This window comes from Anomaloglossus baeobatrachus, chromosome 3, assembly GCF_048569485.1.
Source record: "Anomaloglossus baeobatrachus isolate aAnoBae1 chromosome 3, aAnoBae1.hap1, whole genome shotgun sequence".
NCBI classification, from domain to species: domain Eukaryota; kingdom Metazoa; phylum Chordata; class Amphibia; order Anura; family Aromobatidae; genus Anomaloglossus; species Anomaloglossus baeobatrachus.
In genome coordinates this window covers 453,560,750-453,632,838 of record NC_134355.1, presented here as the reverse complement: position 1 = coordinate 453,632,838, position 72,089 = coordinate 453,560,750, and the positions used below count along the sequence as shown (strand labels likewise).

General features: G+C 44.0%; 1 protein-coding gene across 1 annotated transcript; it reads left to right on the top strand.

The window, feature by feature from the left end:
- Positions 1 to 39,957: 39,957 nt before the first annotated feature.
- Positions 39,958 to 69,587, top strand: MB21D2 (Mab-21 domain containing 2). Its single transcript, XM_075340489.1, has 2 exons — positions 39,958 to 40,001; positions 66,309 to 69,587. The coding sequence occupies exon 2, from the start codon at positions 66,311 to 66,313 to the stop codon at positions 67,571 to 67,573; it is 1,263 nt and encodes a 420-aa protein (XP_075196604.1). The 5' UTR covers positions 39,958 to 40,001; positions 66,309 to 66,310; the 3' UTR covers positions 67,574 to 69,587.
- Positions 69,588 to 72,089: the final 2,502 nt, after the last annotated feature.

The window sequence follows — 72,089 nt, the reverse complement described above, 5'->3', positions numbered from 1 at the left end:
TGCTATGGCCACGGCAATCAAATGAACTTTAGGCAGTAAAATTACGTCCCTGGTCGTTAAGTCACGTTAAAATAGGACGTCATTTTACTGCCCGCGGTCGTGAAGGGGTTAAAAATAATCGTCATCCGTAGCACATTGTCCATTGTCAATAGCTGATATTCTGCCAATAACGTAATATTTTATGTATAAACGATTACATTGAGGAAAATAAGTATGTCATACACTGCCGATATTGTAAGTTTTCTCCCCGGAGAGGTGTGTAATTATTATCATAGGTACACTTCAACTGTGACTGACAGAATCCCCCAACAAATCACATTGTATGATTTTTAAATAATTAATTTACATTTTATTGTATGAAATAAGTATTTGATACAATTGAAAAACAGAACTTAATATTTGGTGTACAGAAATCTTTGTTTGCAATTACCCACGTCAGACATTTCCTGTAGTTCTTGACCAATTTTGCACACACTGCAGCAGGGATTTGGTCCACTCCTCCATACAGATATTCTTTAGATGTTTCAGGTTTTGGGCTGTAGAGTTTCAGCTTCCTCCTAATAATTTCTATTGGGTTCAGGTCTGGAGACTGGCTAGGCCACTCCAGGACCTTTGAAATGCTTCATATGGAGCCATTCCTTAGTTGCCCTGGCTGTGTGTTTCTGGTCATTGTCATGCTTCTTTCTCCAAACACGGGGAGTGGAGTTGATACCAAAAAACTGAAGCTGCATGTCATAGGATGTGGTCAGTTGGAGTCTTAAAACTGCCTCTAATTTTTATGGACTTGTCTACTATAGCACTGCTCTTTTATATAAAACTGATAAAACCTCAGTTTCACAGGATGCCAGTGGAACAAGTGGGTGAAGCTGAGAAGGAAAGTTAAGGTGTCTGAGGTGCCAGGAGGGATTTGATAGGGGATGTCATCTTGTACTTTATAGGATGTTGTAGACTGACCTCCTGTCTACACACGGCATTAACTGGGCTGGTGGTCAGACTGGAGATTACATGATGCAGGTGACCACGAATGAAGGCTCAAAATGTAAGTCTGCATCTGAGCTGTGATGAAACTAATGACACAGCTTGAATATTTCATTGTTCTTAATATATCTGCTCGTGAGAGCAGTCGCACTTCTGCTTTGTTGTGCGTATTTTGAATCTGTGCTTAATGGGAAGAAGTAGCCAGACATCCAGATCTTGTAGGTAACTGCTAACTACCACGCTAGTCACCAAGCCGAAACTCATTATAAATGTTATTGTCCCTTGGAGACATAGCCCAAAAGATCCTAAACTACTTGAGTTCTTCAATAATCAGCTATGATAAATTGTTTTATTGCCTCTCGTGTACAGAAAGAACAATTGGGAGTTGCTATGTCAGGTCTTGAGCTGGATTTATTGCATTGTTATTGCATGTGAACTTCCATATCTTTGACCTCCAACGATAGCTATTAATTGATTACAAAGTCCATAGGAGAGCGGTTCCACCCCTACATGACGGCAGAATAGTCTGGAAATTATCATCCGCCTGATCATGAGTTATTCTGTGTAACATGCATGTGGACATTGCTTTTAACTTGTTAATGACTAGGTATGAAAAAGAAATTAAAAACTACTAGTGAGGATTATGGTAAGCGTATCATTAGAATAGGACTTAAATATTGGATCTAGCACCCTCACTAATAAGCTGGGATTAGGTCCAGCAGCACCATTTTGATCAGTGTATAGTGGCTGCAGATCAGTACCCACCGTATATAGGAGCTCACCTAAAGAGACGTTATCACTATTAAATGCTTGAACATCCCACTTAATGACCAACCAGTCATGCTGCTTATTTATCTTGGCACATTTCGGCTTTTACTTTTTTAGGCTATGTGCCCACGTAGCGTATTTTCATGCAGTTACGCTGCGTTCTACACTGCAGCGTAGCTGCATGCGTCCTGCGTCCCCAGCACAATCTATCAAGATTGTGCCTAATCCATGCCCGCGTAGCATATTAGAACGCAGCGCTTTGGCTGCTGCTGAAGCGCTGCGTTCTAAAAAACAACATGTCACTTCTTTCATGCGCTTTGCATGCAGCCCCCGCTCTGTCTGGGAGAGGCTGCATCCAGAGCGCATGAAATCGGCTTTTCATTACGGGCTGTTTCTGCAGCAATTTGAAGCGCACGTGTGCTGTTCAAATCGCTGCAGAAATTTCTGCAGGGACAAAACGCAACGTGGATACATAGCCTAACTCAAATGGCTATGTGTATATATAGACATATAATAGACATACAGGGTAAACCAAAAGTAGGCAGACAGAAATTGATTCATTAGAATTTCGAGATACTTATCGCCTGTGAATGTTCCAGAATAACAAAAAGGTCGTAAAATACCACAACGTGAAATACCACCCCAAACAATGGCACCAGGCTGGCTTAGGCAGCTTTCACACTACGTTTTTTTAACATGCCTCATGAACGTTTTTTTGCTGCAAAAGCGGATCCTGTTTTTGCAAAGAGAAACGTATGTGTTATTTTACAGGATCCTGTCACTTGAAGTTCATGGACGGGCATTGGAGTCATGTGATCGGGAGTGAAGAGAACTGAATGTGACAGACTGCAAATTCAGACGCAGCTGGGGGCAAAAGAGAGAGAAAGTGAGAGAGAGAGAAAGATAGATAAAGAGAGAGAGGGAATGAAAAAGAGAGAGAATGAAAGAGAGGAGAAGAGAGGAGAGGAAGTGAGAAAAGAGAGGCAAAGAGGAGAGAGAGGAGAAGAGAGGAGGGAGAGATGAGAGAGAGGAGAGATGAGCGAGAGAGGAGAGGAGAGAGAGATGAGAGAGAGAGGAGAGGAGAGAGAAGAGAGACTGATCACATCAGGCTGGTTTCTGCCCAAGCAGGATCCTGTCTATCAGCATGCCAGCGTTCACATGCGTTTGCGTGCAGTATAGTCAGGATCCAGCAATTTGCAGTATTTGGACGCAGCTCAAAAACGCTACAAGTAGCGTTTTTGAAAAAAGTTAAACTGCAAGTCGCTGGATCCTGACTAAACCGCACGCAAACGCATGTGTACGTATGTTGACGCAAGTCCATTGCAAATACATTGAAATGAAAATGCATTTGCACTGGATCCGTTTTTGCATTAAAAAAACCGTTCAGGACGCATGTTAAAAAAAACGTAGTGTGAAAGCAGCCTAAGCTGTTGCTCTTATGTTAAATGCATGTTCTCACTATACAAGTAAACACAATTATGTCTGATAATATGACCGGATAATTTGAGAGAAGCTTCATCCGTCCACACAATATTATCTGAACTTATTGGATTTTTGTCTCATTTCGCTCAGCATGAACTCTCTAAATTGTATTCGCCTGTCTAGGTCATCCTTAAATAAGCCATGAATTAATCCAACCCCTAACACAAACCTTATTCCACCTACTTCTGGTTCACCCTGTATATATCACTGTTCAAATGTTATACTTAACCAATGGAATTCTTAGGCTATGTGCCCACGCTGCGGATTTTGCCGCGGATTTTGCCGCGGATTTCCCGAAAATCTGCAGCAGCGGCACTTCCAAGCCATTTCAATGGCATTTTGGAAATGCTGTGTCCATGCTGCGGATTTTTCCGCTGCGGATTTGCCGCGGATTTTGATCCGGAAAAATCTGCAGCATGTCAATTGTTTGTTGCAGATTTGGTGCGGATTTTGGGTATAGAATGGGGAAAAAAAAAAAAAAAAAATCTCCATCAAAATCCGCGGCAAATCCGCGGGTGCGGATTTGCCACGAAAGTCGCGGATTTTCAGGCAGAAAAGTCCGCAGGTACATTCTACCGTGGACACATAGCCTTAGAGTTATTATGGACATGTAGCTATCTAGAATGTATAGGCTTTTGGATTTTAAGTTATCTATGTGTAGTAAAAAAACATTTTAACATTTTTTTAAAAAATTTTTTTTTTTTTTCGTTTCTGAGTGGGACAGCAGGCTTTCAAAAAGATTTACTGGTAACTTTTTATTTTTCCTGTAACTAATCAATTGGAAGCAGTCAGAAGTAAGATGGCCCATGATGTGACTGACGTAAGTCACAAGGCTTCTCCTCACCTGCTAGGACTTGGAAGTTCTGATGCTTCTTCTATTCACTACTTAATGCTCAAGTTTTATGTAGATGGCAAAATAGTTTGTCTCAGCGTACCCAACTGTCTGATAGGCAAGGCCCCAAACTACTAATGATAGATTGCTTACAAAAGATGTCACTGGAGACTTGGGATCAACACTGTCCGCCATCAGAAAAACATCAGTGTTTTGCTTGTACTAGCCACATGCACGGGGTAAGGCCATGATCATAGATCATTATATGCAGAGTTCTCCAACATTTCACGTGCCACCAAGTGGTCAATCCATACAGCACATAATGGAAATAATCTTCACTTTGCTACTAAAAGAGCATTCCTCCATGGTCTGTCTTCTCTTGGGCATGTCATGGTTTACTTTTTTGGAGTGATTAATGAGTCCAAAAATAACAACCTTTGTGCCTCTCTAAATAAAATCAGACATTTTGAGGATCAATAAAGTCCTACAGACTTCTTAAAGTGTTGGGCATTGGCTCAAAAGTCCATGGTCACTACATTATATACAGTTAACCAATTGGCAATTCCTATCTACGAGTGGAAGACTATGAAATAGATCCAGCTTGTTCAGAATGGTCTGAGAATTTCCCGTTCTTTCATATAATATTCTCTTAATGGACTGAGCAAGGAGGATCTGCTAATCGATATAGACCGTAGATGATTTCAGCTGCTCTCAGGAATAGTTTTGGCAGCGAGGCAATGATGTCTTGTACTGTCATCCAACATAAAATGGGGATACATTATATTACCCTCAAGCTCTCAAATTAGATGCTGAAAATGACTTCTCACGGCAGTCTGTTCTTCACACTTGAGTTTACAGTGTAATATATCGTCTTGCCGCCACGTCTCCAGGCGCTCCCTTCTTCCATCGCACTGGAATATTATGTCTGTGCTCGCAGGTTATCCTGCAGGGTCTACACAGGAGCCCTTAATTAACGGATGTTAGGCTAATAACCTACAAATGAAGTCCAAGTACACGACGTCCAGCAGCAGGTGTAGGTGAATGCAACTACCGTGCACAGCTTTATATTTAGTCTCCTTATTGTTCCATTCTGACAAGCGGCAGAATTGGATTGGAATAGAGCACTTCTTTATTTCCGTGTCCTCATCTAAATTTAGATTTATGTAGAGCCGAATGTCTGTCTAAGGAAGGGAATGAAATAAACAGGAATCTTGCACTTTTACGTCTTCAAGACAGAAACATTTTCTTCCCCTTTTATTCAAGTGGGGATTTCACACAGCTGCACAATTAATTTAGAGAGAAAAATAATGTTCTCTCCTGTCAATGACGCCTGCTATGCTCCAGTGACTTTAGGACCAAGGTGCATTGTTAATTAATGTAATCTTTATTATTGCATTTTTGCAGAGCTCTCTGTATTAATTGACCCACTGTTTATAGTGCATACATTAACATAATATATAGGCATATGTGCCAGGGTCTGGAAAATCTGTTTATATTGCATGTATTTAATTTGTCTAAGGAAAGTAGGAAAATAATACTATAAAGAGAGCAAGCCGTATCAGATGGCAGGATTTATAAGAAAAGGGGGGCGGATGGACGCCTTTACAGTGATGTGGGATATATTTTCATTCAGTATACCATGTATATATTCGGTTATACTGTCGTCATACTGATGGGTGTTTGTATGTTCCCAAGATCCGTGGTTTATTCTACAGTTTAAAATGTCTCCTGTAGATTAAATGGATATCTAGATTGTAAGCCGTACAGGTGATTAAAGATGGCAGTCAAAATTATTCAACCCCCTCTTACAAATTAGATCTCTAAGGCTGCTTTCACACATCCGGTTTTTGCTGAGCGGCACAATACGGCGCTTTGCAGAAAAAACGCAACCGTTTTTTTTTTGCCGCCGGTTGCATTTTTTCCGCATAGACTTGCATTAGCGCCGTATTGAACGTTGCCTGGCACATTTTTTTGTGCGGCGAAAAAACCTTATTGCGCCGGATGCGGCGCGATTTACAATGCAAGCCTATGGCCGCCGGATGCGTTTTTTTGCACTGCGCATTCTCAGTATCAAGCCGCATCCGTCAAAAAACGGACGGGCCGCATGGAAAAACGTATGCAACGGATCCGTTTTTTTCGCCGCATCAGTTGCATAGGTTTTTGAGCCGCATTGAGCCGCATTGCAAAAACCGGATGTGTGAAAGCAGCCTAAGCAAAGCTTACACATGTCTGATATTTGCAAAAAATAATTCCCAACAAGATAAGAATTAATGACTAATACAACAAGTGGATTCTCCAAATAAGACACAAACAAAATGCTACTTTTACTTTTCTGTGCTTCTCATGAAAAAGGGTTGAAGGTCTTTAAATTATGTTAGTAAACCTAATTTGCAATGGAGGCTGAACTTCTTTATTTGCAACTGTATATTTGTGACTGTAAACCTTTACGTAGTCTATTGGCACAGCCTAGACAACAAAATATTAGAGTGTAATGTTCTGTGTATACTGGGAGCAAAGAAAAAGAGATTATATATATATATATATATATATATATATATATATATATATATATATATATATATATATATATATATATATATATATATATATATATATATATATATATATATAATGTATATGTTATAATGTGTGTGTGTTTATGTATATATGTGACGCCCTGGACTAGCCAGGTAGTCACATACATAGCAACACACACACACCCCCACCCTAGGCAGTCAAACCAAAAACCCTTGTTGCCTCCCTCCAGAGTCTGATGTCCACACCAGGTGGGGCGGAGCCAGGCAGTTGGCCCCACCCACCAAGGAGTTCACAAGCCTGGAAGCGGAAAAAGTGATAGTTCAGTCTTGGAGGCGAAAGTGAGAGGAGTAAACACTTGAGGTGTCTGGGTTGGAGCCCAGACACTGACAGCAAGGTTGGCAGACGGTGGTGGCCGTCTGCAGGAGTTGGTGGAACTCCGCAGAGCCGTAAGGACCGGGGTCGGGCGTCGGCCCGCCGGTACCGGACCGGGGAACGGAGTGAAGCTAACCACACAGGCAGGGCCATCGGACCCCGACCAGGCTTGGAGCCGCCGTCAGTAGTCAAATCCGAATGTGACAGGAACCCCAGGGGTTTCTCAACTACTAAGTCCCGATTGAAGGCAACCGTCCACCCAGAGAGGATATACAGCCACCGCCACAGGCTAGAAATCCAAGGGCCAGCGCCTGCGGGCAAAACGGGCACCTATACGCCGGGGAGCGGACTACCGGTGGGCAACCACAGGAGTCAAGAACATTCTCAAAGGTGCAGGGAAAGACAGCCACCATCAGCCTTCCGGGGAGAGCACAACAACAACACTGCAGCTGGCTGCAGGACCCGTCCATACGGCCGTTTTGGTTTACCTACGACTGTCAGTGATTGTGCTGAGTGAGTACACCAGTGCTGTCTGGCACCACGCCGCGCAGTCCCTGCACCCCAGCCATCCGGCCTCCCCGTTACACCATCGGGCCCCGGGATCACCAACCCCTGCCCACCGACGGGACATCATCTCAGCTACACCCTACCATCTCTCCCGAGATCCCCGTTACCAGCAGCGGTGGTGCCCTTATCACCACGACCCGTGGGTGGCATTACGAACAATCTCCCTAAACATACCATCCCCATTTCACTCACGGGTGAGGAGCGCTGCTCGAGTCCCCGGATCCGGTCCACCGCTCGAGCCACCGAGCAGCAGAAGACCCTGACCCGAGTGTGGCGAGCGCGTCCCCTCCGCCCGCGACATATACAGTACTATGAAAAGGCTTGAGACAGGTGTTGCAAATCAAAAGTGCTGCAAACTAAGAATCGTGTTAGGGCGGCTTTGCACGTTGCAACATCGCACGTGCGATGTCGGTGGGGTCAAATCGAAAGTGACGCACATCCGGCGTCACTTTCGACATCGTTGTGTGCAAATGCTAGATGATACGATTAACGAGCGCAAAAGCGTCGTTATCGTATCATCGGTGCAGGCTCCGACTTTTTCATAATTACGCTGCCGCGACAGGTCCGATGTTGTTCCTCGTTCCTGCGGCAGCACACATTGCTGTGTGTAAAGCCGCAGGAGCGAGGAACATCTCCTTACCTGCCGCCGGCGGCTATACGGAAGGAAGGAGGTGGGCGGGATGTTTACATCCTGCTCATCTCCGCCCCTCCGCCGCTATTGGCCGCCTGCCGTGTGACGTCGCTATGACGCCGCACGACCCGCCCCCTTAGGAAGGAGGCGGGTCGCCGGCCAGAGCGACGGTCGCAGGGCAGGTGAGTGCATGTGAAGCTGGCGTAGCGATAATTTTCGCTACGCCAGCTATCACAAGATATCGTACCTGCGACGTGGGCAGGGACTATCGCGTGTGACATCGCAGCATCGGCTTGCGATGTCGCAACGTGCAAAGCCCACCTTAGTTTATTTTATCAGTTGACAAAATGCAAAGTGAACAAAAGAAAGAGAAATCTAAAATCAATATTTTATTGTGACCACGCTTTTTCACACACGATCATTTCTTCGGGTACACTTGGACAGTTTTTGAAGAAACTGAAGGGAGTTTGTTCCAAATATTTTGGTGACCTAACCGCAGGTCTTTGGCGAGCGTTGGTTTGTACAGATCATACTATTTTTGTGATGCCAGACATTCTTGATGTTGAGATCAAAGCTCTTTGATGGCCATACCATCACTTCCCTGACTCCTTGTTCTTCTTCTTTATGCTGAGGATAGTTCTTAGGCCTAAGACACACGGCGTGAAAATGGGGCCGAGTGGAATGCGATAAAACATCACATTCCACTCTGACCAATATTACCCTATGTGTCAGCACCCATGAGCGATTATTTTCTCAGCCCTAATTGGACCGAGAAAACAATCGCAGCATCCATTCAAGTCTATGGGGCGAGAGAAAGATCGCACTGCACTCACAGTACACCGGTGTACCGCAAGTGCAGGGCGAGAATGGCAATAGCCGGCTACGGAGGAGAGGGAGATAAATCCCTCCCTCTCCTCCTCTGTGCCGGCCCGCCCCTCCTCAGTGCCGGCCCGTTCCCGGCAGCTGAGGTCCGATCGCATGATCGGACCTCAGTCGCAGTGACACTTGCATGACACTCTGCTCCCGCTGTGCTGCCAGCGTGAGCCGAGGGTCATGTGAGGATCGCATTAGTCCCTGTGTGGCCCCGGCCTTAATGACATTGGTTGTATGTTTGGGGTCTGGGTACAGAATTTTAACTCGTGTGATGCCTTCAGATCGCGTGACAGATGAATGTCTTCCTGTATTTCTCAGCATTGACATCATTAATCTTGACCAAATCTGTTTGCTAAAATGTAGCCCCAAACATACAAGTTACCATCTCCCTACTATATGGTTTCCTGCAAATACTCACTATTGTACTGCTCTCCAGCATTTTGGTGACTAAATGGGCTTCTGATACAACGAAGTAGTTCACCTTTTGATCCATCAGTCCAGAGTATCTGCTGCCAGTTTTCTGCACACCACTTCCTATGATTTATGGCACTATTGCATTGCTTGACCTTGTCTCCATCTTGAAGTTCTTCCATGAAGAGTACACTAGTGGCCAAAATTGAGACAACATCCTCAATATTTATGAATTTTTAGCATTTTGGCAATACAAATCTAAATTTCATGAATATTTTTATTTCACAGTAAAGGGTTTAAGTAAAAACAACAACATCTGATATAGAAACATAATATTAGCAGGAAATTTGTTCATTTGTGAACAAATTGGACGCTATTGCAATATGTCACTCAGATGAGTGGGAGAAAAGCCATTTAATTGTCCTATTTTCATATAATAAACACTTAGGTAACCGTTTATTCCTCAGCGACTTCTATTAAGGGCACATTGCAACTGATGGTCTTGTAGTGACAGATTGTCGGGCGGGAGGAATGCGGAATGTAACGTTTTTTGTTTCCGTGAAAAAACGCACTCAGCAGGATTCCGTCAGAATCCGTCAAGAGGTATAATGAATGTCTATGGTGCTGGATTCCGTCACATTCTACTGAGCATGTAAAAGCTTTTTTTTCTCTTTCTCTCTCCTTTCTCTCTTTTTTTCTCTTTCGCTCTCCTTTCTCTTTCTTTCTCTCTTTCTTTCTCTTTTTCTCTCCTTTCTCTCTTTTTTTTCTCTTTCTCTTTCCTTTCTCTTTCCTTTCTCTTTTTCTTTCTTTCTCTTTCTCTCTTTCTTTCTCTTTCTCTCTTGCTTTCTCTTTCTCACTTGCTTTCTCTTTCTTTCTCTTTCTCTCTTTCTTTCTTTATCTCTCTCTCTTGCTCTTGTTTTCTCTTTCTTTCTCATCAGTCACATCCGTCACACAACGCATTGTGAATGATGCCAAACAATGCAAATGTGAAAGCAGCCTAAGTTGGATAGCAATTACCTGCAACCCACCACCTGCATCTCTGGAGATGCAGCCCCATACCATAACACTCAGAGGATGCTTCATGATGGGTACTGTACACTCTGGCACGCAATCCTTTCCAGGCCGTCGTCGAACGTAGCAGACACTGTCACTGCCAAAGATGGATATGCGTGTCTCATCGCTCCATAAAACATTTCTCCATTGTTCAATGGTCCATTTAGAATGTTCTTTGGCCCACTGCAGACGTTTCTGATGCTGTGAGGCATTCAAAAATGGCTTTTTACGTGGTATTCTGGCTCTTAACCCCGCGTTTACCAATCGTTGTCGAACCGTCCGATCGGACACTGTCACTCCAGTGTTGACAAGCTCCTTGTTGACGTCAACAGCGGTTGATTTCCTGTTATTTAGGGCGATTATAACAATTCTATCAGTCTGAGGAGTTGCAGCCTTCTTCCTTCCTCTATTCCTCTACCTGGTTTATTCTTTATCGAACCAGTCTCTTGAAACCACTTACACACTTTGCGAATGCTGGCCGGTGAGATCCCTTTTCCAATTCGTGCTGCAATTTCCCGGTAACTGTACCCTTCTCCTCTTAAAGTAACAGCTTTGACTCTCTTCTTCGGTGACCACTCCTGTCTAATGCTGGCCATTTCAAAAATCTCAAATTTAAACGAAAAAAATTATGAAAATCACTTAATATGTCATTATATCACACTGTTAAATCATTAATTAAATTGAAGCTTAGTTTTTTTAGCTGGCTACCGTACAAAGATGCAGTCATTAATGCTGCACGTGAAATAAAAGTTAATCAAATGCGTGTCAATTTTATATCCTAAAATTCAGAGACCGTATAACAGAATAAAAACATGTAATTGCTTACCTTTTGATGACAAACTGGCTTTATAATATAAAAACTGCCTTTTATTCGCACAATATCTGTCTTAAATTACACCCAGCTCACTATAAACAAACCTAGAATACATATCGCAGAAGAGGGCGTGTGTTCAAGTAAGTATGTCAGTGATATTGGTGATGCTGAAAAACTGCACGTGTTGCCTCAATTTTGGCCACTAGTGTAAACCTATTTAGACTTCAGCGGTAAGGCCGGGGCCACACAGGGGACTAATGTGATCCTCGCATGACACTTGGCTCACGCTGGCAGCACAGCACGAGCTGAGTGTCATGCGAGTGTCACTGTGACTGAAGTCCGATCGTGCGATCGGACCACAGCTGCGGGGGGCGGGCTGGCACTGAGGAGGGGCGGGCCGGCGCTGCGGAGGAGAGGGAGGGATTTATCTCCCTCTGTCCTCCATTGCCGGCTATTGCCATTCTCGCACTGCACTCGCGGTACACCGGTGTAATGTGAGTTCAGTGCGATTTTTCTCTCGCCTCATAGACCTGAATGGGTGCGAGAGAAACGAGGATCGCATTACACCCGCAGTATGCTGTGATTGTTTTCTCGGTCTGGTTAGGGCTGAGAAAATAATCGCTCATGTTTGCTGACACACGGACTAATATTGGTCCGAGTGGAATGCGATGTTTTATCACACTCCACTCATACCGATTTTCATGCCGTGTGTCTTAGGCCTAAACGGGTGAAACTGGGTCTCACTGGTTGCTACCAGTTCTAGGCTGATGGCACTGCTGGACATCTTCCGATTTTAATTGGAAATAAGCATGATGTGTGTTTCATCTGCTGCACAAGGTTTCCTTGGCCTTCCACTGTGATTTCAGTTCTCCTTGTTGCCCATTTCTTGATGCATTTTTTTCAAAAGGGCTTCTACAAAAAATCTTGAAACCTCAGTCTGCTTAAAAATCTCTGCCTGGGAGAGCTCTTGCAATAAATTTACCTTGTGTTCTGATGCTGTGCTCAGTCTTGCCTCCGTGTGTGCCCACAACCTCCCCTTTTGTAGATGAGTTTCATTGATTAGACTGTACACATTTTTATTCCTCCCACACAGCCAGCTCTGTTTTAGTTATAGGGATTCACACCACAGAATGACTGCCTGAACCATGTACAGTCACTTGGTGCATCATGGCGGGGCATTTAATTGAAATATACCTTCCCACCTTCTTGTTTTCCTTCCTTCTCTATCTCTATGAAGCCACAGCAGTTAATCAAAGAAGAAAGGTGGAGGGTGACAGAGGGAGGGGGATAGAGATTGACAGAAAACAAGCAGGTTGGGAGGTGAGTTAAAGGGAACCTGTCACCAGATTAGGTGACTATAAGCTGCGGCCACTACCAGTGGGCTCTTATATACAGAATTCTAGCGTGCTGTATGTAAGAGCCCAGGCCGCTGTGTAGAACATTAAAAATCACTTTATAATACTCACTTAACGGTCGGTGCAGTGCAGACTGGTCGGATGGGTGTCTCCATTCTCCAGGTCCTCTTCTTTCGGCCATCTTTGTCCTCCTTCTTCTGAAGCCTGGGTGCATGACGTGTCGTACGTCACACTCACGCGCCAGAATTAAGGTCCTGTGCAGGCGCACTTTGATCTGCCCTGAGCAGGGCAGATCAAAGTATTGTAGTGCGCACGCGCGGGACCTCAATGCCAGCTCGTGTGTGCATGACGTAGGATGTGTCATGCACCCAGGCTTCAGAAGAAGGAGGACAGAGATGGCCAATAAAGGAGGCGCCGGACCCAGAAAATGTAGACACCCATCCGACCAGTCTGCACCGCATCGACCATTTAGGTGAGTATTATAAAGTGATTTTTACGTTCTACACAGCGGCCTGGGCTCTTGTACAGCATTCTAAAATTCTGTGTATATAAGAGCTCACTGGTGGTGGCCGCAGCTTATAGTCACCAAATCTGGTGACAGGTTCCCTTTAAATGTTTAGCTCTGCCATGATGCACTGTGCTTGGTTTGAACAGTCATTCTGTGCTGACATAGTCGCTTTAATGACTGTGTTTCAACCTACATATGAATGTGATGATCACTATACAATTATTGCTTCTATGGGTGCAGCGTCTTTAGCAGAGTACCAATCCAGCATCGGTAGAATGGGACGTATGTGTCCAAATGATCTGCCATACTGTGTAGAGGTGAGTCTTTCTTGTCCCCGGTTTTGTTTGTTGAGGATACATTATTCCTCCCACACCAGATAACATGTATGCATGTTCTGGCTCATTACCAGGACTGTAAAAAAGGCTGCGTTATCACTTCTGCTCTGGCTAGCAGACACTGCTTACCTTGCGGCTGTGAAATGTTCTGTCATTTGCGTCTGTCTGACATAGTGCTAATTACTTTTATTGACCCATGCTACACTCTATCAGTCACCTCAATATCGCTGCTTTGATGCAGGACACTGTAATTATACTGTAATTTTTAGATGAAATGGTCCTATTCAAACACAAAAAGGATACACCGTGATCTGGGTCCCAATCTTATTTAAAAGTAAAATACAATGGATGTCTCTTTTCTGTAATTGGCCACCTCCGTTATACACCAGACAAACTGTCCATGGACAAAGTGACTGCAGAATTTGTGTAGGAATTAATTTTGTGGTTTACAAACATAGTGCATAGTGCATTACCGAAGACCTCTAGGACCGTTCCATCTAAGGCTGCTATCACACATCCGGTTTTTGCCTTACGGCACAATCTGGCGAAATGCGGATAAAACTGATCTGGCGCCGGATCTGTTTTATTCCCCATTGACTTGTATTAGCGCCGGATTGTGCTGGATGGCCTTGCGTTGCATGCGGCGAAATTTCTTCGTCCGGCTGCAAGAAAGGACGCAGCATGCAATGTTTTTTGTCGCCTGCAAAAAAATGGACCACGCTGGATGTGGCGCCGTCCAGCATGTTGTATGAAAGCCTATGAGCGTTGGATCCATCATCATCCGGGATATGATGGAATCCAACTACTGATCCGTTTTTTTGAACTGAGCATGCTCAGTATCACAACGGATTTGTAAAAAACGGAAGGAATGCATGGAAAAAAACTGATGCGACGGATCCGTCGCATCAGTTCTTTTGTCGGATCGTGCGTGATGGCAAAAAACGGATGTTTGAAAGCAGCCTAACACTTTCTCATAAGGATTGTGGTTTATGTCACTTTTGGAAAAGTTAGGTCACTCTTTTTATGACTTTCAGTAGTGGGGTCTGCCATGCTCTTTGCCCCTAAAGCCCTATTTTATTTAGTGTTTGCAAATGCTATAGATTGAAATATCACTGCAGATGTCTCTAGCTCATCCTGAAGTCCTTTGGATGTTGAGCACTTAAGCTGGCTTTACACGCTGCGATCTCGCTAGCGAGATCACAAGCAATCGTACCCACCCCCGTCGGTTGTGCGACACGGGCAAATTGCTGCCCGTCGCGCACAACCTCGCTTACCCCCGTAAACACATACTTGCCTGTCCTGTGACATCGCTCTGGCCGGCGATCCGCCTCTTTTCTAAGGGGGCGGTTCGTGCGGCGTCACTGCGACGTTACACAGCAGCCGTCCAATAGAAGCGGTGGGGCGGAGATGAGCGTGACTTAAACATCCCGCCCACCTCCTTCCTTCCGCATTGGCGGTGGAGGCAGGTAAGGAGATGTTCCTTGCTCCTGCAGTGTCACACACAGCGATGTGTGCTGCCGCAGGAACGAGGAACAACATCGCTAATTAGAAGAGAATGTTTTTTTGTTTTAGGACGACCTCTCCGCGGCAAACTATTTTGGCCACTTTTGCGATCGTTTTAGGTCGCACATAAGTATCACACGCTGCGATATCGTTAATGACGCCGGATGTGCGTCACAAACAACGTGACCCCGACGATAAACCATTAACGATATCGTAGCGTGTAAAGCCCGCTTTAGTCCTGTAAATTAATCGGGCAAAGACACGACTGGTAGGGAGGTCCTAACCATTATACTGCAAAGAAGTGGCTTCTTCTCTGCCATATTTTGATTTAATTTTCTAAAAGCTCATGTCAAATGTTCCTCTTTTCATCGCGCCCTAGAAGGTTGTTTAATGTTTCATTAGTAGCATACTTCTTGATAACATTTTGAACTGCTGAAGCCAGAATCTTTGGCGGGTCTTTGGCGTTTGTCTGTCTAAATCCAGGTTGAACAATTACGGTAGTTTTCTTGAGGGGCCATATGAAAAGCCTTGACTGGTGTGGTGGGCCGAACCAATAGGCTGAAATTAATTATGCTCAATAGTAACATATTAATTACAATTAATGTTAGCATAAAATAATCACTTAATATGGAGCAGGGACAAGTATGCAGATGTCCCTCTATATAAAGGATGAACCCTAACATGGCCTCTATATACCGTATCACCTTACAAACAGCCCCCTGTATACAGTATGAGCCCACACACAGCCCCCTGTATATGGTATAAGCCCCAGATAACCTCTAAATACGGTACGAGCCCAGACATAGCCTCCCATTTACAGCATGAGCCCCCACATAGCTCTCTATATACAGGATACAGGATGAGCCCTCACATATCTCCCTATGTACCTTACGAGCCCCTCACATATTCTTTCTATATACAGGATGAACTCTCACTCAGTCCCTTGTATACAATATGTGCCCCATATGTTGGCGGCTCAAGAGGGTCAATGTGCAAAGGGTCGGCGATACTGCGGGCTCGGGGGGTGTCACGGCGGTGGGCGCCATTGATCTTCTGGCTGGCTCAAAGGAGGGGGTGTCGCGTCTCCAGAGGGTCAGTGTGCGGCAGCGGAGGGTCAGAGATACTGCTGGCTCGTGGGGTGTCACGGGAGCGGACGCCATTGATCTGATGGTGGGCTCAGTGAAGGGGGTGTCGCGGCTTGAGAGGGTCAGTGTGCGGCAGCAGAGGGTCAGTGATACTGCTGGCTTGTGGGGTGTCACGGCGGCAAGGACCATTGATCTGCCGGAGGCTGCTTTGAATCACCCGCAGTTGACTAGATGGACTTCGAGAAAATGGTCGTGGAGGTGGCGCGTACGCAGATTGAAGCGATGGACTTCATGACCATTTTCTTGAAGTCCATCTGCGCACGCGCCGCCTCCGCGGCCATTTTCTTGAAGTCCTTCTCGTCAACTGTGGGCGATTCCAAGCATCCCGCAGTTCGCCGGCAGATCAATGGTGCTCGCTGCCGCAACACCAGACGAGCCCGCAGTATCGCCGACCCTGCGCCACCACTGCTGCCCTGGTAAGCAATATGTGGTTTGTAAGACGTACCCCCATTTTCCCCCCTGTTTTGGGGGTAAAAAAGTGCATCTTACAAACTGGAAAATACTGTACCAACAAAATACATTACGTTTGTTCGTGTAACATGAAAAAAAATGTGGAAAAGTTCACTGGGTGTGTGAATACTCTTTCAAGGCACTATGTAATATACACATTTAGGCCTTGTGCGCACACTGCGTTTTTACCTGCGGTTTTGCTGCAGAAGTTTCTTGAGAAATGTTTGTAACCTTTCTGCAGACATTTCCCAGCAATACCTATAGGAAAAAAAATATCTGTGCGCACGCTGCGTTTTTTCTCAAGAACATTCTTTCTGCAGAATTTCTTGAGAAAATTTCTTGAGAAAATGTGCATGTCACTTCTTTTCCGCAGGTACCTGCGGTTTTTGCCATAGATAATAGTAAAAACTACGGGGACCAACGTGTGGAAAATCCTTGGCAAAACCACAGCAAATCGTGGCATAAACGCGGGTGCTGTTTTACGGCGGGTGCGGGGTTCTTTCAGGGGGTCAGTGCATTTTTCTTGAAAAAAAAAAAACGTTCTAGTGCGCATATAGCCTTATAGTACCATTATTAAATAAACATGAAAGTGTTGCTTCGTATAATCCTTGTTCTAACCTTCAAACTGCAACCTCACATCATTCACAAGTATTGCTTCTAGTATTGTAGCTTACTGATTTTTATCACTGAATGTTCGCAGAAAAAAAATCTCACATAGGGGCCGATACATTAAGAATGAACGCGCCCGCTGGAGTACAATGCACCTAATTAAGGCCTAATAAGAGGAGCACACCACTTAAAGAATTAGGCACATCTGCTACCCGGCGTGTGCTGCCGCCTGGGACTGGAGTAAGGGTATGCCACCAAAGGGACATAACCTATAATGAATTTTGATGGGTGGGCATAGCCATGTCCCATGCTACGCCAATATTGGTGTGACTGCCCCGAAGAAGTGAAATGTTGTAATATTTTTGCACAGCTTCTGATTTGTGCAAAAATATTGTGACTTTTATAAGTATTTTACTCCGGACGTTTGTCCTAAATGCCCTAATGAATTGGAAACTGAGGGGTTTTTTATGTTATTGGCTCAAGTAAAATAGTGATGAGAAATTCAACACTTTCTTGCTAGAATTTATTCTGCTCTTTGGATCTGTATCTTCTTCACTGTCTCACTATAGAGATTCCTTCCGCACAGAAATCTGCACTCCTTCAGCTATATGACCATCCTTGCCCATGTTTGTTGAGAGGCTAGTATTTATTAGAGCACCATTGATTCCATGGTGCTGTACATGTGAAGGGGTTACATACAAAACACATTGTATTTTTAGACTATTAGGCTATGTGCCCACGGGACAATGTACCCGCGGATTTATCTAGATTTTCCAGATAAATCCGCAGGTTCTAGCAAGTACAGACACTCCCCATGTTACCCTATGTGATTTGGGGAGTGATGTGTCCATGCTGCGGTATGTGCGACTGCGGAATATGCTGCGGATTTCCCGCAGCCGCACGTAACTGCATGTTAATTATTCATGCGGAAATATCTGCGGAATTCCCGCTCCTCCACTATGGAGATATAGGGCGGAAATTCCACGGGTATTTCTGCACTTGTCCCGCAGGTTTAACGCAACAAAAATGCTTGAAACCCACAGCAATGGATAGCTGCGGAATACGAGCAGCAGCTGCGGTAAACCTGCGGACAAACTTGCGGCAAAATCCGCGCATACATTGTCCCGTGGGCACATAGCCTTAGACACACTTTTTAACTAGAAAAACTCCTGCTAAAAAGAGTATGTATCTTATAGTCCGGAGGCAGCTAAATTTTAGGGAGTGCGATGAAAAGGATAGGTTGAAGAGATCAGTTAGGTGTGACTCTATCCTAAGACTAAAGGCCCATTTAACCCTTTAGTGACGGAGCTAATTTTCACCTTAATGACCAGACCAAATTTTGCAATTCTGACCAGTGTCACTTCATGAGGTTATAACTCTAGAACGCTTCAACGGATCCCGGTGATTCTGAGATTGTTTTTTCGTCACATATTGGACTTCATGTTAGTACCAAATTTAGGACAATATTTTTTGCGTTTATTTATGAAAAAAAATGAATATTGGCAAAAATTTTGAAAATTTTGCAATTTTCAACTTTTGAATTTTTATACCGTTAAACCAGAGATTTCTGTGACACAAAATAGTTAATAAATAACATTTCCCACATGTCTACTTTACATCAGCACAATTTTGGGAACAAAATTTTTTTTCATTAGGACGTTAGAGGGGTTCAAAGTTTATCAGCGATTTCTCATTTTTACATCAAAATTTACAAAACCAGTTTTTTAGGGACCACATCACATTTGAAGTGACTTCAATAGGCCTAGATGACAGAAAATACCCAAAAGTGACACCATTATAAAAACTGCACCCCCCAAAGTACTCAAAACCACATTCAAGAAGTTTATTAACCCTTCAGGTGCTTCACATGAACAAAAGCAATGTGGAATGAAAAAAAGCAAAAATTACATTTTACCTAAAAATGTTGCTCTAACCCAAATTTATTCACTTTTAGAAGAACTAACACAACAAAATGGACCCCAAAACTTGTTCCCCACTTTCTTATGAGCGCGCCGATACCCCACATGTGGTCAGAAACCTCTGTTTGGACAAATGGGAGGGCTCGGAACAGAAGGAGCAATATTTGAATTTTGGAAAGCAAATTTGGCTGAAATAGATTGCGGGCACCATGTTGCATTTACAGGTCCGCTAAGGTACCTAAACAGAAGAAACCCCTCACAAGTGACACCATTTTGGAAACTAGACCCCTCAAGGCTTCTATCTAGGGGTATAGTGAGCATTTTAGATCCACAGGTACTTCACAGATTTTGTTAACGTTACGTTGTCATATTGAAAATTTTAATAATTTTCTCAAAAATGTTGCTTTAGCATCAATTTTCTCACTTTTTCAAGAGGTAATTCCAAAAATGTGACCTCAAGGTTTGTTAACCACTTTTTTATGAGCGCGGTGATACCTCACATGGGGTCTGAAACCTTTGTTTGGACAAATGGGAGTGCTTTGAACGAAAGGAGCAATATTTGAATTTTGGAAAGGAAATTTGGCTGAAAAAGATTGCGGGCACCATGTCACATTTGGAGGACCCCTAAGGTACCTAAACAGCAGAAACCCCGCACAAGTGACCCCATTTTGGAAACTAGGCCCCTCAAGGAATTTATCTAGATGTTTGGTGAGTACCCTGAACCCCCAGGTGCTTCACAGAATTTTATAACGTTGAGCCATGAAAAAAAAAAAATAAAATTTTACCACAAAATTGTTATTTCAACCAGGTAGCTTTTTTTTTTTTCCAAGAGTAAAAGGAAAAAATTCAGCATAACATTTATTGTGCAATTTCTCCTGAGTTTGGCGATACCTTATATGTGGTGGAAATCAACTGTTTGGGCGCATGGCAGGGCTCGGAAGGGAAGGAGTGCCATTTGACTGCAAAATTGGCTGGAATCAATAGCGGACGCCAGGTTGCATTTGGAGAGCCCTTGAGGTGCCTAAACAGTGGCTGTCCCCCACAAGTGACTCCATTCTGGAAACAAGACACCTCAAGGCTTTTATCTAGGTGTATAGTGAGCAGTTTGAATCCACGAATACTTCACAGAATTTGATAAGCTTAGGTTGCCATATTGAAAATTTTCATTTTTTTCACAAAAATGTTGCTTCAGCATCAAATTTCTCACTTTTTCAAGAGACAACAACAAACCGTGGACCCAACAGGTTTTTATCCAATGTCTTATGAGCACAGGGATACCCCACATGTGGCCAAAAACCTCTGTTTGGATAAATTGGAGGGCTTGGAATGGAAGGAGCACCATTTGAATTCTGGAAAAGTTGAGATAAATTGCGGGCACCATGTCACATTTGCAGGGCCCCTTGGGTACCTATACATTAGAAACCCCCCACAAGTGACCCCATTTTGGAAACTGGATTTTATTCAGGAGTTTAGTAAGCATTTTGAATCCACAGGTACTTCACAAAAATGTTGCTGTAGCAACAAATGTCTCACTTTTAGGCTATGTGGCCATGATCCAGCGACACGGCGTCTAGTACCCAGTGTCAGCCTTCCTGCAGAGATGTGAGTGTTGTCCACGGGAGAACGCAGCTGGCCATGCCCACGATTTGGGTTCAGGCCGCTGTGGAGCTCTATGCTACCTGCAGAGAACACTCATCTCTGCAGCATAAATTGACATGCTGAGGCTCGGGAAGCTGCGCCACACGTCAGTGTATGCTGCGGAGAAGAGAAGCACAGTGGGCATGGGATTTCTAAAAATCCTTCCACTGTGCTTCTACTGCACAACGCAGCGTTATGGACGCAGGGAAAACACTCTGCGCCCAAAACGCTGCAAACCCTGATCGTGGGCACACAGCCTAAAATGCTACAATGGATGAATGGATAGATGTCAAACAAATATAACGTCCCACCCCCTGCATATTCTAAGCTTGCGCCCTTTAGTGCCTTTCATGTGGCACTAAAGGGTGCCTAGCCTTGTATTTAGCCCCCCAAAAAATTAATAATTAAAATAAACGACGTGGGGTCCCCCCTATTTTTGATAGCCAGCTAGGGTAAAGCAGACAGCTGTAGCCTGCAAACCACAGCTGACAGCTTCACCTTGGCTGGTGATCAATTTGGAGGGCTCCCCAGGCGTTTTTTAAAAAAAAAAAAAAACGTGGGGTCCCCCCCAAATTAGATCACCAGCCAAGGTGAAGCGGACAGCTGGGGTCTGGTATTCTCAGGGTGGGAAGAGCCATGGTTATTGGACTCTTCCCAGCCTAAAAATAGCAGGCCGCAGCCGCCCCAGAAGTGGCGCATCCATTAGATGCGCCAATCCTGGCGCTTCACTCCAGCTCATCCCGCGCCCTGGTGCGGTGGCAGACAGGGTAATATATGGGGTTGATACCAGCTGTAATGTCACCTGGCATCAAGCCCTGGGGTTAGTGATGTCACGGCATCTGAACAGATACCCGACATTACTAACCCAGTCAAGTAATAGAAAAAAATAAAGACAAAAAAAAAATGTATTTGAAAAAAAAACTCCCCGAAACATTCCTCTTTTACCAATTTATTGAAAATAAATAAATTTCGGTCGCTGTAATCCATTTTGGAGGTCCCACGCCGACTCTGGATCTTCTAGAATATGGGGGGCACGTTCAGGGAACGTATCCCCCATTTTCTGGAAGAGCAAGCTCTCCATGAGCAGTGTGGGTGCAGTAATCTGAGAATACTGCACTCACACTGCCCCGGTCCAACCTAGGGCAGAGTGACCTGCAGTAACCTCATTCTAGAATATGAGGGGCACGCTCACAGAACGTACCCCCCATTTTCTAGAACAGCAGTCTCTCCATGTGAGGAGTGTGACTGCAAATTACTGCACTCACCCTCCCCCGGTCCACAGTGGAGTAGCCTGTGCAGTAGCGACGTCAGCAGGATCCCTGCTTGCAGGGATCCAGCTGACAGCCGCTGTCTGCGCATGCGCCGTCAGCTTTCAAAAAGGAGGCGGCGTGCTGTGATCGCGGGGCCGGAGCAGGAGCACCAGCAGCCAGGTAACGTAAAACCGGGGGCTGGGGGGGGGGGGCGACGGCGGGACCTGGGGACAACTTTCTGCCGCATGTGACGTGTCACATGCGGCAGAAAGTGCAGGGTGAATGCGGCCGCCATCTTCCACGCTCCGGAGGGGGGAGGGGGGAGGCGGCTCTGGAGACCGGAGGGGGCTCCGGGGACCAGAGATCTCCGGTGGACCGGAGGAGGGGTCAGGGGGAGGACATTTCCCTCCGATCTGAAATGTTTGATCATTTCAGATCGGAGGGAAATGAATGCAGAGCCGGCGGCGGCGGGAGTTTTCAGCGCGCGTCGGCGCCATCTTGGATATTCCGGAGGGGGGGTAGGGGTGGTGGGGGGACTCTCCGGTACCGGGGGCTTTGGGGGCACTAAGGGCTCATATTTATTTCTCATCTGACATGTTTGATCATGTCAGATGAGAAATAAATCAATTTTACCGGCCATTTATTTTTTTTTAATGTTGTCGCCGGTATACGGTGTATACCGGCGATCGCATTAACGGGGTCCAAAAAAAACACCCCGATTCATAATCTTGGGGGTCTCAGCTACCTCCGGTAGCTGAAACCCCCGAGATTTTTCGTCACTGGGGGGCGCTACAAGCTTTTTCCGGCCTGACGTCTCAAGACGTCGGAACAGAATAAGTACCCTGTTTTTCCGACGTCTTGAGACGTTAGGCCGTCGCTATGGGGGTAAACACAGTGACATCGCTAGCGATGTCGCTGCCGATCACACCCGCCCCCGTCATTTGTGCGTCACGGGGGGTCACGGTGCGTCATTTGGCGCACAATATCGTTAGTCCCCGTCACACATACTTACCTGCCTAGCGACGTCGCTGTGGCCGTCACACGGCAGGCGGCCAATAGAAGCGGAGGGGTGGAGAGCAGCCGAAGGAAAGACGCCCACCTCGTTGCTGGAAGACGCAGGTACGGTGTTGTTCGTCGTTCCTGGGGTGTCACACGTAGCGATGTGTGCTGCCTCAGGAACGACGAACAACCTGCGTCCAGCACGAGCAACGATATTATGAAAATGAACGACGTATCAGCGATTAGGTGAGTAATTTTTCATCGTTAACGGTCATTCGTACGTTTCACACGCAACAACGTCGTTAACGAGGCCGGATGTGCGTCGCGAATTCCGTGACCCCAACGACATCTCGTTAGCGATGTCTTTGCGTGTAAATGGGCCTTACGTTTTTCATGTGAAAGCTGATATAGGAAGTGGAGAAGAGATTTTCTTTTCCTGAAGTGATTTTGGAAGAGTTTTTAATTTCATACAGCGTTCTTCTTGATTTCACGTGACTAATTTGGATAGGGTTCTTTCAATATCTGCTGATATGCACTTTTCTTTCTATTAGTCATTTTTTTTTTTTTTAAAACCTTTTCAATTTAACAAAAAAACCTCAAACAACTCCTTATATGAATAGCAAAGTGAAAAATCTCCTTATTCATTTCAATGGGAAATCCAAACCGTTTTTGAATGGGATTTTGGAAGGGTTCTTTCCATGAAACTCCGTTATAAACATAGCCTAGTTTTTAGTTTTTTTTTTAAATTTAGTTTAAAAATTGAAAAGTGCGTTTTTCTAGCAGAATCTGCTTCAGAAAACTTTCCTGTCTGGTATGTTATTTGAGAAGTAGTTTTGGTTTGTTTTTTTTCTCCTCATAATGTGTCATCTCAAAAGTACTGATGGAAACCTGCTTGGAAAACTGTGACAATTGAACTCTATGGAAATCCACAAGGAGTTTCTTGCGCTTTCATCATTTTTTTTTTCCTGAAGAAGTTTAGAAAAACACCTGGTGAGGAAAAGAAAGTACATGTGACTTATCTGAAGACCATGGAGAAGAAAATATTTCCAAACTAGGCACCTTTCAATCAAAAAGCTGCGAAAAATGGAAAAGGAGCAAAAATACTCTTTCAAAACTCTGGAAAATCTCTTCAAAACTACTTGAAGTAGAAGAAAAACGCATCCATAAAGTTGTAACCATGTAATACACGGCCATGCTGAATCCTTCATTATAATGTTTATCACATGAGGAAGACTAGACCACATGCACTCTGGTGTCTAGGGAGTTTTTTTTACCTCCGTATTTGTGGCCAAAACCAGGAGTGGAACAATCAGAGGGAACGTATAAGGCTGGAGTCACCTCGTATCGTATCGTATTGCATCGCATCACCCAGCACGGCCGCAAACTCTCTGGACAGGAGCAACTCGGCTGCATAGAAATACATGAAGCTGACCCGCTCCTCTCTACGGCCATGCCAGGTGATGTGATGCGAGACTCGCGCAAGTGTGACTTCGGCCTAATAGAAACTTCTGTATTTTCCTTCCACTGCTGGTTTTGGCTTAGAAATACTGAGGTAAAGAACTGACCGAATACTCAACGTGTGCACGTGGCCTTGTTACCGATATTTGTCGCAGCTCTCCTATTTCTCAGTTGCAGCCTATAACCTGTATTCTTACATAGCTGTTACTCCGTCTGTGACTCGTCTCTAGCATTGCTCGTTGTGCACCCATAATCCTTTGACATTTTATGACAATTGGACGGTCAGCTCATCTTCACCGATGTCTCCTCTGAAAATAAATGTAATATACATTTTCTGGATAGGCTATAAAATTGCAGTGTTGATGTGGTCCATTGCAGCGGAGCCAGCATTCCCAAGAGATGTGGTCCTGAAAATCTATCTGACATGAAGATTGAATTCTAAGCAGTTTCCACTATTTGACCATACTTATTCAATAATTTAATTTACCATCAAATCAGCACTTTGTGAAAAGACGAAGAAGAAACTACATAGACAAGTATGTGCCCGGCTATAAAGGGAATACTGTCGTGGATTAACTCCGACATGTCAATAGCTTCCAGCTATTTTTTTTTTTATGTGGAATTATTTAGTGACCAATAATTTAAATGCTGACTTAAGCTCCAAAGGCTTATCCCAGCGCTATATCGTATACGATTGTAATGAAATGAGACAGTTGTGCAAGGAAGGACACTCCGGGCTCTGAAACATTTATGCTATATATGTGTGCCGTAATCCAGCTTTTGTCCAACCAAACAAATGGCAAATAATAACCCAGGAGAAGGTCGCATTCGCACAGCCAGTGTTTCAGACCAAGTTTCCTTATGTAAATACCGTGTTTTCCAAAAATAAGACACTGTCTCATACTTTTTTTGCCCCGCAAAAAGTTCTAGGGCTTATTTTCAATATGTCTTATTTTTGGGGAAACACTGATAAGGGTAAGTTTACCACCTCAAAAATGCAGACCTCCCTTCACAGAAGACTCATACTTACTAGACTTTGGACATCTGCATGGCTCCCAGGTACTTATTTGATCTTCGGCGGGCGCTCCCAGCAGGTATGCTGCAAGCCGTCCTCCCCTGCTTCTGGCCGACACACTTCCCTACTTAAGATCGTGCACACACACATCAGACCGCACAAAATCACACATCAGATCGCACACAATACCGTACCACTCACCAGATCTAGTGATACCGATTGCTTCTGGCCAGCAATGGAAGCTGGGACGCAGTGGAACATATGGAGAACTCTTGTGTTTCACCGCAGGTCCTCTATGCGCTCCACTGCACTGTGTCCCAGGTTCCCCTGTTGGCCAGAAGCAATCGGTATTGCCAGATGTGGTGAGTGTGTATGTGTGAGCGATCTGATGTGTGATTGTGTGTGTGATCTGATGTGTGTGGGTATTTGATCTGATGTGTGTATGTGTGCGTTCCGCTGCAGGTCCACCTGTTCGGTGTCTGGTGAGTATGATTTTGGGGTCTTCTGTGTTCTTTCTTCTCTCTTTTGGTGGTGTCTGCTTTCTGTTATGAAGTATCCTACAGTAGTCTTTAACTTATTTAGCTGCATGGACACTTCATTATTAAACCGCGACCAGGGCATATTTTCAGGGTAGGGCTTATATTTAAGCATTACACCAAAATGCTGAAAATGGCCGGTAGGGCCTACTTTTGGAAAAAACGGGTATGTCGGCGGGCTCAGCCAGACTTTAAAGTTAAGCTTGGGACCCGGACTTGACCTGAACCATATTGGAAGTCACTGATTGAGCAGTTTGGGCCTCCACCCATCACTTTTAGGGGCAGGATATTATATATTTCTCATATATATAATATATATATATATATAATAAATATATATGTGTGTGTGTATATATATATATATGTGTGTGTGTATATATATATATATGTGTGTGTGTGTGTGTATATATATATATATATATACGGTATATATATATATATGTGTGTGTGTATATATATATATATATATATATATATATATATATATATATATATATATATATATATATGTGTGTGTGTATATATATATATATATGTGTGTGTGTATATATATATATATATGTGTGTGTGTATATATATATATATATATATATGTGTGTATATATATATATATATATGTATATGTGTGTATATAATATATATATATATATGTATATAATATATATATATATGTATATAATATATATATATATGTATATAATATATATATATGTATATAATATATATGTATATAATATATAAACATTCTTCTAGATGCACACTGCATCCATTAACACTCTTATTACCCCCAGTGTGAGCTATTCAAACACTGCAAGTGCACGAGGGTGAGCACTGAGCATACCGGAGCACAGCGATGCTCTCCCTAGTGGTTTGCTTACGTACAGCACCTGATAGCGATTGCTATTTCAGAATTTTTTCTTGTATTCAATATAAAAAGTGATAACATTTTCTCCTACTTAAGTCAAGTCAAAAATAGATCGCACTGATAAGCAACTCTGCTGGTCGAGTATTTCACGGACCTATAGACTTGCACTTTGTCATCTGTAACTCTGATCAAAAACTGGTATGTCTTGTTTTTTTACTGACATGGTCCATCGAGATGTGAAAAGTGCTATAGACTATAATGGGTTTGATTCTGTCCATGAAAAATGGACATGTGAAAGAGGCCATGTTTATATTTACATTCCAGAACCTGGCAAATATGCCTAAGTGCAGCATGCTATGGCATATTTGGAAAAATTGTAGCCTTTGTGATAGAGTAACACAACGGATCCCCATTTGACTATATCTAGTGATGGACGAGCACTAAAATGCTTGAATTGCTCATTACTCGATTCCAGCAGGTCAGATTCTCAGACAAGCTTTCCGTGAGTAACGAGCATTATGGAAACTCAATGATTGGCCAACTCGGGTCTCCGAAGTATCCGAGCACCCGTGATACTTGGCCAAGCTCTGTAGGTACCAATGCACCTCGATGCTCGATCGAGTAACAAGTACTGCCGAGCACACTCGCTCATCACTAGATACTAAAAAGATACATCTGGCACTATTGCTGTCGAACACATGCAGGTTTAGCTCTGCTGTCATTTTTATTTATTTATTTCTGTAACTGAACAGAAAAAGAGAAAATAAAGTGCAGATGTGACAACTTAATGCACATTTAGTAAAAGGTGGTAATTTCCATTTTATAAAATGAAAATATTTAGCTGTTATATTTACAGTACTAGAAGTGCAGTAATGGGCAATTTTCTGTGATCCATTAATGATGACGCTGCATTTCACACTATGCATGGCGCACATTCACACCTGAGGGCAGGTTCCACGTGGAGTTTTTATTTGACAGCACGTAGATAAGATTTGGATAAATGTCACCCACTTTGCTGCTGCTGTAAAATGCTGCAGATTTTCTCTCTGGAAAGTTTGAGTAGAAGTCATGTATTAATCCATACTCACCACAACTTTTTTCATTATTTTTAATTTTATTTTTACTATTCTCCATATAAAGGCTTGTGTTTTGTAAAACCATGTTTGTTTTCATGACACTATTTTTGGCAGTGTAAAGTATAATTGGCTACAGCATTCACCATTCTATCAGTGAAACTTGAAGTTTGGAGTTGGAGGTGGTGGTCATGTGAAATAATATCATCATGGGACTTTTTGTGAATTATCAAGATGCTTGTCGAGGTTGCAGCCATTCCATAGGGGTTAAAGGGGAATCTGAAAGCTGAAGCCAACATGCTGCAAGGGTTAATTCTGAAAATTCAGGGATGCCAGTCTTGTCACAGTCCAATCTGTTGTTTATTTGCTATGTTTGTTTAAGCAGCAGGACCCTTTTCATTGCTGGGGCTACATTGTCACTGGCAGGCCAGTGACCCCTCACTGTCAATGTACAGTCTCTATAGAGAGCCTGGTGTGGACGGGGACAGCTCTCGGTTCACATGCTAAATCTAAAAATTTGGATTATGTCAGAACAGCTGCACCCAGTAATCTAAGGGATACATTGTTGGATCAGGATCTCTTTGACTACATTATGCTGCTCTCAGATAAGGTAGCAGAAACCTGCCGACCAATCCCCTTTATAACAACTGATGTGAGGTACATTAAACAATACATTACCTGTCAGTTTGTTCTGGAGTAATCTAATTTGAAGGCCCTCCAACTCTTCTTTAAAAAACAAAAAAAAAAAAAAAAGAATATGGCCAATTTATCTTTTGTGTTGGGAAGATAATTTTATTGCACTCGGTAACTCCTCCTACTTCTCAGTGCTGACTTTTTCACAGACTGCACAGCCATTTTGACAGCGGACCATGACCTGTCAATCAGCCTCCTCCAATGGAAAAGCAGCTTTCTCACGTGAGGTGTTTTACAATTGTAGGAGGCTGATACACGGGTATGCTCACATGCTCCGCCATTTAGAGAATGAGAGCTGTGCAATGTGTTAGGAAACGCTGTATGACTCTGTCTCTCTATGTATATACAGGGTGGTCCAAAAGTAGGTGGACAGTATGTGTAATAGGGTTTTCAAACATGGTCTAAAGTGAAACTGACTCAGTTGCCCTTAGCAACCAATCAGATTCAACTTTTCATTCTTCAGACTTTGGGAAATGAAAGGTGGAATCTGATTGGTTGCTAAGGGCAACTGAGTCAGTTTCACTTTACACCATGTTTTATAACCCCATCACACATACTGTCCACCTACTTTAGGACCACCCTGTGTATGTGTATGTATGTGTATATGTATGTATGTGTGTGTGTGTGTATATATATATATATATATATATATATATATATATATATATATATATATATAATATATATATAGTACAGACCAAACGTTTGGACACACCTTCTCATTCAAAGAGTTTTTCTTTATTTTCATGACTTTAAAAATTGTAGATTCACATTGAAGACATCAACACTAGGAATGAAATACGTGTGAAACAACTGAAAATATGTCTTTATATTCTAGGTTCTTCAAAGTAGCCACCTATTGCTTTGATTACTGCTTTGCACACTCTTGGCATTCTCTTGATGAGCTTCAAGAGGTAGTCATCGGAAATGGTCTTCCAACAGTCTTGAAGGAGTTCCCAGAGATGCTTAGCACTTGTTGGCCCTTTTGCCTTCACTCTGCAGTCCAGCTCACCCCCAAACCATCTCGATTGGGTTCAGGTCTGGTGACTGTTGAGACCAGGTCATCAGGTGTAGCCAGTGCTTTTTGTAAAAAATATTTGCTGGTACGCATCTCTGAGACGAGGAGCGGGGGGGGGGGGGGGGGTGTGCTGTGTTAGGCGCCGGCAGCCAAGCTTGAGGAGGGGGGGTGGGGAGGTGGTCAGCCGGCGGCCAAGTTTGAGGAGTGGGAGGGAGTGTTGCCGGGAGATCCTCTGCACAGTTTACTACATACGGTACTGTATGCTGGATAGAGAGGCAGGGGGTGCAGAACCACAAGGCTCAGCATACTCCATCCACTAGTGTATGCAGGAGAGGCAGGGGGAGCAGAACTACAAGGCTCAGCATACTCCATCCACTAGTGTAGTGGCAGGAGCAGCACAGTGATTACAGGACAGGTGGGAGGGAGCGGAGGTCAGTGGAGGGGGGGGTTGAATCGGACGACGGGGGGCAACGGAGGTCGTGGGAGGGATTGAAAAACAGCAGAGGGGAGCAAATACCTTACCGGATGGCAGCAGATCGGGGTGACCGGCTGTGACCTTGATCTTGAGCGTCCATGAACATCTTGAAGAGGGCGGGCATCCACCGCCCCTCCACATCTGATTGGAGGGATAGCGTCACATGGATGCTAGCTCCAGTCAGATCGGAGGGGGGGGAGACAGAGGTCACCCTGCTCCAGCCAATGGCTGATGATATAGCAAATATACAAATTAGCCATGTGGACAGAGCCAGAGGTGCTTTTCAGATTTTCCGGTACGCCGTACCGGCGCGTACCACCGCAAAAAAAGCACTGGGTGTAGCACCCCATCACTCTCCTTAGCCTGGAGGTGTGTTTGGGGTCATTGTCCTGTTGAAAAATAAGTGATGGTCCAACTAAACGCAAACCGGATGGAATAGCATGCCGCTGCAAGATGCTGTGGTAGGCATGCTGGTTCAGTATGCCTTCAATTTTGAATAAATCCCCAACAGTGTAACCAGCAAAGCACCCCCACACCATCACACCTCCTCCTCCATGCTTCACGGTGGGAACCAGCCATGTAGATTCCATCCATTCACCTTTTCTACAAAGACACGGTGGTTGGATCCAAAGATCTCAAATTTGGACTCATCAGACCAAAGCACAGATTTCCACTGGTCTAATATCCATTCCTTGTGTTCTTTAGCCCAAACAAGTCTCTTCTGCTTGTTGCCTGTCCTTAGCAGTGGCTTCCTAGCAGCTATTTTACCATGAAGGCTGCTGCACAAAGTTTCCTCTTAACAGTTGTTCTAGAGATGAGAAGGTGTGTCCAAACGTTTGGTCTGTACTGTATATATAATATATTTATAGTATATATTCCCAATATTATATTCATGTGACTCATTTTTCACCTTTTGTGATAGTTTTTTTAGATTTAACTATTTTTTTATAGATAGCTGGTGTTTCCATTTTTGCCCTCTTTTTTGTAGGTAGTTGATTACTGTATATTTGCCATACATTTTAATGTATAACAATAACATAATAGTATTTATTCACTTATACAGCACTCTTCATTCCACAGCGCTTTACATACTTCAGTGTCACTGTCCCCATTGGGGCTCAGAATCCATATGTGTTTGGAAATATATTGTAAGGTCTTCAAAATCTGTTCTACCGTCGCTCCCAAGTTTGCTGATCTCTGACACTGTAGATGCTGGTAGCAGACTTGAAGACTATTTTACACCCCAGCGTCCGTTAGCACCACTCCATACTTCCCTTTGTTCTGTCAACAGCTTGTCTGATGTGGTTGTTATTGACAGCAGCATATAAAGGGTTAAAAATAGATCTGAGTTGTCTCTAATCTGTAAGATAGGGGCAGCAGCGGTGGCACCATGGCTGTGATTTCTAGTGGACGGGTATATCAATCGCTGATCTTTAAGAGGTTAATCGATCATTTCTTTTATGTAGCTCAAGCACAGTTGTTAGAACCATAATGCTGTGAAATGTGGAAATTGTGACAACAGCGGCTGCTTAGCTGAAGGGCTCTCAAAGCCAACAAGTAGCATTTCACTCTTCAGCTGCAGACCATCGCCATCGTGACCTCTGAAATCAGGACATGCCGAGAATCTAAGTTTTCTAAGCCTTATCTAAACAGTCGGAAGGATTCTCACGTTGTGCGCTCAGCAGTCCAGTGCAGATATTTGCACATATTTCATGGTAAATCCAGGTATTGTAAATTAGAAATAGAATTGTATTTGGACACTTTAATGTGTGTTCTTCGTTAGGTATGCTGCATTCACATTTGTTCCTTTTCAAGTAAGGTTATTTGCACACATTGCTTCTTTGTGGCTTTAATCAATACTGCAAGGAAAAACACATGCCAGCAAAGTCTATGAGAATCTTGACTGCTGTACACATGCTGCTTCTTTCAGGGGGGTTTTCTGCAGCTATAATTCACTGCATTGCTCGATCACTACAATGGATTGGCCTAAGACACACGGCGTGAAAATTGGAGCGAGTGGAGTGTGATAAAACATCGCATTCCACTCGGACCAATATTAGCCTGTGTGTCAACAACCATGAGCGATTATTTTCTCAGCCCTAATCTGACCGAGAAAATAATTGCAGCATGCTGCGACTGTAATGCGATCTCAGATTCTCTTGCACCCATTCAAGTCTATGGGGCGAGAGAAAAATCGCACTGCACTCGCATTACACTGGCGTACCGCGAGTGCAGGGCGAGAATGGCAATAGCCAACTACAGAGGAGAGAGGGAGATAAATCCCTCCCTCCCCTCCACAGCGCCGCCTCGCCCCTCCTCAGTGCCGGCCCGCCCCCCGCAGCTGAGGTCCGATCACATGATCGGACCTCAGTCGCAGTGACACTCGCATGACACTCGGCTCTTGCTGTGCTGCCAGCGTGAGCAGAGTATCATGCGAGGATCGCAGTAGTGCCCCCTGTGGCCCCCGCCTCAGTGATGCACTCGCAGCACACACTGCATCTGGCATGGTCTGTGAGATGATCCGTAGCTCAGTGTCCTGGGGTCGTCATAGTGACCACCCAGAGTTGCCATGGCAGCAATCTGGTCCCTGTGATCATATTACAGGGACCTAATTGCAGGGAGGGGCAAGCGATCCCTCTCCCTGCCTCCTGATTGCTGTGATCGTAGCATTCAGGGAGTTAAACTGCAAGGAGCGGCGCGGTCACCGCTTTGGGCAGTGAAAGCTGGGTCCCAGCTGTTTAATCAGTTGGAGACCCAGCGGCGATCGTTTGAGTACAGCACAGGAACCCCCGCGATCTTGATGACGGAAAAAAATGGCATAAAAAAAGCATGTGAAAAAAACTCTAAAACGCGATAAAAAAAATGCTTGTTTTTCTTGCCAAAACATGCAGCTTTGTGTGCAAAAAAATCTGCCTACAAATCTGCTAAGTGTGCACATACCCAAAGAATAAAGACCATTATTAGGGGCAGATGTCCTGTAATTATTTGCTGTACTGCAGTAGACCAAGGGAAAATACAGAACAAAGTATCACTTGTGGAATATTTCAAAGTAAATCCCAATTTGAGCTAGTTGGGTTGCTACTTTCCCAATATCGTACATCTTTGGGTATACGTTCTAAACTGTGGCCCCGATTCATCAGTGGTGTCTGCCGTACGACACTTTGTAACGTCACCAACTTTTAGGGCAACACAAAGCTGCAAACATAACTGTGCGACTTTTGGCATTTTCACTCCAGTCCTGGCCAGATCCGACAAATTAGGCAGGACAGGGTGTGGCAAAGCCCTCCTGGCAAATTGTGTAAGGTTATGCCATATTTGTGGCATAGCTTACTCCAGAAATGTACTCTAGTCAGTGACTGGAGTAACCTATCTGGTGAGGTGCCCCCCAATTGTAAGGTGTGTCTAATTCATTAAGTGGCCTGCGCCTTTCAATTTAGGGCATCTTGGGCTTGCACAGCCCTCATTCAGACCGGCGTAGGAAATGTCTTCATGAATCGGGCCCCATGACTTGTGCTTACTCACAGACAATTCTATGAAGCCGCGCTGTGAATGTATCGCAGGCTCCCAGCCCTGTGCATCGGGGCTTTTGGTTCGAATGGAGTAGAAGTAATTTGCCTTTGATTCCTAAGGATGTGTTATGACACCAGTGTAGAGTAAATGAGCGCTGAGGCAAAGGGAGCATCTGGCGGAGCCGTGTGAAATGTCTTCCAGCGGCATTACGTCCACTTGGCCAGGCTGGGGACGGCAGTGTCTGGCTCCAGCTAGTGCCATGTGACCCGACATCCGCAATTCAGTAAGCCAGAAGAGATGACATAGAAATGAGCTTTTAGTTTACACTCTATGTTTGATGGCTGAGCATAGCCAGAAGCTTTATATCTGGATTCACGTTAATGAATTGAGGTGCATTGTGCTATAGTCAGATCAGAGCACATTCCATTAGATTTGCCATACAACCTCTGTACATAATGCGTTGTGTTGCTTTAGCAGGTAAGTTTGGCCAGGCTGCCTTATATCATGGGTCTGAACAAACTTTTTTTTCTTAAGGGCACTTTACACGCTGCGATGTCGCTAACGATGCGACCCGACGATATATCGTTAGCGATGTCGCAGCATGTAAAGCACCCTTTATTTCTCATATTAAGCACTGTAAAGTTTTGCACAGGGACTATACACAAACTGTCTATGATAGAGATATCCTTGGTGGGGTTTACAAGGCCAGAGTGCCAACGTCTCAGCCACCTTTGTGCCCTCTTGTGTTTTTTCTTTTCAATTGAATCAGTTCTAAGTTGTTTTCAATGGATGTGGAATAGTGACGAGCGAGTGTGCTCGGCACTGCTCTTTACATGATTGAGCATCGGGGTACTCACAGAGCTTGGCCAAGTATTGTGGGTGCTAGGATGTGTCGTCGTGAAACGGCCACAAAGCACAGGCTCACTTCACTGTATGGTGTGCACAGGCACCCAAGGGAAAGATAGTCAGTCTTTGAATGGCTGTCACTGGGGATATGGCAGGAGAGACCACTGGCTAATCATTGTCTTCCAGTATACTTATTACTCACGTTGAGCCCATCAGAGCATCTGACCTGCTTGACTGAAGGACAGACCATCCAGGCATGTCAGTGCTCGCCCATCTCTAAGGCTGCTTTCACACATCCGTTTTTTGATGAGCGGCACAATACGGCGCTTTGCAGAAAAAACGCAACAGTTTTTTTTTGCCACCGGTTGCGTTTTTTTTTGCATAGACTTGCATTAGCGCCGTATTGTGCCGCATAGCCTTGCGTTGCATCTGGTTTTTGGTATCAAGCCGCATCCGCTAAAAAACGGACGGGCCGCTTGGAAAAACTTATGCAACGGATCCGTTTTTTTCGCCGCATCCGTTGCATAGGTTTTTGAGTCGGATTGAGCCGCACTGCAAAAACCGGATGTGTGAAAGCAGCCTAATCCAGAATACACTATTAACCAATGTCAACTATGTCTATTTTCTTAGACCTTGCACAGAATATGGGTTTTTAACTTCTGTAAGGCACAAAACTGACCCTAAAAAACTAACAAACAAAACAACTAAAGTCACTCCCAACTTTTAAACTTGGTACAAACCCCTTTTTACATATTTACTGGCTGAATGGAGAGGCGGTAAAGCATGCACACCACCACTCGATTCATTGTCTATGGACTGTTGGAAATAGTTGGCCACTGTTTGGCCATCTTCTACAGTCCCATAGCCTGGAGCAGTGGTGTGTACACTTGACAGCCGTTCCAGTAAAACAAGACAGAGTTGGTCTTTGGTATCGTTGGGACCACCAGAGATTAAAAAGTTATTAAGTAAGTATCTTGTTGATAAGATATAACTTTCAAACTTGGTACAAGCTCTTTAAAGAGTTTGTTCGTCCTGAAATCCATATAAAAGTAGGCACCGGTCCTCATAGGGAACCTTTGGCTAAGAGGACACTTGCTTTTAGTATTGTAGAAGGCATAGGATAGTATTGGAGAGAGTATTCTTTACATTCATGTGCAAGTGAGGTGCTGGAAGGTGCATGGTGATTAGGAGCACCCTTCTTCCCACTCTCTTGCTTTGTCCCTACTACATTTATTGACTACTGTGGGTGGACAGGTGCTGTGGACTGTGTGTCCCCACCCATGGCACTCCGAGAAACTCATTTGTATATGAGGGTCATTCCGTGTCAAGTGGACCAGTGGTCCCCACTCGACGTTCTCCGGTTTTGTTGAAAATTTATAAGGATGTACATGTATGTTTGAAAAGAGGTTCTGTAAATTTTTAGGGCCAGATCTCAAATATATTGGGCACTGTTGACCTTTCACTGGAGGCCCCCCCAAGCCTGAGGCTTCAGCTAAGAGGATTTTGCAAACTTTGGCACATAGCCATTAGAGTTCTATACTGGCTATGATGCTGAAATTTGGCATACTAGCTCAACTTTTGCTGCTAAACGCGATAAAATTATTACCGGCTATGACAAAACAATATTTCGGCCGCAATTTTGTGTCAAAGTAGCTTGCAAAACGCCTCGCATAAAATTTATGCCAAACTTTGCCCATATATAACTCAAGACCAAAAACCAATAGGAACTGGTGCTTTACCTTGTACAACAAACATCTTCATGACTTTGCATTGCTGCAATATCACGGTCAAAGCATATGTATTTGTGGAAATATTCACACCCACATATGATGAAAAACTTAAAAAAACGAATTTTACCTATTTCTAGGTCAAATTTCCCAAAAAGGGTACCCCTAAAATATATTAATTCTGTTATCATTTGAAAGAGCACATTTTTCTCTACAAGGATCATTGTTTTTTTTTTGGAGTCTTTCCATTTAAGAAAAGAAAAATGCCACTGAACATGGTGTTATTTATTAATACGCAATGAATGCTAACTGCACTATTCAAACCATTGCGTTGCTCCATGGTGGTTATACCACAACCAATTCCCTAAGAATTGGTATTATAATCCTATTAAGAATTGTAATAATGCTGTCTTTCGAGAATTGGCAGCCCCATCGCCTAGGAGCCATGGCCGATAGCCGTGCAAGGCAAGTCGCGGGCGGTCTCTTTATCACAGGTTCCGAAGCCTGAGGGTGGGTGTCTTTGCCTAGGATCCCAAGCCTAATATTGGGTATCTTTTGTTGGTTCCCAAGCCATAATGTTCAGTCTAAGTGGTCTGGAATTGTTGCTGAATTTGCAACATAATCGGTTCAGAGAAGCTGTATTGTCGGCCCATTGCTGTTGCAGCTGGTGCTGGAATTATTGCAATGATCGACTGCTCGGGAATCCAGCATGTATCATTTCTCACAGGCCAGTGAAAGAAGCTAGCTGGTCCATGAGGATGCATAACATGTATTAATGCATCATGGTCGTCGACTGAAATTTCAGAAATCTTTCCAATCCACCAGTTCCTATCGTAAATGCAGGCAATGTATTGCCCTGGCTGGAGGTTTGCAATTGGCACAAAAGGCATTTCTGATCTGACAGATCCATCTACATAGGCAATGAAAGATGAAGGGTCATTTGACACTCTTGAAATGTGAATCTTTTTGTCATCAATTGGCACAAGCTGGTGATTTTCTCTTGTTCCAGCAATTGTATGTCCATCTTTGAACCCATCCTCTTGAACTACCCGTATTTCGTCAATTTTTTCTTTTGGAACAAAAAAAAAACTTGATTCCATGCAGTTGCTCGTTGCAAAAGTTGAATAAATCCACCGGGGTCAGTATTTGGTTTTCAGTTGGGCGTTGAAGATGGGCACGAGCTGCCAACCTCTTTGCTGTCCCTCCAATCCCATCACAGGGCGACTTTCCATGACTGGTACCAAAAAAATTCCATTCAGCGCTGATATTGAAACCAGCATTGTGGTGGCACAAGTTGAGAAAATTTTTGAAATTTTTGTACTGGGCTGCAGATCCATCACTGAAGTAGTGGATATGGTGAATCCCATTGATGACAGTCTTGAGATTCTTAACAGTAATTGTGGAGTAAGTGTGGACTGCAACTAGGGTGTCAAATGACCCTTCATCTTTCATTGCAAATTCAGCAACAATTCCAGACCACTTACTTAGACTGAACATTATGGCTTGGGAACCAACAAAAGATACCCAATATTAGGCTTGGGATCCTAGGCAAAGACACCCACCCTCAGGCTTTGGAACCTGCGATAAAGAGACCACCCGCGACTTGCCTTGCACGGCTATCGGCCATGGCTCCTAGGCGATGGGGCTGCCAATTCTCGAAAGACAGCATTATTACAATTCTTAATAGGATTATAATACCAATTCTTAGGGAATTGGTTGTGGTATAACCACCATGGACCAACGCAAGGGTTTGAATAGTGCAGTTAGCATTCATTGCGTATTAATAAATAACACCATGTTCAGTGGCATTTTTCTTTTCTTAAATGGAGAGACTCCAAAAAAAACCCCAATGATCCTTGTAGAGAAAAATGTGCTCTTTCAAATAACAGAATTAATATATTTTAGGGGTACCCTTTTTGGGAAATTTGACCTAAAAATAGGTAAAATTCGTTTTTTTTAAGTTTTTCATCATATGTGGGTGTGAATATTTCCACAAATACATATGCTGTGACCGTGATATTGCAGCAATGCAAAGTCATGTAGATGTTTGGTGTACAGGGTAAAGCACCAGTTCCTATTGGTTTTTGATCTTGAGTTATATATGGGCAACGTTTGGCATAAATTTTATGCGAGGCGTTTTGCAAGCTACTTTGACACAAAATTGCGGCCGAAATATTGTTTTGTCATAGCCGGTAATAATTGTATCGCGTTTAGCAGCAAAAGTGGAGCTAGTATGCCAAATTTCAGCATCATAGCCAGTATAGAACTCTAATGGCTATGTGCCAAAGTTTGCAAAATCCTCTTAGCTGAAGCCGCAGGCTTGGGGGGGGCCTCCAGTGAAAGGTCAACAGTGCCCAATATATTTGAGATCTGGCCCTAAAAATGTACAGAACCTCTTTTCAAACATACATGTACATCCTTATAAATTTTCAGCAAAATCAGAGAACGTCGAGTGGGGACGATTTTTAAAACTGGTCCACTTGACACGGAATGACCCATGAACAAAACGATCCATTGCATTTTTTCTTCTCTTAGCAGGAGGTCCTTTACAAGGACCTGTGTTTACCTTCATATGGATATTGGAGATGACCGATGGCCTTTAGAAGTTAATTGGTCGATTAACTCCTCTTCAGATACTGGATTCGGCACCCTATAGTTAGAGAGAAGGCTCTGCATCAGAATTAGTATTATGGATTGCCTAAAATGTTCCATGACCGTATTTGTTCTAGATTGTTCTACCTGTCTATGCGAGCCGGATAGGAGAATAGTGTCTGTCGCAGAGGCCCAAACTGCTGACTGTGCAGGATGCGCTGTCCATTGCTCTGAGAATCCATAGTCCCTCTGCGAGAATCCGGGGAGATGGAAACTTTCTAAGCGTAGTCTCTGTTGAGTAGTTTTGGATTGTGGCAGAGATTGGGAGCCAGTAATGTACTCTGGAGCAATGCACCGCAAGCTGCCGTTTCTGGATGTGCACGCAATAAAGCACTTAAGAAACTTCCAGTAGACATTAGCTCTGTCAGTGCGGTTACTCGAAAAGAGAATTGTCAGCAGAATATTTTACTATCGCAAACTATTAACGGATGTGTTAAAGGAAGACATAATGGGCTCTCATTATTAATGTTTTATTACAACCCTAATTATACATATTCTGCTGCGTGCTCTCGTTAGCCGCACTATATGCTATTGATATATGTGCAGCACTCTGGAGGGGATACAAAGCGGGGACCAGTAGGTACATCACCCCCTAAGGGCTCATTATGACAAGCGTATATTCAGTCCATATACTGTGATTGTGCCAAATGGCAGAGAATCGCACTCAGACCATGACAATTCAGTCAAAAGATGTCTTTATATTAACTTTAAAGCCTCATACAAGTTTCTTTCATAATGGCAGGAAGATAAAAACATACTACTAAGCAAGCTACAAGAAAGGGCCCGTCCGGGGGTTCTGTACCAGACGCAGCCACTCCCTGGGCTGTAATGGACGGAGAGTATTATTGAGATTGGTGAATATCCTTTTGTATGGGGCTCTGAATTTAGACATTGTCCACTACTTGGACCACCCCTTCTTAATTACAATATTGCCCCATGTAGAATAAAGACACCTGATGCGTCCGGTGCCAGCGGCCATTCCAGCGGCAGGCTTTCATGTGGTCACTAGAGCCCTGCACCCAGTCAGCACCCTCTTCACTCACTTCATTGAGACAAAGTGGAGCCTCAGGAGACCCATCCCTGGAGTCGGGCCTGCGTCGGGGGTAAGTATAAGGGGACTTTTCATTGGGGAATTTAGTCATTCAGGAAGGGTTCTCCGAGTAGTAGACAAACACTTTTTAATATGAAGTGAAGGAATCTTTCAATTGAATCATTGTGATCAGAATGTGATTTCTGCAGATGGATTACAGAGTGGACCTTTTGACCTTCTGCTTTTTTTTTTGCCAATATTTTATTTAGAGTTTTTTTGTTTTTTTTTTTTTATTGCTGTGCTTAATGGACCACACATTGACAAATACCAGGCAATGGAGTAGTTAAGGGGGTATTCCCATATCCAAGACCCTATCCCGAATATGTAGTAGGTGTAATAATAATAGCAAATACCTCAAATTAGAAATGTAGTATAGTTCTCCTGATTAGCTATGTCTCTTACCTTATGTACAGGGCATTACAGCTTAGGTATCCATGGTTACAACCACGAACAACCAACTGACTGTCATTATATGAGTGAATGTAACCATGGATACCTAAGCTGCAATGCATATGAGGTAAGCAACATAGCTAATCAGGAGAACTATACTAAATTTCTAATTGGAGGTATTTGCTAATATTATACCTACTACATATTGGGATTGGACCTTGGAGATGGGAATAACCCTTAAAGTGCACCAATCACGAGGATTTTCTTATATAATCTAACGCCAGTGCTATACTGGCACAATCATGCTGATTCTGATTCTATACATACTTTTTGAGTGGCAGGGGGGGGATTCTTAGTGATTCCCACCCCCCTGCCTGTCCCCTGTTATTTAATGCTAATTCTATTATAGAATCGTTTTACTAAGTGACTAGAAGGACACGTGCTGATGTCATACCCATGTGACCAGAAGGGGAGGGGCCTCAGTCCACATAGCTTATACAGGAAGCAACATTATTTTTCTTTTGGATGAGGCCCAGCCTCTTCTGGTCACATGGGTATGACAAAAGCACAGGTTCTATAATAGAATTAGCATAAAAGGGGGAGGATGGACAGGCAGGGGGGCGGGAATCACTATGAATACCCATCCCAGCTATCAGCTGATCGGCAGCTGCCGCCATTCACAAAGCTGCTCATTTTACAAACTTTACTTGCTTGTGTTTCAAAACCTATACATCCGAGCTGAGCATTAAAGGTATGTATAGACTCAGCCTGATAGTGCCAGTATAGCACTGGCTTTAGGTTATATAGGAAAACCCTGGTGATTGGTGCGCTTTAAATGATTTTTGGATCAGACTCTCCTAATAAACTCAACGCATGCACACAAAACATTATGCCATGTGGATGCAATTTTTATGGCATTTTTTTTTCTCTCATCTATTTCAGTTATTAACATAGGACTTATTTTTTTTTTTCGTTGATGTACAACCTGTTTCTAGTCCAGATATAATAAACCAGGCAAATAGATGAACAATTGTCAATTTTATCTGGATGAAAAAATGGAGGATTTTTCATAGGCTCGTCTGAACCCGACCTGACCTGATAATAATAGTAGAAATTGACCTATCCTGATACCCTATGGGCCTAGCAGTGGCCCTCAGCAGGCACGTAGACCCCATGTGCTGCCTCTTTCCACTTCCACTATACATTCTGCAGCACCGTGGAGAGATTGCCATCACTCACCTCCGCCATTAAACTGTCAGTGCCTTCTGCCACCATAGACTAATATATACGGGGTCGATTGCTTTAGGTTCAGAGGTGAACTTTAGGGCTTCACTCTTATGTCTCTGAATTTTCCATTCATTCTCCTACACAATATCCTGACCATTGTATTGTGTGAGCATAAAAAGAACAAAGTCTTAGGGAAATTAGGCTGCTTTCACACTACATTTCTTTAACATGCGTCATGAACATTTATTTAACGCAAAAACTGATCCAGTGCAAATGCGTTTTCATTTAATGCATTTGCAATAGACTCGTGTCAACATGTGTTCACATGCGTGTGTGTGCATTATAGTGAGGATCCAGCGACTTGCAGTTTTTTAACTTTTTTCAAAAACGCTACTTGTAGCATTTTTGAGCTGCGTCCAAATACTGTTTTTCACTGGATCCTGACTATACAGCATGCAAACGCATGTGAACGCTGGCATGCTGATAGACAGGATCCTGCATACTGTACTGAGCATGCCCAGAAACCAGCCTGGGGTGATCAGTCCCTCTCTCCCCCTCCCTCTCTCCCCCTCCCTCCCTCCCCCTCCCTCCCTCCCCCTCCCTCTCTCCCCCTCTCTCTCTCCCCCTCTCTCTCTCCCCCTCTCTCTCTCCCCCTCTCTCTCCCCCTCTCTCTCTCTCCCTCTCTCTCTCCCCTCTCTCTCTCCCCCTCTCTCTCTCCCCCTCTCTCTCTCCCCCTCTCTCTCTCCCCCTCTCTCTCTTCTCTCTCCCCCTCCCTCTCTCCCCCTCCCTCTCTCCCCCTCTCTCTCTCCCCCCCCTCTCTTCTCTCTCTCCCCCTCCCTCTCTCCCCCTCTCTCTCTCCCCCCCCCTCCCTTCTCTCTCTCCCCCGCCTGAGAGCGGCGGATGCTCGTAACCAAGCAAAGCGCTTCGCTTAGTTACCCGATGTTTACCTTGGCTACGTGTGCAGGGAGCAGGCAGCCCGGCTTCTAGTAGCTGTGGACCCTTGTAACCAAGGTAAATATCGGGTATCCAAGCAAAGCACTTCTCCTAGTTACCCGATGTTTACCTTGGTTACCAGCGTCTGCAGCTGTCAGATGCTGACTCCAAGTCTATCACGTTCAGTTCCCCTCACTCCCGATCACATGACTCCAATGCCCGCCCATAAACTTCAAGTGACCGGATCCTGCAAAATAATACATGCGTTTTTCTTTGTAAAAATCCACTTTTACAGCAAAAAAAACGTTCATGACGCATGTTAAAAAAACGTAGTGTGAAAGCAGCCTTACAAAGGTGAAATATGATAGAAACAACAATAAACAAAATTAAAGGGAATTGTTGGAATTGAAATGAATGGCGGAATACTGCGTAGCGGGTGTAACTAGGTGGGGCGATGACGGGTGCCGGATTCACATCGGGGTCACACTATATCACTGGTGTGAACGGCAGAGAAAAATAAATGTACCAATGAAAATCTGATATTAAATGTAGTAAACTAGAAGGCCATTTCATCTGGCGGTGCTTTATTATTTAGTGGTAATATCCCGCATCCACATCTGTGTATATCGGCTCCAGATGAAGATTTCATTTTGAAAAGTAATAAACTGTGAGAAAACAGTTGTACAATATTCTCTAACTAGCAAACATCCCCTATATCAAAATGTGCACTACGAGCGAGCGGCTTTATCTCCCGGAGCCTTAGGGAGCCCCACGTGAATTACAACTACATGGAAAAGAAGATTAGCTCTTCTAGGAAAGTCTATACATTTCCTGCACTCCTTGCTCTGTATACAAATTCCCTGCGCCTATTTATTTATCATATACGCTCACTATTCTCTTATTTGGACTTTAGTCTGGCGTTTTTTTCAGTCTTAAAGAGTAGCCGTTGTTTTCACTTTTATTTCTTAAAACACTAATACATGTGAAAAGAAGCAACTTTGATATATACAGTGGAACCATGGTTTACGAGAACAATCTGTTCTGGCAGTGTGCTTGTAAACCAAGTTACTCTTGTAGCAAAGCAAGATTTCCCAAAGGAAATAATGCAAGCTCAGGCAATTCGTTCCACAACTTGTTCAATGTCCCATCCTGGTCCCATATTGTGCCATTCCACACACGCACAAACACACACATATTATGCTCACCTTACCTTCTGTTCCCTCGCCGGCCTCATGGTTCATGTAGTTCGCCGTTACAGGATGTGTATCGGGTAACCATCATGACTGATGCCGGAGACAGTAACGATGGTTACCCGATACACATCCTGCAGCGGCGAACTACAAGAACCAGGAGGCCGGCGAGGGAACGGAAGGTAAACTGAGCAGTGTGTGTGTGTGTGTGTGTGTTTGCATGCGTGTGTTTGTGTGTTTGCCTGTGTGTTTGCCTGTGTGTTTGCCTGTGTGTTTGCCTGTGTGTTTGCCTGTGTGTTTGCCTGTGTGTTTGTGTGTGTTTGTGTGTGTTTGTGTGTGTTTGTGTGTGTTTGCGTGTGTGCGCGTGTGTTTGTGTGTGTTTGCACGCGTGTGTGTGTGTGTGCGCGCTTGCGGGTTTGCCTGTGTGTGTGTTTTTGCCCGTGTGTTTGTCTGTGCTTGTGTGTGTCTGTGTGTTTGTCTGTGTGTGTTGTGTGTGTGCTTATGCGGACTGCAAGAGCGGGTCAGAGCACGGTTAAAGTACGGAACTGGAAGTGTGTGCGGTATTTTGCTTGCTTGTAAACAGAGTTACAAATTTACAGCAAGCTTTGCTCATATATCGAAATGCTCGCACACCAAGTTACTGGTAAACCGAGGTTCCACTGTATCTTTAGAGAAATCTGCTTCTTTCTCCTCCAGGTCTGATCGTTTTTTCTCAATTTCAGGGAAAAATTAATATTCAGTGAAGATTTTCCCATTACTGAGATGGATGACAAGGTGTTACTGATGAGACGCTATGATGATGGGAGGAGGGGGCGGAGCTCTGCCTCTAGCTCCTCCCACCGTACGTTTTCTCCCACTTGCTACTCAACATAGAATCTGATCAGTAGCAGCTGTCATCTCCTATATCTCAGTAATGGGAAAATTTGTCTTAGGCCATGTGCACACGTTGCAGACAGTCTGCACCCAAATCTACATGTTCTGGCAGGGAAAAAAAGTGTGTTTTTGCCGCATTATTTGCCGCGGTTTTTGATACGTTTTTTTTTTTTTTCATTGTTTTCAATAGTGAAAATGCAGGAAAAAAAAAAACTAACACTTGAAGAAAAAATCCGTAACGTATGCACAACACTTCAGAATTGTCATAGACGTTGCTGGCATCAGGATTTCCTTACAGATATCTGAAAATCTGAAAGCAAAAAACGCGCCATGTGCACACAGCCTTAACTGAATATGGATTTTTCCCAGGAATTGAGAATTTTGAGAATAAACAATCAGTCCAGGAGGAGAAAGAAGCAGATTTGTCTGCTAAGATGTATTACAAAGTTACTTATGTTCATGTGTACTATTGATTTCTGAAATAAAAAATTAAAACAATGAAATCTGTCAGTAGCTTTTTACTATGCAATTTGCCGACACCATGATGTAGAGACAGAAACCCCAATTCCAGTGATGTATCAGTTTACTGTGGGTGCAGCAGTTATGATAGGGTGCAGTTTTCTCTGCTGCAGATATGGCAGAGCTCAGATGTTGAGCTGTGTAAACCCCGAACACACCACAGGTTTCTGTGTACATTGTACAGTGACAGAGTGCTGCTAATCAGTGCTGGGCACAGGGTTGGACTAAAGGTGGTGTCACACATAGCGACGCAGCAGCGATCACGACCAGCGATCTGACCTTATCAGGATCGCTGCTGCGTCGTTACATGGTCGCTGGTGAGCTGTCAAACAGGCAGATCTCACCAGCGACCAGTGACCAGCCCCCAGCCAGCAGCGACGCGTGGAAGCGCTTGGTAACAAAGATAAATATCGGGTAACCAAGGAAAGCACTTCTCTTGGTTACCCGATATTTACCTTAGTTACTAGCGTCTGCCACTCTCACGCTGCAAGTGCCGGCTCCCTGCTCCCTGCACTCCTAGCCAGAGTACACATCGGGTTAATTACCCTTTGTGTATTCCAGCTACGTGTGCCGGGAGCCGGCACTTGCAGCGTGAGTGTGGCGGACGCTAGTAACTAAGGTAAATATCGGGTAACCAAGGTTCTTGGTTACCCGATTGTTTACCGTGGTTACAGCTTACCGCAGGCTGCCAGACGCCGGCTCCTGCTCCCTGCTCGCTTCAGTTCGTCGCTCTCTCTCGCTGTCACATACAGCGATGTGTGCTTCACAGCGGGAGAGCAACGTCCAAAAAATGAAGCAGGACATTCAGCAACGAGCGGCAACCATACACCTCACAGCAGGGGCCAGGTCGTTGCTGGATGTCACACACAGCGACAGCGACGGGACTTCGCTGCTACGTCACAGAAAATGTGACTTAGCAGCGACGTCGTCGTCGCTATGTGGGACACCACCTTAAGAGACTCAAGGCCAGTTTACCTGTAGTGATAATCTACTGCTGATAAAACACTGATTGTATTGAAACTGCAAAATACAGCCCAGTGAGTGACACATCACTGTAATCAGGATTTGTGCTCCTTCATTATGCTGCTCTCAGATTACATAGTAAAAACCTAGTGACAGATTCCCTTTTTAAGAAGGGGGTTAACAACAGGAACGTCTATAGCAATGACCTAAATAATAAAAAGTTCACTAAAAATCACAGTCCAGATAGAAAAGAGGTTATGCATGTTCCTCTATGTACCATGTACTGGTTATGCTATAACATTGTATATAGAATCTACCACTGTGCTCAGCCCATCAGTCCCATAGACTTTAATGGGAAGGCAAAGTGCTGCTATATTCAAGCCTTCCTCACTGTGATTGTGTGAGAAAGGACCCCTGTTTAGTAATCAGTGGGGCTTTTGGCAATTATATACGTATACCCTATTATATACAGTTAGGTCCAGAAATATTTGGACAGTGACACAAGTTTTGTTATTTTAGCTGTTTACAAAAACATGTTCAGAAATACAATTATATATATAATATGGGCTGAAAGTGCACACTCCCGGCTGCAATATGAGAGTTTTCACATCCAAATCGGAGAAAGGGTTTAGGAATCATAGCTCTGTAATGCATAGCCTCCTCTTTTTCAAGGGACCAAAAGTAATTGGACAAGGGACTCTAAGGGCTGCAATTAACTCTGAAGGCGTCTCCCTCGTTAACCTGTAATCAATGAAGTAGTTAAAAGGTCTGGGGTTGATTACAGGTGTGTGGTTTTGCATTTGGAAGCTGTTGCTGTGACCAGACAACATGCGGTCTAAGGAACTCTCAATTGAGGTGAAGCAGAACATCCTGAGGCTGAAAAAAAAGAAAAAATCCATCAGAGAGATAGCAGACATGCTTGGAGTAGCAAAATCAGCAGTCGGGTACATTCTGAGAAAAAAGGAATTGACTGGTGAGCTTGGGAACTCAAAAAGGCCTGGGCGTCCACGGATGACAACAGTGGTGGATGATCGCCGCATACTTTCTTTGGTGAAGAAGAACCCGTTCACAACATCAACTGAAGTCCAGAACACTCTCAGTGAAGTAGGTGTGTCTGTCTCTAAGTCAACAGTAAAGAGAAGACTCCATGAAAGTAAATACAAAGGGTTCACATCTAGATGCAAACCATTCATCAATTCCAAAAATAGACAGGCCAGAGTTAAATTTGCTGAAAAACACCTCATGAAGCCAGCTCAGTTCTGGAAAAGTATTCTATGGACAGATGAGACCAAGATCAACCTGTACCAGAATGATTGGAAGAAAAAAGTTTGGAGAAGAAAGGGAACGGCACATGATCCAAGGCACACCACATCCTCTGTAAAACATGGTGGAGGCAACGTGATGGCATGGGCATGCATGGCTTTCAATGGCACTGGGTCACTTGTGTTTATTGATGACATAACAGCAGACAAGAGTAGCCGGATGAATTCTGAAGTGTACCGGGATATACTTTCAGCCCAGATTCAGCCAAATGCCGCAAAGTTGATCGGACGGCGCTTCATAGTACAGATGGACAATGACCCCAAGCATACAGCCAAAGCTACCCAGGAGTTCATGAGTGCAAAAAAGTGGAACATTCTGCAATGGCCAAGTCAATCACCAGATCTTAACCCAATTGAGCATGCATTTCACTTGCTCAAATCCAGACTTAAGACGGAAAGACTCACAAACAAGCAAGACCTGAAGGCTGCGGCTGTAAAGGCCTGGCAAAGCATTAAGAAGGAGGAAACCCAGCGTTTGGTGATGTCCATGGGTTCCAGACTTAAGGCAGTGATTGCCTCCAAAGGATTCGCAACAAAATATTGAAAATAAAAATATTTTGTTTGGGTTTGGTTTATTTGTCCAATTACTTTTGACCTCCTAAAATGTGGAGTGTTTGTAAAGAAATGTGTACAATTCCTACAATTTCTATCAGATATTTTTGTTCAAACCTTCAAATTAAACGTTACAATCTGCACTTGAATTCTGTTGTAGAGGTTTCATTTCAAATCCAATGTGGTGGCATGCAGAGCCCAACTCGCGAAAATTGTGTCACTGTCCAAATATTTCTGGACCTAACTGTATGTATACCTTATACATGTGCATGGTGAGAGGTTAAGATTGAGTGTTTTTGTAGAAATCCCACAATGTTCTGCTCTGTGTGTTCTGCTGCTGCCGGTAAGTGTGTAGGGACATGTTACACAACTGTATAAAGCTTGCATCTCTACTCTTTCTATGTGTTTTTAGGTTCCTGGGTTTGCTTGTTTTTTTGCATACACAACATGCTTTAAAGCTTCACTCCAGCATTTATTCTTCTTTCCTCCACTGGAGTGACGGTTCTATTCTAAAGTCCCTTCCCCCACCTTATACTCAACCTCTTGCATTTCCACCTTTTCTTCAGGGTCCCTCTGGTCCCTCAGTGCCATCTTGTGACCGTAACTTCTGACTGGCTGGAAGTCAGACTTTAGATCACAAGTTCTCAAAACATCTCTGAGAGCCAGACTGAGGCTCGCATAGACTTGTATTTATTTGGACCTCCAACATGTGCTATGAAATACTGGAACTACCGTCAGATCACAAATCGCTAGAGAACAACCGGAGCAGCAGCAATCAAAGTGAATACCCTGGAGTGTAAAACTAGGGGCAGAGACCTTATTTACAGAAGTAAATGCTGGAGTGGTGCTTTATGGCTCATCGCGCTGCATTTTAGTCTTCTCTGAGTTAAGAAGATGCTGCCGTTTACATGATGAGCAAAGTGAATGACATTTCTGAAGTCTCAAGCTGCTTATTTTTCCTTTATTTTTTAATCTGCAGAATGTCAGCTCTTTCAGCGTTTTTGCTGCATTTTTCACTCATTCTAATGAATAGAGAATAAATGTACACAAAATCTCACCTAAAAACAAAAAGCGAGTGTATTTTACACAACTAACACTGTTTTGTGCATAAAAATCTGCAGCAGATACTCATCGTGTGCACGTACCCTTGGGGTGGGGTTGGGGGTTATGTTTGGGGTGGGGTTGGGGGTTATGTTTGGGGTGGGGTTGGGGGTTATGTTTGGGGTGGGGTTGGGGGTTATGTTTGGGGCGGGGTTGGGGGTTATGTTTGGGGCGGGGTTGGGGGTTATATTTGGGGTGGGGTTGGGGGTTATGTTTGGGGTGGGGTTGGGGGTTATGTTTGGGGCGGGGTTGGGGGTTATGTTTGGGGCGGGGTTGGGGGTTATGTTTGGGGTGGGGTTGGGGGTTATGTTTGGGGCGGGGTTGGGGGTTATGTTTGGGGCGGGGTTGGGGTTATGTTTGGGGCGGGGTTGGGGGTTATGTTTGGGGCGGGGTTGTGGGTTATGTTTGGGGCGGGGTTGTGGATTATGTTTGGGGCGGGGTTGTGGGTTATGTTTGGGGCGGGGTTGGGGGTTATGTTTGGGGCGGGGTTGGGGGTTATGTTTGGGGCGGGGTTGGGGGTTATGTTTGGGGTGGGGTTGGGGGTTATTTTTTACCTTTTCCCATAGGATAAATCGCATGTTGCCTTTTTGTGTAAAGGAAGCCTCTAAATGATTGCTGATTTAGTACAAAGGGAATAATTAGTATCAAGACGCTCCGGGGTCTAATACAAAACCTGTAAATCTTTTCATCAAGGGCCATTTATCACATCGGCATCTCGCGTAGCAAACAGACGTGCAGGACCCCCTTGTATCCGGGCCCTGACATCCCTGGACCACTTTCTGGTTTCCCTCTATTACTGCCTGTGGGAATGGAGATGTGACCGGCCGATCATTTCTCACCGCACATGTGAGCACATGCCGTCACCACTTCACTCCTCATACACTGCACTCATTGTCATGTTGGCGGTTTTCCTGCACATAATATTGTGGTCATTGTTTGCCCTGAAAACACTGCAGGACCCATCAGGCATGACTAATTGGACCCTCGTCCCCCTTCTCTAATGAATCCTTTTTGTAGATTTGCTTTCTTCTGTGTATTGATTAGGTATTACGAATCACTGAGGTGCCTAAACCTTTAAGCCTATTGATTGAAGGGGTGGCCTAATGCCCCTCATCCATTTCTGCGGTGAGCACTGATGGATTGCATCTGTTGCCTTCATATTTTTCCATTATCTTCTCCATATCCGTGTGTTCTGACGATTACTGCTTTTAGAGTGTTCTACCATCGGCTGGATGATGGCTCCTGGCCCTTGTGTAGCAATTGCCTGTGACCACTTTTATTTGGTTATGGTGCATTGGTGAATTTGTTCACCAAAAAAAAAGTCAAACTTGGATTATATTTACTGATCCGTTCACATTTTACGTGGCTTTTTAGGTCTTTTCTCAGATTCATTATATCTATGCTCTGCAAATGACGTTCGACTAACATCCACACTAATCCGAACCTCCCACTCCCGGATCCAAGATTTCTCCCGAGCTGCACCAATCCTTTGGAGTGTTCTACCCCAAGATGCTAGGAAGAATCACAATTTACTCAGCTTCAGACGCTACCTAAAAACACATTTTAGGATGGCCTGTCACACTCCCTATCCAAATCAAATTCACATAGTCATGGCTTATCACAACATAAATCTCGATCAAACTCCACCGCACCCAAAAGCAACAGATTGGCTGATTGGCTCCGGCGGCCTTTATCTATCCCCCATTTCTCTGAGATGGCTGGATTGTCATTGTGAATAAGCACTTGTACCTTGTCCCCCCAGCTCATTGTAGATTGTAAGCGCTCACGAGCAGGGTTGTCTCTTTTTTGTACTTTTTTATAACTGTTACTTGTTTGTATATGAACCTCCAGCTGTAAAGCGCCACGGAATATGTTGGTGCTATAGAAATAAATTATTATTATTTATAGTTTGGCCAAAAACCTGACTCAAAAGCAGTGAAACTTTGTTTTTTTTTTTTTTTAACATTACATTAAACTTGTAATGTTGAAAACTGTATCCAATCAGCAAGAAGATTGTCGTAGATCCAGAGGAAGTGATTAGATATTTTTGTGGGAAAAGATTCAGAATAACCTGTATTTTTATTAATTAAAACCCCTGTTGTATATATAGGAGTCCAGTGGGCGGTCCTAGTCGGTGATTGTCAGTCTATCTTGTGTGACTGTGCATGTAGAGACTGTCAATCACTCAGTAGGACCGCCCACTGGACTCCTATACATACAACAGGATTTTCAATAATTAAAATGCACGTTATACAGGATCTCTTTCAACAATCGCGTATATCATTCTGCTCAGCTTCTCCTTCTCTATACCTCGCTGTCTTCTGATCGGATGACATGCACAATGTATAGGTTCCTTTTTAAAGGGAATCTGTCACAAGTGTTGATGAGCGAGCACTACAATGCTCCGGTGCTCTTTACTCAAGTCGAGCAGGTTGGACGCTCTGATGGGCTCTACTCGAATAACGAGTATAATGGAAGTCAAGGTATTGGCAGCTCGGCTCTCTGCCACATACAGGGATGGCAGATTCTTATTTTCTTTACACACAGCGTCTGAAGACATTTTTACAACCAAAGATGGCTCTGTGTTGGATCTTTCACAAACGACACATCCGAGCACCCACGATACTCGACCGAGCGTACCCAAGCACCCCAATGCTCGCTCACATTCTTGGATGAATAGTCATAAGGCTTTGGTGCCCCATCTGAGAGCAGCATGCTTTAGGGACAGAGACCATGATTCCAACAGTGGGCTGCTTGCTGAGCTCTATATGACCTTGTCTACACCACTGATTGGCAGCTTTCCGTCTCCACTGTGTATAGGCAGAAGGCTGGGAGTGGGGTTATAGAGATATCATGGACGTGGAGAACTATAAAGGCCCCGTCACACTAAGCAACATCGCTAGCAACATCGCTGCTAACGAACAACTTTTGTGACGTTGCTAGCGATGTTGGTGTGTGTGACATCCAGCAACAACCTGGCCCCTGCTGTGAGGTCGTTGGTTGTTGCTGAATGTCCTGGGCCATTTTTTAGTTGTTGCTGTCCTGCTGTGAAGCACAGATCACTGTGTGTGACAGCGAGACAGCAACAACTAAATGTGCAGGCAGCAGGAGCCGGCTTCTGCGGAGGCTGGTAACCAATGTAAACATCGGGTAACCAAGAAGCCCTGTCCTTGGTTACCCGATATTTACCTTTGATACCAGCCTCCTCCGCTCTCACTGTCAGTGCCGGCTCCTGCTCTGTGCACATGTAGCTGCAGGACACATCGGGTTAATTAACCCGATGTGTGCTGTAACTAGGAGAGCAGGGAGCCAGCGCTCAGTGTGCGCTGCTCCCTGCTCTCTGCACGTGTGGCTGGACACTGGTTGCTGGTGAGCTCACCAGCAACTCGTGTAGCCACGCTCCAGCGATCCCTGCCAGGTCAGGTTGCTGGTGGGATCGCTGGAGCGTCGCAGTGTGACAGCTCACCAGCAACCTCCTAGCAACTTACCAGCGATCCCTATCGTTGTTGGGATCGCTGGTAAGTTGCTTAGTGTGACTGGACCTTAAGCCAGCAGGTTTACTCATCCTTTAGTGATAATCTCGGGCTGATAAAACTGTGATTGTATGTAAACTACAGCAAGTAACCCAGTAAATGACACATCACTAGAATCCGGTACTCTGCCCCAACATTATTTTCCTCTCAGATTAGGTGGCAAAAAACCTGATGACATACTCTCTTTAAAAGGAATCTGTCAGCAGGTTTTTGCTATTCCATGTGAGTGCAGAATAAAGTAGAAACAGACCCGGATTCCAGCGATGTGTCACTTATTGGGCTGCTTCCTGTCATTTTGATAAAATCTCTGTTTCCTTTGCTGCAGATCTAGCAGTTAATTGAATGTGGAGTTGTATACCTATCCCATCAGCACTGATTGGCAGCTTTCTGCCCATATACAATGTACACGGAAAGCTGTCAGTCAGTGTTTGGGGCGGGGTTATGCAAAGCTGATGAATGTGATGGACTAGTAGTCCTCCAATGATAATCTACTGCTGATTAAACAGTGATTTTATCAAAATTACACTAAGCAGCCCAGTGAGTGACACATCCCTGGAATCAGGATCTCTGCCCCTACGTTATGCTGCTCTCAGATAAGGTGGCTGAAACCTGGTGACAGTCCCTTTTTAAGGGTTTTTTGTGATATTTATATACTAACAAATTCCATATTTGTATTGCTAGGCTGATCTTTGCTTTGGCATTCATGAGGTTGAGCCTATGGAGACAATTCTGGACGCCACCTCTCGCTGTTTCATGTCCGCAGCCCCGTGATGTCTTATTGTGGGGTCAGATTCTCCTGCCATCCCCTCCATCCCTCCCCCAATAAATCACTCCTTGATATGCTAATGGGGCTTTCCTTCTTGTTGGGGCCCTCTGGTGTCTTGCTGGGAGAGGCAGGAAACAGGAGACCAAGAAAGCCTTGTTTATTTCACTTCTGATATAGGAAAATCAATTACAAAAAACAATGGCGCTGTCTGATCTCCGCGGATGAGTGCTGCGAATAAAGCGTTTTATTTCACCGTGGTAAATGAATGTGATCCGGGAACGCCATTGTCTGACCCATTTTATCTCCGGGTAGAGACAATCATACAATATTAAAATCTGAGCTGATTGGACAGTAAAAGCTTTTTAGTTCCCAAACTTTTACTATTAAAATCAAATCTACTCCAATCTCCAGGATAAGATGACTTGCATTTCATGACTGTGGAGACCCGCTGCAATGCCGCCCTCTGCTGGGACATCCGTGGAATAGCTAGTTAAAGGCACAGTGACTTTTTTTTTTTCTCCAGTGAAACCAAGACGTAGTTTTATTATAGCTGATGCATAAAATCCAATGTTCTAGGTCGTATCGCTGCAGATAAGCTGGAGCCTTGGTTTCTATTACAACACGATTGAACACTACCCCAATGTATTGTGTGTTTATTTTCTGATGCCCATTTCATACTTCATTACTACATCACCATTCATAAGGGGCTTTACACGCAGCGACATCGCTCATCAAAGCACCCGCCCCCGTCGTTTGTGCGTCACAGGTAAATCGCTGCCCGTGGCGCCCAATTTCGCTAGTCCCCGTCACACATACCTTCCTAGTGACGTCGCTGTGGGCGGCGAACAGCCTCTTTTCTAAGGGGGCGGTTTGTGCGGCGTCACAGCAACGTCACACGGCAGCCGTCCAATAGAAGCGGAGGGGCGGAGAGCAGCTGAAAGTGACACCCACCTCGTTGCCGGAGAACGCAGGTACGGTATTGTTCCTCGTTCCTGGGCTGTCACACGTAGCGATGTTTGCTGCCGCAGGAACAACCAACAACCTGCGTCCAGTACCATCAACGATATTTGGGATTAGAACGACGTGTTAACAATTAGGTGAGTATTTGTGATCGATCTTTTAAGAGACCTGAGTAGTCTCGAAAGCTTGCAATTATTACCATCTTTTCAGTTAGCCATTAAAAGGTATCAACCACTGAGGACTCTCTGTTCTTTTAAACAATTTTTTTGATCGATAGCGGTCGTTCATACATTTCACACGCAACAACATCGCTAACGAGGCCGGATGTGCGTCACGAATTCCGTGACCCCAACGACATCTTGTTAGCGATGTTGTTGCGTGTAAAGCGGCCTATAGTCTTTACCATCAACTTTCCTTTGATCAGAATTGATTAAAAAAAAAAAACATCTCATGTGTTTGAATGGTTTGATTTCTCCTTAAGTGTCCCACATTTGTATCCGTCCACTCTGTTTTTATTTTTTGTGGACAAACATAAATGAAATAAAGTTTTGAAGTCTTAATTTTTTTTTTTTTTATCCTGAAAAATGTGTTGCAGATGTAATTTTACATGCCTATGGGAACCTGATGAGAACGGATGGTCATCTGCTATTAATTGCTCCATTTTCCATCACTGCACATGCCCAGAACAGATAGTTTTGTAAATGTAATAATAATAAATTGCAAAATAGAAGGAAATGAAATATTTGGTTTATCTTATCCATGTTTTGTTTTCTGTTTTTTTAATTGGATTCCTTACAAACAGGTCTCAGACTTGTGAATTAGCATGAAATATCGGGTATTCTGGACTTCAGATATGGTATACAGTGTCTGGAGTTGTGTGACAAGACGTTACTGAGCTTACTCTCTAGTATATAGAGTATGGTAAGAAGGATGTCTCACGCCTTTGCTGCCTACCTTTCAGTGTTATTAGTTAGAGCGCACATGCCCTCTAGTGGTCATTGTGGCCTACTACACAGACATTTTACACATCTATCCCAACCAGATATTGTTTCTGTCCTGAAGTTCTAGTGATGACAATGAGGATTACCAGACAGAAAAATTTGGCAAAAAAAAATCCAGCAACTGCAATATTCAATAAAGTTAAAACATAGCTTTAATCATCCATTAAAACTAGATTAAAAGCATAAGTAGACTAAAAGGACCCGTCTACGCGTTTCAAGCAAACACAGACTTGCTCCTAATGACAGCCATTCATAATTAAGAGCAAGTCTGTATTTGCTTGAAACGCGTAAACGGGTCCTTTCTGTCTACATATGCTTTTAATCTTGTTTTAATGGACATTATTAAAGCTATGTTTTAACGTTACTGAATATTGCGATTGCTGGATTGTTTTTGGGTTTTTTTTTGCATATTTTTGCTTCATTATACCTGGTTACCAGTCTAGGTTTTCTTGCACCACACCCTCAATCCGTGCTGGACTGGTGAGCTGTTCATTCCTTTGTAGATCACCAGACAGGACCAGCTGAGACTCGCCATGGCAGGCTCCACTTTTGCTCTTCAGAGAATGGGATGGTTTAGATGGAGATGTCTGAATGTGCAGGGATAAAACAGAAATGATCCAATCACTCATTAGAGATCTTCTCTGGGTTGTTCTTATTTCCAGCTCAATCAAATATACAGCGTAACTAGTGTAGTCATCTGCACATCACAGTAATCTGGCTCAGTGCTATATGCAGGATGTTTACAGTGGGGTACAGGGGACTGCAGTCTCTTATGTGGGTTCTTCTGCAGGCTCATTTGCAGGGCCTTCTGCTTTCCCATCTGCAGTCCCTTTTGCAGTTTCTCCTGAGGTCTCCACTGCTGGCTCTTCTGCAGTTTCTCCTGAGGTCTCCACTGCTGGCTCTTCTGCAGTTTTTCCTGAGGTCTCCACTGCTGGCTCTTCTGCAGGCTTTCCTGGTTCCTTCTGCAGTGTTTTCTGCGGTTTCTCTAGATGTCTCTCCTGCAGGCTCTCCTTAGGTGCTTTTTGTGGTCCCTTCTGCTGTCTTCTACGTTTTTTTCCTGAAGTTTCTCCTGTAGACTCTCTTGCACTTTCTCCTGTGGTCTCCTCTGTGGTTTCTCCTGAGGTGTCTCTCCTGAGGAATTTTCTGAGGTCTCTCCTTTTGCAATTTTTCATGAGATGTCTCCTGCGGACTCTTCAGCTGTCCTTTCTACAGTGTCTCCTGAGGGGTCTTCTGCAGGCTCTTCTTAGGTCCCTTCTGTGGCTGCTTCTGTTTCTCTAGAGGTATCTCTTGTTGGCTCTTCTGCAGTTTATCCTGAGGTGTCTCTTTTTGAGGAATTTTCTGAGGTCTCTCCTTTTGCGGTTTATCATGAGATGTCTCCTACGGACTCTTCAGCTGTCCTTTCTGCAGTTTTTCCTTAGGGCTCTTCTTAGGTCCCTTCTGTGGCTGCTTCTGTTTCTCTAGAGGTATCTCTTGTTGGCTCTTCTGCGGTTTCTCCTGAGGTATCTGCTGTGTGCTCTTCTGTGGGCTGTACCCTGAGAAACAAATGTCAGGTCCACATCTATTATGGACATGTTAGGTATAGATTACTGGAATACTTTCTCCATGTGCCATACTTGGGCCTAATGTATTATATTCTGGGCAGCATGTTCATATATTTGGTATAGTTTCTGCAAAAATGAAAGTGTAATCCTGAATTTGGCTGTGTGCACCCTCCAGCATGGGGTCCGTAAGAGGAGACCTGCGCTTACTGCAGGAGTTAGTGACGTCATTAATATCCAACGTCCGCACATTAATTTGTGACATTCTTGTTTCTTTGTGGTTTATTCTACCATTTACAATTAGAAAACATCGGTTTTAGGAGAAGAGCCTAATAGGAGACATCCCCCACGTATTTGACAGAAAGCTATTTTGACTTTTCGGCAGGTCTGTATCCTAAAGGCCCCGTCACACGCTACGATATATCTAACGATATGTCGGCGGGGTCACAGAGTTTGTGACGCACATCCTGCATCGTTAGAGCTGTCGTAGCGTGTGACCTCTCCGAACGACTGTTGACGAGCAAAAATACCTTATCGTTGCTCATTGACACGTCGTTCATTTTCATACTCTGTTCATCCTTCTGTGCTCCGGTTGTTCATTGTTCCCGAGGCAGCACACATCGCTCCGTGTGATACCCCGGGAACGACGAACACAGCTTATCTGTGTCCCGCCAGCAATGCGGAGGGAAGGAGGTGGGCGGGATGTTACGTCCCGCTCATCTCTGCCCCTCCGCTTCTATTGGCCGGCCGCTGTGTGACGTCACTGTGACACCGAACGTCCCTCCCACTTCAGGAAGTGGATGTTCGCTGGCCACAGCGACGTCGTCCGGGAGGTAAGTACGTGTGACGGGGGTTAACGACATTGTGCACCACGGGCAACGAATTGCTCGTGACGCAGAAACGACGGGGCAGGTGCGATCGCACGATATATCATACCGTGTGACGCCGTCTTAAGGGTTATGTTCACTTTTTTGTTTTGTAGTGAATTTGCTCTAAAAATCCTCTTCAAAATCACATGGGAAGCTTTTTTTCTTTTTTCACTTCTATGGGAAATCTACTTTGCGGTTTGTGAGTTTTCTTTTTTTTGTCCTCCAAGGCCATGTTCCCACACATGCAAAATTGCTGCTTTATTTTTCTATGTTTTTTTTCTTCAGGTGTCTGCACCAAAATATTCAATACCCATCTGATTATTGTGATTCTGCTGTGTTTTCATACAGTGTTTTCTAAATTTTTTTTCTGTTTTTGGTGAAAATTTGTAGCAGCTATTTTGTAGAAAACGCTGGAATGCTGCGCTTAAACAGGAAACTGTATGTATTTTTATTTTTTTGTTTTTTTAGTGTATTTTTTTTATTCAGGTTTTCTATTTAGATAAAGGCAAAAAAAAACCACAGTTGAGCAGCTTTCATAAACGCACAATGTCTGCGTTTTGATGATTTCGCACCCTCTTTAGTTAAACGGCTACTTAGCCGATTTTCTACACAGAAAAAAATAAAACTGGGAAAAATGCAGCTTTTCTGATACATAAAAACAGGGCCTGAAAAGGGTTTAAAAAAGGTATAGTGAAAAACCGCTCAAAATAAATAAATCTTTATTTTTATATAGCGCTAACATATTCTGTAGCGATTTACATACACCAGGAACACTGTCCCCATTGGGGCTCACAATCTACATTCCCTATCTGTATGTCTTTGGACTGTGGGAGGAAACCAGAGTACCCGGAGGAAACCCACGCAAACACGGGGAGAACATAGAAACTCCTTGCAGATGGTGTCCTTGGTGGGATTCGAACCCAGGTCCCCAGTGCTGCAAGACTGCAGTGCTAACCACTGAGCCACCGTGCCACTCCACTTGTGTGAAGAGGATCATGAAGGAAACCTTTCCAAACTGTACACGAACTGCAAAAAAAATTCTGTAGGAAAAAAATAACTTCCAAAACAGAAAGCTGAAGATTTTTTTTTTTTATTTTTATAAAGTGAAACACTCCTTTTTTATGCATATCTTAAAAAGCTGTGTGAACAGAGCCTTACGCCATCCTAGATCAGCCGGACGAGACATATGAGAAAGTCCATGGCCAGACCCTGACGCGGCGGCACCTTTCGGGTGAGCATGTTTGTGTCTGTAGATGCCAGTGATCGTGGCTGTTGGCACTTGCTGTGAGATATATTCGGAGGTAATAGGATACCCCCGTGGCTCCTTACTTCCAGCAGACTGCTGTTATGGCTCCTCGGTCAGACAGGATGTGACTTTTGCCATTTTACTAACTTGGGACTGAGCCTGTGTGACGCCAGCCCCTCGTAGCAGTGCTGCCCCCTATTTATAGACTGCAGGGGGGGCAATGTACCCTCATAAAGTGATGCATTACACAAGGCAATAGTCCGGCCACCTTCTTCTATAGACTCTGGATTATGGAAAGCTTCCCGCTATAATACCACATTATTGTAATGTGCAGCAGGCTTTCCTATAAACTCCAGAACAATGGTTAATGCGAGATTTACTGAGACAACTGATCCTAATTGATCTAGTAATAGGCCTGTCGACACGGAATATCTTAATCAGTTTAACAATTAATAAGGTTTTCGGCACATCTGCCTGGGGGGGGTTACACGACCCAGCACGCTGTGTGGGATTATTCCGGGTCCGAGGGCGCTATCTAGTGGAGAAACTAAATATTGTTTGCATTGGAAGAAATTTTGGAAAGCACGTCGTGTCTGTGTGTACACAGACGATATAATTACTGATTATGCCATTCAATGATAATCACATGTTAATTAACCCTTTTCGCTGATTTATCGGATTTTATCATCAAGCTGCATGTCTTTATTCAGATTATGTAGCGGATGTGATCTCATTATTATGACATTTTTCTATGTGTAAGATTGGCTTTTTCACTCGAGGTTTTATTAATCCTTATTTGATCAATTGACAGGGGATGAGTTGGATAGGGTTACAGGGTGCAGCACCTACATGTGGCCAAAGACCATGTCCATTACCTGTAATGACAAGCACCTGACTAAAATGTCCCCTAAATGTGCATCAAGAATATTGTATAAAGAATATATTGTCTCATAGCTTTCTCTGTAAGTCGGCGTCCGTGCATTTCTCTGACACCAGAGCCGTGATCAGACTTCTCCTCTATACTACCGCCTTGGTGTCATACTAATAGGGCCATTGGGGATTGGGCTGCGGAGGTAGACTGAGCTACTTGGTAAGGGCGCGCTCATGTATCAGATCTCCTCCCATTATTATACTATGGAGCACTGCTGATCAGGGTTTGTTTTTTTTTCTCTTTCCACTTTTTGGCATGCTGCGATTTGATGCGTAAACCGGATGTCACTCATTCATTCATGTGTATGGGTGCACTGGAGTGACATTGCGGATTTCAGTGAGCACATACAATGGAGAAGATGGAGGGATTTGGTTCTCCATCTTCCCCTCCAGTGTGCTCACACTATGCGGACACTGATTAAACTCTGAGCAAAGCTTGATCGGACTGTCTTTAGCATAATCGGCCCGATTCTCTAGGATGACAGAATCGACGGTCGTTCACACGTTGCGTTTTTTTTTTTTTTTTGCTTTATTTCGCCATGTCAAAAAAACGTATTTTGCACTACCAGCAAAATTTCTGAAATCTTATACACATGCTACTTATTTTTTCTTGCAGATTTCAACTCTCAAAGTGGGTTTGTTTTTTATTTCAAATCTGCAGCGTGGCAATTTTTTGTCTGACTGTAGTATAGGGACAGTGTTTTTGATGACCGATTCCATCCGCTGCCTAATCAGCAGACGTCTTTGACAGTACCTGACACTGCCGTATTTTCCGGCGTATAAGACGACTTTTTAACCCCTGAAAATCTTCTCAAAAGTCGGGGGTCGTCTTATACACAGGGTGTCGTCATGGCTTTACACACAAAATATATTCTCACCTCTCCTCCTCAGCCTCCAGCTGCTCCTTGAAGTCCGCAGGCACACAGATCCCTACGAGATAGCGTCCGGTGTACAGAGCGGCCGCTGCAGGATGTCGTCACGGCTTTACTACTGTTGAATGCTTTATAGTGCCACAAAGCATTCAACTCCAGTAAAGCGCTGATAATAGCGGCGGCCCTGTGTATTGGACGCGCTTTTACTGCAGTTGAATACTTTGTGGCGCCGTAAAGAATTCAACTGTAGTAAAGCCATGACGACATCCTGTAGTGGCTTATCTGTTCACGCTATCACGGAGGGCTCTGTGTGCGGACTGCAAGAAGCAGCTGGAGGCACAGCGGGCACGGAGGAGAGGTGAGAATATCTTTTATTGTGCAAACAACTGTATGATAGGGGACAGAAGGGAACCAGCAGGAGGACGTTATTAAACAATGGGCATATTACAGCAGGAGACATTACTAAACAATGGGGACATTACAGCAGGGGACATTACGATACAATGGGGACATTACTATACAATGGGGACATTACAGCAGGGGACATCATTAAACAATGGGGACATTACTAGGGTTGGCTAAAGCTGGGTTCACACATAGCGACAACGACATCGCTGTTACGTCACCATTTTCTGTGACGTAACAGCGACCTTGTAAGTCGCTGTTATGATCGCTGCTTAGCTGTCAAACACAGCGACGCAGCAGCGATCATAACGTCGCTACATGTGCAGAGAGCAGGGAGCCGCGCACACTGCTTAGCGCTGGCTCCTTGCTCTCCTAGCTACAATACACATTGGGTTAATTACCCGATGCGTACTGCAGCTACATGTGCAGAGAGCAGGGAGCCGGCACTGGCAGCGAGAGCGGCGGAGGCTGGTAACGAAGGTAAATATCGGGTAACCAGGGAAAGGTTTTCCCTTGGTTACCCGATGTTTACCCTGGTTGCAGCTGCCAGACGCCGGCTCCTGCTCCCTGCTCGCTTCATTTCGCCGCTCTCTCGCTGTCACACACAGCGATATGTGCTTCACAGCGGGAGAGCGACGACGAAAAAATGAAGCTGGACATTCAGCAACGAGCAACGACCTCACAGCAGGGGCCAGCTCGTTCCTGGATGTCACACACAGCGACGGGACGTCGCTGCAACGTCACAAAATGGTGACGTAGCAGCAACGTCGTTGTCGCTGTGTGTGACACCACCTTTACACACGGTATATACAATATATCCCAAACTCTATATTTTAACTGGAAGAGTTGGGTGTCGTCGTATACGCCCAGTCATCTTTATACACTGGAAAATACAGCAGTTAGAAGTACCTTGTTTTTCTCAATATACAATTTTGGAGTCTCTCTACAATGATGAGATTCTTCCTTTTTTTTTTTTTTTTTTTTTTTTTTTTTACCCTGTATACAGATTGGATTTGCGATTATACCGACAGTTATGGCAGTGCATTTTGGGTCAAAGAGTGTTCAAACAACCGGATTTAGCATTCTGTATTTTTTATACATCTGTCATATAAAAATGCAGGCTGTATTGCGATTGGCTAGTTTCTACTACATGTTTTGAAGGGAATCTGTCGCCAGGTTTTTGCTCTCCCATCTGAGAGCAGCATAATATAGAGACAGAGATCATAATTTCAGCAGTGTGTCACTTAAGGTCCAGTCACACTAAGCAACTTACCAGCGATCCCAACAACGATAGGGATCGCTGGTAAGTTGCTAGGAGGTTGCTGGTGAGCTGTCACACTGCGACGCTCCAGCGATCCCACCAGCAACCTGACCTGGCAGGGATCGCTGGAGCGTGGCTACACGAGTTGCTGGTGAGCTCACCAGCAACCAGTGACCAGCCCCCAGTCTCCTAGTTACAGCACACATCAGGTTAATTAACCCGATGTGTGCTGCAGCTAAATGTGCACAGAGCAGGGAGCAGCGCACACTGAGCGCTGGCTCCTTGCTCTCCTAGTTACAGCACACATCGGGTTAATTGCCTGATGTGTGCTGCAGCTACATGTGCACAGAGCAGGAGCCGGCAGCACAGGCAGTGAGAGCGGAGGAGGCTGGTATCAAAGGTAAATATCGGGTAACCAAGGACAGGGCTTCTTGGTTACCCGATGTTTACATTAGTTACCAGCCTCAGCAGAAGCTGGCTCCCTGCTCACTGCACATTTAGTTGTTGCTGTCTCGCTGTCACACACAGCGATCTGTGCTTCACAGCAGGACAGCAACAACTAAAAAATGGCCCAGGACATTCAGCAACAACCAACGACCTCACAGCAGGGGCCAGGTTGTTGCTGGATGTCACACACAGCAACATCGCTAGCAACGTCACAAAAGTTGTTCGTTACCAGCGATGTTGCTAGCGATGTTGCTTAGTGTGACGGGGCCTTTACTTGGCTGCCTAATCTAGAAATCATTGTTTTATCAATGGGAGATTATCACTACTAATCCAGCTGCCAGGTATTCCTCCATATTCATAGCTCTGTATAACCCTACCCCGTCACTGATTGACAGCTTTTTGAGTACACTGTACATTAGTAGAAAGCTGCCAATCAGTGGTAGGTGACCGATTCCGGCAGCTAAATAGGAAAGGGTTCTTTACAGTTAGAGCAGTCAGACTGTGGAATGCCCTACCACAAGAGGTAGTAATGGCAGATACTATAACAGCTTTTAAAAAGGGCTGGATGATTTCCTCAGTACACACAACATTGTCAGTTATAAATGACTTAGTGACAAAATGTATAATTGGTGGAGGAGGCTGAACTAAATGGACCCGAGGTCTTTTTTCAACCTATGTAACCATGAGCTCAGCATTCAGAGATCTGCCAGATCTACTGCAGTGACTTCATCAAATTGACAGCAAGCAGCTAGCTCAGTAAGTAACACGGGTCTCTGCCCCTACGTTATGGTCCTCTGAGATAGGGCAACAAAAACCTGGTGACCGATTCCCTTTAATAGGACATACCGCATTGCCCATAAACCACCACTGCATTATGGGTAGGCCTCAGATGCCGGCTGATTGAGGGGTAAAGCACTGAAAACACATTTAAGGGCGTATATCCATTAGCTTCATTTACTCTTAATGCACTTGCTTTGTTTTCTATTGATTGGCTTGCAAGTTGAAAGTTTTCTTAATTGATGTATAAAAGCTGGAGAACATGGAGGCTAGATCTGGCATTGATCTGATGAGGCGGCTTCTGCATGTAGCGCTCACATCAGCAGTGCCACCTGGTCTGCTTCGTTAGCTAATTAGTAATACTACATGCGGGTGTGATGCCCATGGCAGCGCTGTGCTGTCAGCCTCACAGGGTCCCTCAGCGTTACATTGGGAGCTAAGCTCCGCTATAGTGTCACAAGCCACATACGTTTGAATGAAATGTTAACTGCGCGCTTGCTGTGTCAGCGGGAATTGGTGCTGACCGACTGCTGATACAGCAAGACCACGGCCATTTTATTTCATTAATGGCATGAAATAAGGAGTTTATTTGATCTAAGTTGCTCAGTGCATATTGATTTTAAACTGCTACTTAAAGGGATTGTCTCACCGCAGACAATCCCTCCTATAGATCGATACAAGTCCCTGCAGCAGCCTCTTATGGAGACTCTGTAGTGTACCTGGCTGCCAGTCAGATGAATGACCATCCATTTAGAAGGAACCGGAGAGCTGGATCTTCCGTTGTAAACTCATTCATAAGGCTGCCCTAGTCTTATAAAGCTGATTACTGGTAACCACATTGTTTTGGGTAGGTTTACAGTATTTATTGGTAATATTGATGCACATCTTTACAAACTTCTTTCACTGCATATCCAGAAAACCTTGACTTGTCAAAGTCATGCACTACGGACCGACCAGTCCCATCTTCACTGCCGGTAGCCCGCCTACTGAGGGATGACTGATCCCAGATCCGACCTCACTCGCTCTTCCTAGCATCCCACAGTTGTTTGTGAGCGCTGTGACTTTTGGCATAAGCAGTGTGATCTCAAGCCCTTGGATGTAGGTACAGGGCTAGTGCGCACGCCCAAAGCCACAGCATTCACAAGCAGTTGTGGGAAGCAAAGTTCTATGAGGAGCAAGCGAAGCTGGATCTGTCATGCCTCAGTGGACAGCTATCGGCAGCCAGGCAGGACTAGTCCGCCCATGGTGCACAACGTTTTCATTAGTCAAGGTCATTTGGAAATGCTGTGAAAGAAGTTTGAAAAAGTGAGTATCACTATATACTGCAACCATTCTCCAAACAATGTGATTGACAGTAATCTGCATAAAGCTGAGGCCACACGGGGATTACTGCGAGTCCCCGCATGACACTCTGCTCACGCTCGCAGCACAGCGGGAGCCGAGTGTCATGTGAGTGTGGTTCGATTGTGTGATCAGACCACAGTTGCGGAGGGGAAGGCAGGTGCTGCGGAGGAAAGGGAGGGATTTATCTCTCCTCTGTTGCGGCTGATGCAAGATTCACACTGCTCTCGCATTACACCGGTGTAACACAAGAGCAATGCAATATTTCTCTCACCCCATAGACTTGCATAGGTGCGAGTGGATCAGGATCGCATTCCACCCGCAGCAGCATGCTGCGACTGTTTTCTCGCTCCGATTAGGGCTGAGAAAATAATCGCTCATGGGTGCTGCCCCATAGAGTAATATTAGTCCGAGTGGAATGTGATTTTTTTTTTTTTTTTTTTAAATCACATTCCACTCTCACTATTTTTCTCGCCATGTGTCCTAAGTCTTAAAAGACAGATACAGCCGTAGTTTTTTTGGTGTTGATCCAGCTGTCTGATTCTTTTTAATACTTGGACAGCCCAAATATGCCAAATATGCTAAAGTGAAGCTGTTTGTGTATTTGACACCTACACGGCAGTCCTGAATGGTGGCTTTTTTCTTATTTCTTTTTTTCTATTTGTTTATGGTCTTTTCCTGGTTGTAACTTTATATTTTATATATATATATATATATATATATATATATATATATATATATATATATATATATATATATATATATAAATATAATGGCATATCGATGTAGAGAACTGACATAAAATACAGAATCATCAAACATTAGCGGTCCGTAGATTTGCTTCCTTCATGTGCCCCCTCTCCTCTACCTACAATCACCGCTTTAAAGGGATATTCCCATCTCCAAAATTCTATCCCAATATGTAGTCTGTGTAAAAATATTGGCAAATACCTCCAATTAGAAATGCCCTGATATAGCCATGTCTCTTACCTCATGTGCAGGGCATTGCAGCTTAGGTATCATGATTATGTCCACGAGAAACTAACTGTCACTATATGAGTGGACGTAATCATGGATACCTATGCTGCAATGCCCTGCACATGAGGTAAGAGACATGGCTAGATCAAGATAACTAACCTACATTTCTAATTGGTGGTATTTGCTAATATATTATACCTACTACATATTGGGATAGAGTTTTGGGGATGGTTATAACCATTTAATACGAAATTAGAATGGTTTGTAGTAATTTAATCTTGAGATGCTTCTTTTGATATCAATATTTTCCTTTTTTATCTTTTTAGGTATGGTTCAGAAACTAGACCAGAAGTTGCCTGTAGCCAATGAGTATTTGCTGCTGTCTGGTGGTGTTCGAGAAGGAGTTGTTGACCTGGATCTTGACGAGTTAAATGTTTATGCTCGTGGAACAGACTATGACATGGATTTTACTCTACTTGTGCCAGCTTTAAAACTTCATGACCGAAACCAACCCGTCACCCTGGATATGCGGCATTCTGCACTTTGTCACTCATGGCTTAGCCTTCGACTGTTTGATGAAGGGACCATCACCAAATGGAAAGATTGTTGTACAATAGTTGACCATATCAACGGGGCTACTAACTATTTTTTCTCCCCAACAAAAGTTGCTGACTGGTTCCATGAGTCAATCAGCATTGTGTTGTCTGAGATTCAGAAGAAGCCGCAGAGAGGGATGCCCAAGGTAGAGAAGGTAGAAAAAAATGGTACGATTATTACAATAATTTTAGGCGTCGGTAGCAGTCGCATGATGTACGATATTGTTCCTGTGGTCTCTTTCAAAGGTTGGCCAGCTGTAGCTCAAAGTTGGTTAATGGAAAACCATTTCTGGGATGGCAAGATCACAGAAGAAGAAGTAATAAGTGGCTTTTATTTAGTGCCGGCTTGCTCCTATAAGGGTAAAAAAGATAATGAATGGAGGTTGTCATTTGCCAGAAGTGAGGTACAGCTGAAGAAATGCATTTCCAGCAGCTTAATGCAAGCCTACCAAGCTTGTAAAGCCATAATCATAAAGCTCTTATCAAGACCTAAAGCTATCAGTCCATACCATCTCCGCAGTATGATGCTGTGGGCTTGTGACAGACTTCCAGCTACTTACTTGGCTCAAGATGATTACGCTGCCCATTTTCTTTTGGGACTTATTGATGATCTGCAGCATTGCTTAGTCAACAAAATGTGCCCCAATTACTTCATTCCTCAGTGCAATATGCTAGAGCACCTTTCAGAGGAGACTGTTATGTTACATGCTAGGAAGCTCTCCTCTGTGAGGTCCGATCCAGCAGAACACCTCCGAACGGCCATAGAACACGTCAAGGCAGCAAACCGGCTCACCATGGATATCCAAAGGAGGGGTAGCACCACCAGCATACCTTCACCACAGTCTGATGGCGGAGACAATAATCAACCTGATGACCGGTTAGCCAAAAAATTACAACAACTAGTGACTGAGAACCCAGGAAAATCCATCTCAGTCTTCATTAACCCTGACGATGTAACAAGGCCTCACTTTAGGATTGATGACAAGTTTTTCTGAGACTTTCACATACTTACATTAAGACTTGATGTGTAGTCTGTGTGCTGTCTTGTTTTTACATATCCAGCCTAGATTGGATCTGTCAAGAACAATATGAACTTTTTAATCCTGATTGTGCAGGACTTTGCAAATTTTGAAACCGTAAATGACTATTTCATATGCTGCTTTGATCATTTTTAGTTTCAAGGGAGAACATGAGCCTTAATGACCATTTTTATGTTTTCATTGTCTATTTAATTTGTCTATATGTTGAGAAATTAGATTTATGTTTTGGAAATAAATTATTTGCTTTGGGCTTCCATTGATTTCCAGAAGACATTAATACTTTCTCGTTCTGTAGATGAGGTTTAAAGAGAACGTTGTAGGAGGATTTAGGCTAACCATGGTAGGTTGATAATCATGCTGTTCTTATACAGGATAATTATAAAGATTCATTGGGTTTCAAAGAGGTATGTTTCAAAATGTATGACATGGACTATAGTGAATGGCACATAGCGAACATAAATTCTCCAAGTTTATCACATAATGTGTACAAATGTTTTATGTGTCCTTCTTTTGTCACACGACACACATCTATGTGGTAATTCAGTTCAACCCAAACACGCTGCAGCATGTCCCCATCGATGATCATTAGAGCAGCATAGCATTCGTGTTGGCTGGCTGTAAATGTTACAACAGCTTTATGCTATATAGTTTCTGCTGCAGTTGCTGTCGCAGAATTTTCCAAACAGTTGGCTGAGGAATGCCAAGTTCACAACTTGTGCGGCATGTTGATTTCAGTGGGCTCCATACAGAGAGCTCTCAAAACCTCTCCACTGCTTCGCCTGCTTGTCGGAGGCTTTACATTTGCACAAGCATCCTGTGTCCTTAAATTGTCAATAACATCACAGAATGCTGTGGTGACCAGGTGGTCACTTTCATACCCTCTTCGCAACACTCGCTGCACGGTAACAATTCATTTATACTTCTCTTACTCTAAAACACAAAACACTATCTCTTGCATAGTCTCCATTTTGAGATCTGATGCCACCCTGCCACGTGGTGAGTCACAAGCAAGTCTGCACACGCAAGTTACAAACTCTGAGACGTGACCTTTCAATATTTTAGTATTGTAAATTAATTAAATTTATATCTTTGCTGTAATCTGAATGCAAAACCCAATGAATCTTTTATAATTACCCTGTACTTTGGCTTATGCTAACTAATGTAAATAAAAAAAACTTGGAAATTTTTTTAAAACTGCTCATAACAAATGTAAAGTCACTGGAGAGGGGATGACTGTAACTGAACCTGAAGGATGTCATCACAAGTCACCACCAATGGAATCCCATGCATGCGCGGTCAAGTCATCTCCACCGGTCTTGGCTTGATCTCCACCGGTCTTGGCTTGATCTCCACCGGTCTTGGCTTGATCTCCACCGGTCTTGGCTTGATCTCCACCGGTCTTGGCTTGATGTCCACCGGTCTTGGCTTGATGTCCACCGGTCTTGGCTTGATCTGCACATCTGTCAGATGCTGTGGAACTTCCCTTATTGCACCTTGTGAGCTATCCTTCAGGCAAGAGTCCCAATCATCCTCTTTGTTTTTCTTTTCTTACTTTATGTTGCATAAGCCAAAATATATAAGAGAGATATTGCCATCAGTCCTGCATAACAGTTGCTTCATTGGCCCATATAATCTTGGCAGGTTTCCCTTAAGGTGGCCTAGCTATGGCTCTAGTTTGGTTGACTTTACAGTGAAGTTGTTCTAGACCCTTTAATTTGCTTATAAGTACATACGATTCATTGATAGTAAATGAGTAAACATTTCCAGGAAAATATCACTATACAAATCCATAAAATATATTCAGATGAAATTTTAAGGCACCACTTTTTTTTTTTTTATTTTGCCACTTTGAACTAAATCTTCTCCAATTGGATGATTCCAGTAGAATTTCACAAATGTTGATCCAAAGAATGTATTAATGTCTGTACATAATAAACTCTTTTCTAGGTACAGTCTCCTTAATCTGAAACATTGTACCTCTGCTGGTTTTCCTCCTGTGCCCTAACACTGGAATCCCTGGCACGTGGCCTCGGAGTACTATAAGGACTATAGTTCTGTACGTGTAACTCATGATGTATATTTCTCCGTGTACCCAGCAAACCTTGCAAATGTGAGCTTGAGGGTTTTCAGCAGGGTTTATGTAATTGGTCTCAGTCAAAAGAAACATACCAATAGTTATTTTGCTATGAAATGAGCCATGTTTAACAGGACACCATTGGGGGTATATTATTGTTACTTAAATGTCTGAACTTTTGGGGAAAAAAATCATTTTGAAATTGTGTTTTAATTACCATATTGCTTCTACAGCTGCTTTTGTGTTGTACTGTTTATTGCTAGCTGCAGAATAAGTTATCTGAGAATCAGTCTGACAGCATTTATAACTTATCGTCCTTACTCTAAGCTTCTCTCAACTGATTTATGACCACATTAAGTTGATCTCAACTATGTGATCATAAATTTGTTGAGAGAAGCTTGGAAGAAGGACCATAATGATTATAAACTCTCCTTGTCAGAACGACCTCGCTGACTGATCCTCTGATTACTCATTCTGCAGCTAGCTTTAGACAATGTAAGGTATAACAGGCAGATAGTGCAAGACTTTTAAAGGGGTGGTTCACCCATATTTATTATTGGCCACAGCGATATTATGTTGAGAAGCAAGGTTTCTCAAATACCTTGTGTTTCTAATAGTGCCTGTGAGCGGCGCTATTGCAGTCCGCTCTTCCCCATCACCTGATCTCCGGGCTCCGTGACCTCGGGGATCCGGTGATGTCACGTCAACTTCCTGCTCACCTCATATCGCCACGGCTGGCCCAGTCTCTGTGAGTCACTGGACTGTGGGCGGAGTTTCCCGCTCATCACATCCCACCGTCACAACGCAGCACCTCCTTGCTCCCTCTTCCCTCACTGAAGAGCGCCGCAAGCAGGAGGGATGCTAGGCGGTGACGAGCGGTGAAACTCTGCCCACAGCCCAGTCACTCGGAGACTGGGGCCGGCCGCAGTGATGTCAGGTAAGCAGGACGTTGACGTGACATCACCGAATCCCCAAGGTCACGGAGCCCTCTGGGTCAGGTGGTGGGGAAGAGCAGACTGCAGTAGCGCCACTCACAAGCACTATTAGCAACATAAGGTATTTGAGAGAAACCTTGTTTCTCAACACAATATCGTGGCCAATAATAAATATGGGTGAACCACTTCTTTAATGAAAGCCACTTGCAAAAATTATTTTTAGCTCAAAGTACATGCATTTAAGTAAAAAAAAAAATGCTGCATCCCTGAATGTGTCTGTTTCATTTAAAGGGGTTGTCCTCATTGTGACTACAAACTTTTGATCCTCATAGTGCGCAGTATGCATGCTTTCAGGATTTGCCAGGAGCGTGCTGGCGGGTGACAGCAAGTATGCAATTTGCATACATGCGGTCATGTGCCCACTAGACATGGCTCAATACAAGTGAATCTTGGAATGTGGAATGGTGTATGTAAATCACAGACTTGCGGTAACTTAACTGCCCATGCCCAGCACCGGAGAATCCTGGGAGGATTCACAAGTCTGCAGTTACATAGACTCCAAGCCTAGACGACCCCTTTAAGAAAAAACGGGTCGAATAAGTGATTTTATTTTTTATCAGGTTTTGATCTTAACATGTTTATCTCCAAATGTGACACTTATGTATATGAATTCTGTACATAATGGCAGAATCCTTTGAACATACAAACCTAGCTATTCATAGAAAAAATAAGAAAATAAGTGGTACTACCTTCTTATTATTAAGCCTGTCTAATAATGATTTGTACTCTGTACCTAGCAAGAAAGCATCTTCTTATGGAGTGCTGCCATGTAATTTAGATAGCAGTCTGCTGAATGCCATCTTTCCTGACCACTGTACACATGGATAAATGGGGAGGGGGGAACAAGTCTTTTTCTAGACTCTATTGGTTGCTGCTTATCTTCCCTAAGAGCAAGAAGATCAAGCATTTTAAAGCCCACCAGCCCACTCTTTCTACCAACCCTCACCTCACCCTTTCTCCCTTCCTGGCAAACTCTGGACACCCCGTTATACACAGAATAATTGTCCAGTTCCTCTAAAGTCTGGGTATTCAGATAAATTGGCAGCTTTGCAATTGGCACTGTTCCCCATGGAGTTCATCAACACAGCCTGATACTGAGCTGTCAGATTCACAGAAGACATCAGGGAGAATCTGTATAGCCCCGGTCTTCTTTCTTGAGCTTCTTATTGATCAAACATATGCATTAGCCGGGGTGCCCCAAACTAATGGTGAACTTGATGATCTCATTTTTTTTGACACTGCAGGTTTGTGACATAACAATTTTTGCAATTTAGTACACAACCCATTAGCCTCATAAATATTTCTCCAAATCTTCTCTGGGTTACCAAGAATATTGATCAGCTGCCTCAAGTGTACGTAAGCGGGTTAGTATTTATTGGATGTTGACTATTAGCCGGTCATC

Bases quoted from the DNA above. Each gene is read 5' to 3' on its own strand.
- MB21D2 (XM_075340489.1), top strand. From the start codon at position 66,311: ATGGTTCAGAAACTAGACCAGAAGTTGCCTGTAGCCAATGAGTATTTG.